At 43.3% G+C, this 72089-nt stretch overlaps 2 protein-coding genes across 2 annotated transcripts in view; both read left to right on the top strand.

Moving 5' to 3' along the window:
- The window catches only part of ZRANB2 (zinc finger RANBP2-type containing 2), a 21949-nt gene extending 16287 nt beyond the window's left edge, over positions 1 to 5662 (top strand). Inside the window, exons 8-10 of the mRNA XM_060232018.1 lie at positions 322 to 402; positions 3177 to 3338; positions 3774 to 5662. Coding sequence (XP_060088001.1) covers positions 322 to 402; positions 3177 to 3338; positions 3774 to 3837 — 307 coding nt within the window. The 3' untranslated portion in view covers positions 3838 to 5662. The remainder of the gene's footprint in view (positions 1 to 321; positions 403 to 3176; positions 3339 to 3773) is intronic.
- A 20937-nt stretch (positions 5663 to 26599) lies between these two features.
- PTGER3 (prostaglandin E receptor 3) lies at positions 26600 to 57676 on the top strand. Its single transcript, XM_060232017.1, has 2 exons — positions 26600 to 27544; positions 56805 to 57676. The coding sequence occupies exons 1-2, from the start codon at positions 26648 to 26650 to the stop codon at positions 57087 to 57089; spliced, it is 1182 nt and encodes a 393-aa protein (XP_060088000.1). The 5' UTR covers positions 26600 to 26647; the 3' UTR covers positions 57090 to 57676.
- The last annotated feature ends 14413 nt before the right edge of the window (positions 57677 to 72089 follow it).

Genomic DNA, 72089 nt, shown 5'->3' with positions numbered 1-72089 from the left:
TGAATTACTGGAATTTAATCTGTATTCATTGACTAGCACTAGGCTTCCATACTACATGACACGTTCCTTGAGAAACTATGCAGTGTGTGATATTGCTATGGTAGTCAGCTGATGGAAGAAAAAATCAAGAAAAGAGTTCACTGGATTAGCACAAGTCACTTCATGAGCAAAAAGTGCTTTGGAGTTTAGCTTTTAGGGCATTTTAATTAGATGTTTTACTTAAACCTGTTTGTTGCATTCAAGAAGATAAAACAGTTTTTATCTATATTTGCCCTCAGTCTTGAGTCTCAGTCCAAAACAAAATCCTTCATGTTGTTTCAGGTCAAGAAGCTCTTCCAGTTCAAGGTCAAGATCTCGTTCTACTTCCAGAGAACGTTCTAGATCTCGTGGGTCGAAATCAAGGTGAATGAGGTAGCAGCCTCTCTGTTTGGCAGAGAGAGAGAGAGAGTAAAAGGATAATCAGTAATGTGCTATATTCAGCCCTAGGTATCTTAATGACTCTTCTTCCCCTCCCCCATGTGAATCTTGTAAGTGTTGCATTCCCTTGCCTTATGTTAAGGAAGCTTGTTAAAAGTAGTAATGGTTAAAACAGTTAGTGACAATATTAGTTCAGTATGATTAAAAGTACCATCTGTCTCACCCCCCCACCCCCGATTCAGCAAAGTCCTATTTTTCCACTTTCACCTGCATGCTGGCAGTGCACCAAGACTGTATTGGGGGTGGAATAGGGCTGTATTTGCTCTGAAAATTATGTAATTTTTCTCAACAGAGGAAGGTTTGAATGAGAATATAAGAGGTTCACAAAGATCTACCATTCCTTGAATTGTCGTGGTGCATTGCTTGTCTGTAGGTATGGCAGCAGGATTGATGGAGGTGCAGAAGCCTGGTGTCTTGATATCCAATTAACAACTTGGCAAAATAAAGTGTAATCATCATTCCTGTTTGTTTGCTTGCTGGTACAGAGTAGTGGGCAGAAGCATGAGGACAGTGAAAACATGTAAAGATACTCAGTGTAACTTAACTCACAGGTTTGTTGTGAGGATAAAATGGAGGAGGGAAGAATGAAGCGAACTAAGCCACTTTGGTTCCACATTGGGGAGAAAAGTGCGGTATGAAGAAATATTTTTGGTACAGATCAAAACACTTGGTAAATGAAATTTACAAGCTAGTATGCAGCATACATTTCCTTCTCTGGTAGCAAACTGATTTTCCTGTGTTCTAATCTGATGTTAAAACTTTATCATATCTAATGCGGTGTGGAGACTCAAGCTAGCAGCTCAACCACAGTAGCCTTTCTTTTTCTACAATTGCCTACAATTTTCTACAATTCTTCCCTACTTGCAGTGGGAAGACTGCTGCTGGTGGGGTTGGCCTTGTTCTCCAGACTGGTGGCAGAAATGACATTGTGTGACATTACATCCCACTGAGCTCAGGTGTGACATAAGCATCTTGAGCAATACTCCGGACATCCCTAACAACTGCAGGGTACTTGCCATGGAGTTTTGGGTGACAACTAAAGTGTTGCCTGAGACACTTATTACATTGGGGTTTTAGCTATATCTGATGTCATGCATCATATGACATCATTTTCCCCCTTGCCAACCTTTAAATCTTCCTAGGATAGACCACATCACTAGCAAACTAATGCTCACTGCCTTAAATATGCATGGCGGTGGTGACTTTGGTTCAGCTTTTCTGTTACATTTTTAACTAGAGTTATAAGTTGCAGTAATACACAGTTTCTAACAAATTAAAACTGGGGTATCTGTCAGTGGGTGGGCCTGTGGGCCAAATCTGGCAGTTTAACAATTTAGTCTGACAAATAATATTGGGCAAATAGCACTCTAGACTCAAATTTTGCCAAAAGCATAAAACTACCACATACTTAAAAGTAGTCAGACAAAAGAGAAGTAACACTACATACATATATGCAAGATATTGCATTGATATAATGTAGATGAAAATATTTCCATTTACAGTTGAAGAATTCTGAAGTTCAGCTGTGACTAGTCTAATAACAGTGCAACAATTTTTTACCACATGCCACAATTTTTTATCACAGAACAAGCAGTGCAGAGGGATGCAAAGTACTTCTCATCTTAGCTGCAGCCTCATCTATCCCTACACACACAGAAATTATAAAACATGACTTAACCTCCAATAACTTTTGAAATGCTAGACCCCACTCCTAGGCTATCAGACTACAAAAAGATTGTGGACCATTTCATACACCAATCTAAATTGTTCCTTGAATTCTTTATGTTCCTCAAGGGAAAACAAACAGACCCCCTCCCCAGTTCTCTTTTCCTTGATTTGGGAAAACTCTACCTTTTTCTCTCTATTTCCCCTATTTTTTTGTGCCAAGAGCTCATGGGGGCTGGGGGGGGGGGGGTGCTTCCCACATCAGGGCTAAATTCTGAAATATGAAAAGTATCTCTGAGAATGTCCAGTGTGCCTATCTCTTGCTACTGAACAACTGTGGGGTTTTTGCTACCACAGGCGCAATAGTATTTTTTTTTCAGAGAGCAGCACATCAGATGCCAGTGTCTGTCTGCAGGCATGGAGGTGATATAGCCTCTCTATTTTTTTCCCTAAGCAAGGTGCTCTAAAATGTTATTACCTTACCTGCATCTGAGTCTTGTAAGTACTCAGGGTAAAATAACTTTTCATGTCTATATTATGATACACTTACAGCTTCGCCACTTAAATTTGTACATGTGTGCAGTATGCTTCTTACATGCATGTGTGCCAAGGATCATGGTCACTGGGCTTTTCTAGCTACTTCGTTAGAACCTTTTTTTCAAGGGTTATGGTAGGTTGAATACAATTTCAAGTTTAAACTGATTTCTCCCACTCTTTAATATAGAGGAAGTTTATTTTGTACATACTGTGCTCTCGCTTCAGTCTTTTATTGAGATTGAACTTTAAATTAAGTAACATTAAAGGTTTCCTTATTGTTACCAGTTATCAGTAACTGGAAGCCAGACAATCTGTGAATTCCAAAATTAAGCCATGCTTGAAAAACCCTTTCTGAGGTTATTTTCCTAGTTAACACAGCAGTAAGTATTTGTGCCTCAGCCAAATTCTTTGTTATTTGTCTGTCCTTTAAGTGATATATAGATTTTTTTTAATCATTATTTGTACTAGGATTAAATCTTCCTTATTTCTTAATAATGATCCAGCTCCAGGTCCATCAGGGGTTCATCAACCCCAAGGAAAAGGTCTTACTCAAGCTCTCATTCATCCTCTTCCCCTGAGAGAAGCCGAAAGAGAAGTCGATCTAGATCTTCATCTGGTGATCGCAAAAAAAGGCGAACGAGATCACGGTCACCTGAAAGGTTTGGGTTTCTGTAGAATAAGAATGGTTGGTCTTTATATGTTGATTGAATATGCAAGAGCTAGGAAAAGTTGAATATTGGGTACTGAGTGCTTGAAGATAACTGTTCCCATTTATATGAATTTCAGTTTTCCTGGCTCATCTTTTTCTAAATCATAGCTTTAAAATTTGTAATTTTAACAATTCTGAGTTTATTAGAGGAGGGTTTATTTTTAAAAAATGTAGAATGTTCATTGCATAGCTATTTTTGCTAAAATATTCATAACAACAAAAGCTGTACCTTTGAACTTTTTTAGTACTTTGAGTAGAGGGACAGACCAAATAATTACATCCATGGTTTATATATTGCCCCATTTTTTTCCTCTTTTTTGCTTTGGGCAAAGGTCATAACAACTCAAACTTGTTTGCATGCTTTTTCTCATTTTGTATCTTACAGGAGCCGCAGGTCTTCATCTGGATCTTCTCATTCTGGATCCCGTACAAGTTCTAAAAAGAAATAATCTATTCAGATTTGCACTCGTACACAAACCATCTAGTCCAGTGCATGAGACATTTTTTAAGAAGTTGGTGTCTTATTTGGTCAGAAGTGCTAAGTCTGCTAGTAGAGGTGCATGTTAATGGAAAACTGCAGCTATTTTAATTCATGAAACAAAAATAATGAAACATTTTAAGCCATAAATTGACCCAATAAAGGTGAGTAGTATGGCTCTGCTTTTCTTTCAAAAAATGTATGCCTGCTCCATTTTTTTTATTTGACTGGATTTGAAAATGTTTTAGTTTTCTTTTGTTAATTCCTGGTCTCTGAGAACTTTGTATGGTCCATTCTGATTTGCTGCTTAGCCTTAACATTTACTAGGTACAGAAATTGATGTGGATAAATATCAATTGTACTAAAGTTGGACTCGTTCTTTTCCCTCATCTTCCCAAGAAATACATGAAAGAGGAATAAAGGATTTTATTCACACCCCATTTTTAAAAATATCTCCATAGGCAGGATACCAGCAGTTAGATATGCTGTTACAGGTGTTTGCAAATCTGGCAAGCAAACAGTTTTGAGCTGAGTAGTACACCTGTGAGTACTTTCTAATGGCATGGTTTTGAAGAAACTTGCCCAATGCATCAGCTATAGCTCTGTGAATAAGGTCTTGTCACATTCAGATTCATAGTTTTATTGTTTCTTTGGAACTTGCTAATTGCTGAGATCCAAATAAATAAATGTTGTATTCTGTGCACATCAGTGCTGTTGAGATGACCATTTTCTAGTTCAGCCCCTTGACAAAGAGCATTCTCAAGAATTTGGTGTGAGCAGCTGCAGTCAGAATGGAAATTGGTGTACTCCGTTTGTGTGCAGAAACTTCAGATTGACCCAGAATTGTGAACAGCTAGCGCATACTTACTGAAGTACAATGAAGATTTAAAAGTTGGATCAAGAATTGTTTTTATTCAGAGCTCCTGGGGCCTTTTTGTAAAGGAATTTGGAATGTAATACTGAAATCACTTTCTGTAAGTCAATAAGTGAAATTGAATTCAGACTGGTGGGGGGAACTGTTTCAGTTTTGTAACAGAAGAAATGAATACTTCAGCATAATTATAATCACAAATCACTGCAGGTAATTTTATTATATTAATGCAAATTTATGGCTTAAAATGCTTCATAGAATTTGTTTTACTAGCAATGTTTGTTAAATACTGGCCATTTTAAAGCTCCATTTGCTTGGAAGAAATGTATCCTCTTCAGTACCAAGGTAAGTATGTGAAAGGAGAATAGTATTTCTAGAAAAGAAGCGATATGTCTTCAGTTTTCATATTGAACATTGCTTTGTAAAGCAAGATGTACAAAGAGAACGGAGCATACTAGTCTCATATTTTCCTTTTGAAAACTTCTTTCAGACTGATCAGAGACAAAGCAAAATGTTTCTTTTGCTCTAGAAGTGTTTTGGATAAATTTTGCAGAAAAAAGTGCCCTGCGATTGCTTTATTGCTTTCTCTTTAGCTATCTCTTTAGCTAGCTGGGTTTTTTATTGCTTAATGTAGCATAGATTGCACAAAAACAAATAGTCTCCTGTAACTGTGCCTCTGACTTCTTGAAAGTCTGTCTATTAAATTGTGAAAAATCTGACTTACTAGATGCTACATGTTAAAGTTAGTTACTCTTGTGCTTTGTATTCCTAAGTATTGTAACGGATGGTTTTTAACTTTGAGAAATGGTAGCTTAGAGAAGACTAAGGGAAAATTATGGTTTCATTTGGCTTTGATTAAAATGTACTGGTTTGTTCTATGAAGATATAGTTATGTAGACAAATTAAATAAAGCATGTGAATCAAAGATTAAATGTATGTATGTATTTGTTAAATCACACCACTTGAACACCTTGTAGAGTTATGAATACAAATAAAGGCAACAATAGATAATTTGCATTTTAGATGTATGCACATCTATATCTAATTCTCAGCCGTCTCCTCTGCATGCAGATATTTATTTCAGCAGACACTTTCTCCCTGACAGGTTTTTCTACCAACTCTGGAGACTCCATGGGTTTGCATAAAAATCCATAAAGTTTTTTAAAATTACATTGGGGGGGGGGGTTAAACTCAGCCCAAGATTAAAAAAAAAAAGTCTGCACATGTGCAGGCAATGCAGCTTACCATTGAAGGTCTAGCTGCTGCTCCTTTGGAGCCAATCCAGGCCCAGCTGTGGGGGTGGGGAACAATGAGTACCATTCCGGGCAATGCCACAGCAACAGGAAATACCGGGAGCCACTCCAGGCCTGGCAGCATCAGACACAAGGAGCTTCTCAGGACCTGGCCACCACCCGGAGCTACTCTCCGGCACTACCACCACTGCCGGGTAGAGGAAAAGAGAAAGAAGGTGGCTGGGCTTTTGAGGAGAGAGAGAAAGGGAAAAATGAGGGATTGGCTAAGAAAGGGAATAATGGGGTATTGGCTTGGAGGAGAAGGAAGGATTGGCTTGGAGGGAAAGAGAGAGAAAGACAAGGAGTGATTGACTTGGTGGTGGAGGGTTGGAAAGAAAAGGTTGGCTTGGAGGGAGATAAAGGGGAAGATGGAGGAATGCCCCCCCTCAAGTTTCTTGTTAAATATAATCAATTGTTTAATAGATGAGAACTACATTTTGTTCAAATTATACTTTATTCTCAGAACAACATTATATAAATGCAATGTGTTATGTATGCAGTAATCTCCGTAAACACTTTCTTGCATTGGTTAAGCATCAAAAAATGAGATCCAGTAGTCAGTTTCCAGACACGTAAAATTAAGTTACTGGGGAAAAGTTTAAATATAAATTGTATGCCAGGAACTCTTGCTCTTTCTAAAGTTAAGCTTTAATATTGGCATCTCAACCTAATAGTCAGAGTTCAAGAGTTGATTAGTATTGAAAGAGTAAAAGTACATGAGTAATTTTTTCCACCAGAGAAACGGTTACAAAGTTAACAATTATCTTGTTACTATTGTGATTTTAACTGTTTAGTATGTTTAAAGGTTTTAAAAGATAAATGGTAAAATTGGATTAAAGCTATAGTGTTCAGAAGTGCATAATCAGTTTCTGTCATGTTGCAACCTATATTTGTGTTAGAATCTTTGTTGAACTAATGGGAACAGGATGCCAAAAAAAAGAGCAGAAGAAAACATGGGAGGAGGCCTATCGGAAAAGCCTCAGGTTTGTAGAAAGATCGGAAATCTAAATGAAAGAAAAAGAACAAACAAGTAATAGAAGTGCCTGTATCTTTCAGTGACTGCATTCAAGCCTTGATTTCTCTCATCAAAAGGCAGTGGGATAGGAAGAGGTCTGCTCAGCCTTTGAGGGGAGGTCTCATTGGAGTCAGGCCTGGCAGATGGTTAATTTTAGGGAGATAATTTCTGAGGAAGATCAACTAACTGCTGAACAGGCTTACATCTAGATGCTTGTCAGTTTACTAGAACTCACTACAGAAGTGTTCTACAATATCACAAAGATAGGATTTTTCTAAATTTTGTGATACAGAATCACATTATTAGTTCCAGTATTTTTTCTATGTAATGTGGAAAGGACCATTTGTATTTGTATTTTAAAATACAGTAGCCAGAAATCACAGTAATTGCTTGTCACTATTCAGCAGCAGCAGCCACCATAGAAGTCAGTGTAGTAGTTAGAGCTTCAGACTTATCAGCCATGGAAGCTTATCGGGTGACTTTTAGCTAGTCCTGCACTCGGCCCAACCTACCTCGGAAGGTTGTTGAGAGGATAAAATAGAGGAGAGGAGAATAAGCTGCTTTGGGTCTCCGTTGCAGAGAAAGCTGGGATATAAATGAAGCAATTATATACTGAATATAGCTGATGCTGGAGAGCAGATAATGGGTAGGTTCAGTAGGTGAGGAAAAGAGAAGAAAGCAAGGAAAGATGAGAATACGGGAGCTGCAAGGAGGAAGGAAAGAGGAAGTGTGGGGAAGTGGAAATGTGGGAGGTATGCCCTACAAATCCTTGTGGGTTGTCCACTATGCAAATAGGTAAGGCTCAGCTGGCCAGCACTTAGCTAGAGTTTTCCCTGGGAGTTGGAAGGAAAAGCTGAAAATAGAGCAAATAAAGGTAGTCTGGTGGGTGGAAAGGAGAGAAGGCAGGTAAAGAGGAAATAGTGGGGAAAATGGAATTCCCCTGGGTCCCCTGTTAGTAAAGTTCTAATGATGATATAAAGCCTACCTTCATTGTAAAAAACCCCAACCAGGGAGCAGTGAATTGGGGAGCTGAAGAACTTGGTCCAGTTTTTGTATGTTCAATGTATTTATAATTTGTGCAACTTTTTAAGTTCTCTGCATGAAGTTCATGTACCAATTTTTGCTGTAGATGGTTAATTGCTTCTTGGAAAGCAGTTCAAACAGCATACAGTACCACTGGTAAATACCTATAAATTGAGTTGCCTTAAAAGCACTCATAAAATCAAAGTGGATCATTCCAGTAATAGAAGTGTACCCTAGTACTGATAAACATCTTTGATGCGGGAAAGGAATAAATCTGATGCAATAGTGTAAACAATCTCCTGTTCTGAGGACAAATATCCCTCCAAGGCAACACTGGTATTAACCGGAATAAAGATGATATCTTCAGCCAGTTATCCGATTCTTGTTTTAACAACTTAATAATCATGGGAAATGAGAAACTTGCTTTTTGCCAGGTTTTTTGTCTTGCTATAAAGTACTGTTTAGACTGCAGAGACCTGATGTGAAAAGGGATATGTTCTGTTAACTATGAAAATAAGGCTTCTGTTAAAGCTTCCTCTCTCTGCACAAACATGGGAACTTCATTTATAGGAACAAATGTAAAGGTTATGAGCAATGATATCGATTGTACACATTGAGTGTTGTTGGGTATGTAGTTGGGTCATGGAATCCTCAGGGTAATTTGCATTCCTTTCAATATGAAGCTGCTTTCACAGAACAGACCTTACCTGTGTGCACTCAGTCACACTGCAGCCCACTGCATTCCTCAAACTGCTGCTCCTGGAAGTTGGAGGATCCACATGAATATAGTGTAGGGTGTGACAGGATTTGCGATAATTGGTTAAATCACTACACTGTTACGATAATGCAAAAAAAGGAGCAATTACTCATGCATGCCTCTGCAGATTGCAAAAGCAGTGTAAAACCAGTTCTGGTCCACAATTTTTCTATTCCTTGCCAGAGGCAAAAGAAGAAGGGGGTTCCATTACATTGATATAGCAAGATTAGGCTATCTAATAAACAGACTAATAAATCTGTGTATTGTGGTTTCAACTGTTATGGAAATAAAATCCTTATTTTTTAATTGAGAGAAATAGCACTCAAATGTTTAGTGGAATGGGTATTGTTGACTTTTTGTTTGACTTTAATTGTGGAGTATGATGGAGTGGCGCAGAGTGGTAAGCTGCAGTCCAAGCTCTCTGCTCATGACTTGAGTTCAATCCCAGTGGAAGCTGGGTTCAGGTATCTGGCTCAAGGTTGACTCAGCCCTCCATCCTTCCGAGGTCAGTAAAATGAGGACCCAGCTTGCTTGGGGGTAAGGTGTAGATGACTGGGGAAGGCAATGGCAAAACCACCCGATAAAGTTTGCCATGAAAATGTCGTGATGTGACGTCACCCCAGAGTCGGAAACAACTGGTACTTGCACAGGTGACAACCTTTACCTTTATGATGGACCCCTAACACTTCCCCACTTTCAGGCAGGTTTTCACATAAAAAATTGGTTTCCAGCTGTGACTGAGCAACCTAAATAGTGTGAATTTAGTTATTGTTTTAAAAGACTGTTCCACCTCATCAGGGTTAGGGTTGGCTCAGAGTCATTGAGTGGCTGGCTAACATTAAAATATATATTGAGTGGGTTAAAAACAATTATTGCGATTCCCATTAAACATTGCAAAAGTTTGTTGTTATATAATCTTTTCTAAATTTCTATGGAACTGCTCAACATTTCTAAGTAAGAAGTTACCCATCAGGGTGCTACTGAGAAAACCTATAAGCCTTGCCCATTTTAGTCATTATAGTTTGAGTATGTTCACCATGCATACTGGGATCATGCTGGCAAAACGTTTGGTTGTCATTTCATCTGAATAGAACTCAGTACTCAGAATAGGGCTCAGTACTGGGTCCCATGCTCTTTAACTTGTTCATTAATGGTTTGGCGTTGAGAGTAAGCAGTGAAATGGCTAAGTTTGCAGATGACACTAAATTGTTAAGGGAGGTGAGAACCAGAGAGGATTGGAAGTCACTCGAAAGGGATCTGTTGAGGCTGGGTGAGTGGGTGTCAACATGGCAGATGAGGTTCGATGTGGCCAAGTGCAAAGTAATGCACATTGGGGCCAAAAATCCCAGCTATAAATACAAGTTGATGGGATGTGAACTGGCAGAGACCGACCAGATCTTGGGGTCATGGTAGATAACTCACTGAAAATGTCAAGACTGCAATTGCAATAAATGAGGCCCACGCCATGCTGGGAATTATTGGGAAGAACTGAAAACAAAATCAAACAGTATCATAATGCCCCTGTATAAATCGTTGGTGCGGTCTCGTTTGGAATACTGTGCACAATTCTGGTCACCACACCTCAAAAAGGATATAGCATTGGAAAGAGTCCTGAAAAGGGCAACTAGAATGATTAAAGGGTTGGAACAGTTTCCCTATGAAGGTTAAAACGCTTGGTGCTCTTCAGCTTGGAGAAATGTCTACTGTGGAGTGACCTGATAGAGGTTTACAAGATTATGCAGGGGATGGAGAAGGTAGAGAAAGAAGTACTTTTCTCCCTTTCTCACAATAAAAGAACTCGTGGCCATTCAATGAAATTGCTGAGCAGTTGGGTTAGAACGGATAAAAGGAAGTACTTCACCCAAAGGGTGATTAACATGTGGAATTCACTGCCACGTGAGATAGTGGCAGCTACAAACATAGCCAGCTTCAAGAGGGGATTGGATAAACACGGAGCAGAGGTCCATCAGTGGCTATTAGCCACAGTGTATTGTTTGAACTCGCTGTCTGGGGCAGTGATGCTCCTTTGTGGGGGGGGAAACAAAGTGGAAGGGCTTCTAGCCCCACTTGTGAACCTCCTGATGGCACTTGGGGTTTTTTTTGTTTGTTTTTGGACACTGTGACACAGAATGTTGGACTGGATGGGCCACTGGCCTGATCCAACATGGCTTCTCTTATGTTAGAACCACTGCCTTTTGTGTAGTGTGTAATGAAGATAAAAATATGCACATTGCCCTACTCATGAAATGGTGACCATGCATCTCAGAATGGTTATGGATAGTATGCTCTTCTAATAATGCATTTGGGAACCCGTAAAGGTAATAAATGAAAAGGACTCTGTTAACCTAGAATAGCAACACTATTAACCTAGAATAGCAAATGAGGGACAGATCTTCAATATAGAAATACTAATCTCTAGTATTAATGCATGATTATATGTATAATAACCTAAAAATTCTGCAGAGTTGTATAACTAAATACATCTCTAACTTAAAGGAACTGGCACGCTAAAATTTGACAGTGGTAAACCACAGAGCAAAGGGATTTTCAAAGAATATGAAGATGGTGCTTCAGAGAGGGTTAGCTTGTTTAAATTGGATGAGTAGTGTCCCTCAGTAGGAGACAGTATTTCATAATTTATACTATGGTTAAAGCATGGCAGCAACTTTTCATAGAACAGTCATAGCTGGTTTAAAAGCCAGAACTGAGACATGGATGGAACCTTGCAGGACCCCCAAGACAAAGGGACTGAACAACAGTCCCCCAGCATCAGCTTCAGAACCTGTCATCCAGGTAGGATTAGAAGCACTGCAAAATGGTGCATCAAATTCCCAAAGGCACTCCAGAAGGATACCATGACCAATAGTATGGAAAGCTGAGAGGTCTAGGAAAATTGCCAGGGTTGTACTCCCTTTGTCCATATCCTGATACAGGGCATCCACCAGACTGACCAACACCATTTCAATCGCATAATCAGGCCTGAAGCCAGATGGGAAAGGATCCAAACCACTTGTTTCATCAAAGAATGAAGTCCAGCCAACATTCAGTCACTCATCTTGTTCAATAATGATACATTTGAAACTGGATGATAGGGGTCTTTTTGTAGAAAAAGGTGCCCTTTGCATGTGCCTCACACCCCTGACATTACTGTACTAAATTATATCAGCACAGCATCTACCTTAAAATGCTTCTGGAATTATAATTGTCATAATAAAACCTTACTCCCATCAAATTTTTTAAATGACTTTCTCCTATGTGGCCACAGTGGCATGATGAAGATTTCCATCTGCTTTATGTGTTGGTTATTTCCCCACTTTTTGTGGAGGAAAATATTAGAAAGTTTGTCAGATCTTAGAGTTCAGCGAAATTCTCATGGGGTTTGAAAAATGGAGCCCAGAAGCAAGGGTGTTTTTTGGGGGGGGGGGGGAGGAGAGTTAAGAAAGAGCACAATAAAATTTAGAGGTTCTGGAGCTCCGCTCCTGTGAGGTCCTGTCGAAAATGAGGCCTGATGATAGTTATTCCGAGGTCCAGAGTAGAATTCTTTAGGAGAGGACATATGACTGTTTAAAGGCTGACTTCTGTCTCCCTTGAGGCATTTATTGTCTCCTGAATCCAGTCAATCACACATACCACATTACAGATTTAAGCAACCAGGAGGTCCAAGAGTCATATAAGCCAATTATAGGATTTTAGAATTTTAAAAAATCACATCCATATCTTCAGAATGCATAAACTGAAAGCTATTCTGCACAACTGGACTAGTTAGTACCCCAGAACCATGTGATTTGATCACTGCTAGAGGTCAAATCAGTACATATACAAGAGATTTTATCCACAGCATCATGGAAAGCAGTCACAGTGGGTCACCAAGCAGTCCACCTCCTCCTGCAGGTCAGATCCCAAGAGGTCTGACTACCCAAAAGAGTGCTGCAGGCCTACACTATGTGGATGCCATGCTGGTAGACAAGTATTCACTGCCATCACATCACCATGGAATAAGATTTAAAATGAACTCTAGTTTTAATGGTCCTCTTTGTCTTCATTGCTTGCAAACCTTTAGTAAGGTTGCCAAGTCCCTTTCCTCCCAGAGCGGGGGACTTTTGCACGTGTGACACAATGACATCACCTGGAAGTGATGTCAACGCACTGGTGGTGCTGCACGCAGCCGCTCTAGGCATTTCTGGGAAAACTATGGCTTTCCCAGACGCTCTAGCCATTTGGGAGGTTAAAACTCTATGGTACCTATTGTACCATAGAGTTTTCCCTCCCAGATGTCTAGAGCATCCCCAGAAATGCCTACAGCGGCCTCGCATGGCATCGCTGACACAATGACGTCACTTCTGGGCAATGTCATTGGGGCAGAGCCATAGGGGGAGGTTCCCCCTGCCAACCCAATGTGGGCCAGTGGGTTGGAAACCTCCAGCCCACATTGGACCAGGGGTTTCGCAACCTTAGCCTTTAGTAAGCCAAGAGGGTGTCTAAGTGCTAAGATGTGAGAGAGGGTGCCCAGGTGGTCATGTCAGCTACCTGAGTGATTTCCTCATTCCAGTGGTCAACAAGGCCATTGAGAAGAGCACCAGCCATATCAATAGGAGAATATCCTAAAACCAATTGGATCCTGTTGACTGTGGTATAGTTTTAATCTATCCTCCACCCCTGCTGGGTTTGGTTATTCCTGTAAGTACAAATTGTATCAAGTAGTGATCCATCCGTGACAAAAGGATTATCATCACTTATTTTGCCTTCTTCATGCCTAAAGCAAAATACCAGATCATGAGTATGACTAGCACAGTGTGTGGGGCCAGTTATTACTTGAGACAGGTGCCATGGAGACCATAAAATCCTACAATACTTACGACAAGGTAGACTTAGTACGAATGCTGCAGTCCCCCAGGACAATTATCATCGGAGCCAGATCAGATAGGGAAATGATTTGGCAGTGGGGTGGAATGGCAACAGAATCCTAGTTTCAAATACTAGTCATATGCTTAAAACTGGAAAAATCCTGAACAGGTCTTTGCACTGGGGAATAGAATTCTGATACACTCCAGTGACACACTCACTTGCCAGGCTTATGCTTATATATCTGCTACTATGCTGAGAGGGGTGGGGGGGACAATGCTGTGAGAAGTTAACTGCACATGTCTCCCCCAACTAGTCTTGGTTATGCATGCTAGGTTAGTCACCCAGGACTAAATATTGGATGGTTGCTGTTTTACCAATGACTAACCTACAATTTAACAGCAAAACATTATAGCCCAACAAATTGTTGATATGGTCACCAATGCCACCATGTTTGGAAAAAGAACCAGAGGGGCAACTATTCACAACATTCTGATTGTTCTTCCCCTTACATGGTATGTTCCCCCTCCCAATCTCTTACCACCTCCAACTTATTGAAAATGGCACCATGCTCTACCCAATTCTGCCCACCCCCTGAAACACATCAACAAGCAGCGGGACTCAAAAAGCATGGATGCATATTAGAGCAATACACAAAAGTCCAGATACCAGCTCTTACTTGAATATGGATAGGACAGCAAGCACACAATCAGGCAGTTTTCACCTAATATAACACAAACAGAAAAAAACAATACACTGCCCCCACTCATTCCTTCACAGAACAATTGGCCAGGCATACTAATCTTTCACCAGAATTAGCAATTCCAGCCTTATGGACAGTAAACGTTACACCAGCATTGCTTGTTTAACCAGTGCAATTCAGGCTGCATCTGGTACTCCCAATCTTCATCAGATGATAGGGCCACAGACTATGAGTTAAATCAGCGGTTCCCAACCGTTTTGGCACCAGGGACCGATTTTGTGGAAGACAATTTTTCCACAGACTGGGGGAGGGGGGCATGATGGTTTTGGGATGATACAATTGTGTACTTTATTTCTATTAGTTTGGTGTGGTGATTAAGTGTGCAGACTCTCATCTGGGAGAACCGGGTTTGATTTCCCACTCCTTCACTTGCAGCTGCTGGAACGGCCTTGAGTTCGCCATAGCTCTTGCAGAGTTGTCCTTGAAAGGGCAGCTTCTGGGGAGATCTCTCTCAGCCCCACCCACCTCACAGGGTGTCTGCTGAGGGAAAAGAAGGTAAAGGAGATTGTGAGCCACTCTGAGACTCTGAAATTCAGAGTAGAGGGCAGGATGTAAATCCAATATTGTCATATTATTATTATTACTACTACTACTACATTGTAATATATAATGAAATAAGTATACAACTCACAACCTGGTTGATAATAGGCCACGGACCGGGGGTTGGGGACCCCTGAGTTAAAGGACAGTGCCCTGTTGGCTCCTGACAAAAGCTTGTGTCTTTGCTCAGATCTTGGTAGAAACAGCTGCAGCAAAAGTACTTGCCCAGGGGAGGGAGGGGGGGGGGATCCTAGATGACCCAGCAAGCGCTTTTTTTTTTACAGTCTACTCTTCAGAAGTTAACTTTGATTTCCAGAACTGACTGGATTAAAATTAAGGAGAATTTTTAAAATTACTACTTTTTAATCTAAAGGCCTATCCAAACTTTAAACATAATGCAATCCCAGTTGCAACAGCACTCTTAACTAGGGCTGCCAATCCTCAGTTGGGGGCAGGGGATCCCCCGGTTTGAATGCCCTCCCCCCCACTTCAGGGTTATCAGAAAGCGGGGGGAGGGGAGGGAAATGTCTGCTGGGCTCTCCATTGTTCCCTATGGAGACCGATTTCCATAGGGTAGAATGGAAAATTGATCTGTGGGTATCTGGGGCTCTGGGGAGGGCTATTTTTGAGGTAGAGGCACTAAATTTTCAGCATAGCATCTGGTGACTCTTTTCAAAATATCCTCCAAGTTTCAGAAAGATTCGACCAGGGGGTCCAATTCTATGAGCCCCCAAAGGAAGGTGCCCCTATCCATTATTTCCAATGGAAGGAAGGCATTTAAAAGACGTGTGGTCCCTTGAAATGTGATGGCCAGAATGCCCTTCGGAGTTCAATTGTGCTTGCTGCACCCTTGTTCCTGGCTCCACCCCCAAAGTCCGCAGATATTTCTTGAATTAAACTTGACAACCCTACTCTCAATGAATGTTTGGAACTGATGAGAATGTTGAGTAATAACTGCTCCTCCTCAAACTACAATGCCCAGGATTATCTATGTGAGTGATGTGACATGGATGTTTTTTGGAATCTTACAGAATAACATCACCTTATTTTAATGTTTTATAGAATGGCTAGGAGTAAAGCCTGTTGTGAAGAAAAATACAACAGGCTCTAGAAGGAGGCTCTGGGCAAGTGCCCACCATTATAGCTGTCTTCCCACCCACCCAAGTGAAGGCATTGACTCTGCCCCTCACCTCAAGGGGAGTTGATCTCTGCCATCTAGAGAGGAGTTGTAAATCTGAATGATTCCCCAGTAGGAAATGACATAGTACTTGTCTGAGATCCTATCCGTCCTAAAACCCTACCCTCTCCAGGTCCCACCCCTTAAATTGCCAGGAATTTACTAACCTGTAATTGGCAACCCTATCTCCTTGAATTTATATGCCTCTCTGACTTCAAGTTTCCATCACCTTCCCCCTCCCTGCAGCCTCTACATAGGAAAATGACAGTCTTTCTTCACAGGGATGGGGGGGGGACCAAGGCAGTTTACATCATTTTCCTCTCCCCCCTGTGATCTGAACAACCACTCTGTGAGGCTGGTTAGCTGGAAGTCTGTGACTGGTTCAATATCACCCAGCCAGCTTCCACAGCAAGAATCTGGGTCTGGCAGATCCCACTCTGAAGCCCTAACTCCTATGCCACAGTGGCTGTCATAGGGGGCTGCTGCTGTAATAGCAAACAGCCAGGCATAGGGTAGCCAACCCCCAGGTGGAGCCATCCCTTTATCTGCCCCTCTGACTTCAGATTTTCATCGTCTTTCCTCTCCTTGCAACCTCTACATTGGAAATGACAGTCTTTCTTTGGGGGGACCAAAGCAGCTTGCATCATTCTTCTCTCCCCTCTTTGATCTACACAACAACCTAGTGTGGCAGGTTAGTCAAAATCACCCAGTCAGCTTCCACAGCAAGAACCTGTGTCTGGCAGACCCCGCTCTGAAGCCCTAACCCCTGTGCCTTCCTCAAACTCCACCACAGAATCTCCAGGATTTTCCACCAGCCTGGAAAGGTACTGCTAAAGGTCTCTGGGTGAGTGCCCTCCCACCCTTGCTGTCTTCCAACCCACCCAAGGGAAGGCATTCACTCTCTCACACACACACCTCAAGGGGAGCTGATTTCTGCCATCTCTGGCTATTTCTGTGGCCTTCAGAAGAGTGCTGAGAGGCCTTTTTTGAGGCTGCAGTAGCTCTGCAACCCTTTCTGAGGCTGGTTGACAAAGAGGACACAGAGAAGAGGTGGCAATGTGGCTGTCTCTGAGGGAAAACTGCTTCTGGCAGTTTGTTCAACATTCCTGGGCCTGAGTAGGTGGGGGAGAGCCAATTCAAGGCCAGAGGTGGTGACAGATGTATGATGAGTCAATAGTTTATTCCAGAAATATTAGCCAATGGCGATCTTCAATTTGGTCATGGCAATAACAGAATTATTACTATAGATTAACTTGCCAAATGGGAACCTTAGATGGTCTAATAAACAATACCAGCCAACAAGCCTTGCTGGCACTTCCAGCTTTAAATTGAATGCCCTTAACAATGCGAAACATATAGGACAGAGGCATCAGAAAATCTGCATCTATGGAGAATGAGGATAGCTTTCAAAATGAAACCAGTGAAACCAGAAGTTTAGGTTGTATGTGACTTGAATCTTTTCCCACTGTGTGCTGGCCAAGCTCTGCACAACTTTAAAAGATGGGGTTGTTGCTTTAAATGTGTGATGTCATCTTCTTCTTCTCAACCCCTTATTTGGTGTTGTGTTTGAAGACTACTGTGTTCTCATTATCTATCACCAGGAAGTTTCAATAGTCCATTATCACATTTGCTTTGATACAGAGTGGTTCATGTCTCTTTTTAACAGAACAGAATCCTGTCTTTCTTTTTGTAATCACTCTAGCAATAGATGAAGCCATATCTAATAAAACTGTCATTATTTTAGAGTGGTGGTCTGCCTTTATATGTCTTTTAGTTGAAACTATAGGACCAAATGACCTGAAAGCTTGTAAGATATAAAATTACTGTGTGGCTCAACAACTATGTCTTCATTTCCTTTTTATCATTAAAGTACTCTCTGCCTTTCCAAAAAAAAAAAAAGGCAGCTTCTTTAGGCAAAAAACAACCGATGTCACCTTGAGCTCAGCAGGGTTCGCGAGTTCTCTTGCCTGCGGCCCCTCTGAATCAGGTGGGTGGAGGGGTGCCACCGATGTGACACCCCCAGAGAGACCCTGAAGGGGTCTCCTTTCGCCATGGGGGTTTACAGCAAGACAGGGGTGCAGCAGCAGCTGTTCCTGTTCTCCCTGTACGCCACGAAACTCCCCCCGTCGTGATCGCCAATAGAGGTGAACGCCCGATTGCTTGCTTCTCTTCAATAAGCTTTTGATCTATTGCTTCTCTACCTCAAGCATGATAATTCTACGTGGCAAGTAAGTGTGCTTTCAATACCACTGGCTAATGGGTTGTTTTACATTACAACAAGCGGGCAGTTCAAAGGAAAGAGGTCGATATCTCCAATTTCCCTGTGAATGAAGCTTCGAAAAGCTAAAGAACATTTTTAAATACCGGAAATAATTTGAATCAATCTGAATATGGATACTTAAATCGACCCAGGTTATAATTGGATATTTGTTAAAGAGACTATTATTTGGCTGCAATACAGTCTGACCAAAACAAGATATTTGTTAGAGAGATTTATCCTTGTCGTCTGATTGAAATTGAAATGCTAACACTCAAAACTCCAGCTGGAGGAGATTGGGAAGGACGGACTATCTGGGACTCTGAGCTTCTTTTCAACTTGGATTAATAGACTGAGTTTGTTGACAGAGAAAAATGACTTTGCTAAGCGAAATCTACAAAAAATATATTTTAAGCAGTTTAAATTCTCTGAAACAGGATCTTGGTTCAGTAACAGAGTTGATTAAGAAATAAATGGGAGCTTTTGTGCTGAAGCAGGAAACCAGCCAGGGAGGCAGTGGGGTCCTTGGATGCCCAAGGGGTAAAAGGATTACTGAAGGAGGATAGGGAAATGGCTGAGAAGCTGAATGCATTTTTTGCCTCCGTCCTCACTGTTGAAGACGAGAAGTGTTTGCCCGCTCCAGAACCACTAATTTTGGAAGGAGTGTTGAAAGACCTGAGTCAGATTGAGGTGACGAGAGGAGGTCCTACAACTGATAGATGAATTAAAAGCTAATAAGTCACCAGGTCCAGATGGCATACATCCAAGAGTTCTGAAAGAACTCAAAGTTGAACTTGTGGATCTTCTGACAAAAATATGTAATCTTTCACTGAAATCTGCCTCCGTTCCTGAGGACTGGATGGTATCAAATGTCACCCCCATCTTTAAAAAGGGTTCCAGAGGAGATCCGGGAAATTACAGGCCAGTCAGTCTGACTTCAATACCAGGAAAGCTGGTAGAAACCATTATCAAGGACAGAATGAGTAGGCACATTGATGAACACGGGTTATTGAGGAAGACTCAGTATGGGTTCTGTAAGGGAAGATCTTGCCTCATATTTCTTTGAGGGGGTGAACAAACATGTGGACAAAGGGGACTCAATAGATGTTGTTTACCTTGACTCCCAGAAAGCTTTTGATAAAGTTTCTCATCAAAGGCTCTTTAGAAAGCTCAAGAGTCATGGAGTAAAAGGACAGGTCCTCTTGTGGATCAAAAACTGGCTAATTAATAGGAAACAGAGAGTGAGTATAAATGGGCAGTCTTCGCAGTGGAGGGCAGTAAGCAGTGGGGTGCCGCAGGGCCCAGTACTGGGTTCCATGCTCTTTAACTTGTTCATAAATGATTTGGAGTTGGGAGTGAGCAGTGAAGTGGCCAAGTTTGCAGATGACACTAAATTGTTCAGGGTGGTGAGAACCAGAGAGGATTGTGAGGAACTCTAAAGGGATCTGTTGAGGCTGGGTGAGTGGGCGTCAACATGGCAGATGAGGTTCAATATGGCCAAGTGCAAAGTAATGCACATTGGGGCCAAAAATCCCAGCTACAAATACAAGTTGATGGGGTGTGAACTGGCAGAGACTGACCAAGAGAAAGATCTTGGGGTCATGGTAGATAACTCACTGAAAATGTCAAGACAGTGTGCGATTGCAATAAAAAAGGCCAACGCCATGCTGGGAATTATTAGGAAGGGAATTGAAAACACATCAGCCAGTATCATAATGCCCCTGTGTAAATCGATGGTGCGGTCTCATTTGGAATACTGTGCGTAATTCTGGTCACCGCACCTCAAAAAGGATATTATAGCATTGGAAAAAGTGCAGAAAAGGGCAACTAGAATGATTAAAGAGTTGGAACACTTTCCCTATGAAGAAAGGTTAAAATGCTTGGGACTCTTTAGCTTGGAGAAACGTCGACTGCGGGTGACATGATAGAGGTTTACAAGATAATGCATGGGATGGAGAAAGTAGAGAAAGAAGTACTTTTCTCCCTTTCTCACAATACAAGAACTCGTGGACATTCGATGAAATTGCTGAGCAGTCAGGTTAAAATGGATAAAAGGAAGTCCTTCTTCACCCAAAGGGTGATTAACATGTGGAATTCACTGCCACAGGAGGTGATGGCGGCTACAAGCATAGCCAGCTTCAAGAGGGGGTTAGATAAAAATATGGAGCAGAGGTCCATCAGTGGCTATTAGCCACAGTGTGTGCGTATATATAAATTTTTTTTACCGTTGTGTGACAGAGTGTTGGACTGGATGGGCCATTGGCCTGATCCAACATGGCTTCTCTTATGTTCTTATGAAAGCTAGCGAAATCTCAAATCTACATGAGCAGAGTGCTAAAGAGAACCTGGTGACGTCTGTGGAACTGAAATGGGAGAGTGACTCGTTGAGAAACGAACAAAAGAAAATCAAAATGGAACCCCATGGCGCAGCTAAAAAAGAAGACTGGAAATGGAGATTGACTGAAGCTATGCCAAAAGGAACAAAGGCTGTGGAATTTTTCTCACTTTCTTCGAGAGGGATGACTGCATTAAGGAGTAAGAAGGTGCATTTTAACCAGAAAATCATGATGTGGAAATCTTTCAGGAAGAAGGGCTTTTTAAACTAGATCTCCCTCCATGGATAGTTGGATATGGACCTTGCAAGAAAATCTGATATGTGATATTAAAAGGCTAAGTGAGATTTTTTTTTTTTGCTGTAATAAGTTATCTTGTCTAGAGTAATATGGACATAAAAGCTAAAGGACTGAGAAGTTTTTGAAAAGAATTTAATGTAAAAATAGTTAACTTAGATTAACTTTTAAGAAGGCAGACAACATAATTATTTTGTAATTTGGTAAACTTGTCTTTAACAGATAATGATATTAGCTTTTTATGTTTGCTATTGATATCGGTAAACCTACAAGCTATTCTGTAATTGTTAAGAAGGTAGACACCATAATTATTTTGTAAATTAGTAGATCTCCTTCTAATATGTTTGTTTGAAAAAATTGTCTATAATGAGATAGATAAATCATTGTGTACTATTTTCAGCCTGTTAAGGATAAAGATATTTGTCTCAGACTGTATTAAGGAGAGAGAAGGTGCATTTTAGTTATAAATCTGAAGATAGATTTCTTTTTAGGAAGAAGGGTTTCTTGAACTGTCTCCATCTTTGTGGCTAGTTGGGTATGGAGCTCTTAATAAGAACAGATATGTGACTTTTAAAGGTTAAGTGAATTTTTTGGGTTATATTAAGTTGTTTTTTCTAGAGCAATAAGGATATAAGAGTTGGATTAATTGTTAAAAAGGCAGACAGCACAATTATTTTGTAATCTGGCAGATTTTTAATTTATTACGCTTCTCTGAAGAAACTGTTCACATTGAGAAAGACAAATTACTTTGTTATTTTTTTATTTTTAGTTTTTTATGGATAAAGATATGATTTTTGTGCTTATTTTAATGATGATATTGTTAAACTAACAAATTAGTCTGTGCTTTCAGCATGGTTAAGCTAAACCAGCCAGTTTTGTGTTGAGATTGCTCTGACTTTTTTATACTTACTTGTGTTGAAGAAGAATCGTTTAGACTTGTATTGCAAGTAATAGTTCAGTTAAAAAATATAATGAAGGACAAGGATGGTAAAATATGTGGAGAACTTTATACTTGCAGGTAGAACGAATTGGGTATTTTATTTGGAAGTAGAATTATAACTGATATATTTGTATTTTTCTTTGTTTCTGTTTTTTCCTATTCTGTATATGCCCTTCCCCCCTTTTATGCTTCTGCTTCTTTTTGTAGTTAAAATAAATAAAAATTATAAAAATCTAGACAAGAAACAACCACAACAAATACCAATAAAGATAAGTGAAAGACCAATAAAAACTCAAGTCATAAAGCAGACACAATCCTCAGTGGAGTTGATCTTCCTGACACATTGGAATAAATGAAGTTAGAATGGTGTCTCTCTGTTTAGGGTTGCACTGACATGCCTTTAAGAGAAACAGTCACATAATTAAAAGACCAGGCAGGCATTTCTAAGGAGGGTATTCTATAAAACAGAAGAGGTATTTTGTTTAGTAATCACCTGCCTGAATTCTGAAGTTGAGGGCACTTAGAGAACAACTTCAGAAGATGATCTGAGACATTAATGTAACCTCTGTGATTATCTTCTATGTCCAAAGCTGTCTATGGCTTTATAGATATGAATCAGGCCTAGAAACAAAATGAAAGCTCATATCAGGATAGGTCCCCCAACTATCACTGGCACATACTAAATAAGTTCATGTTTGAGTAGTCATTAAATGTTCATAGAATGTACGGGATGGTACTAAGGCATAGATAACTGGCAAGATTATCCCTTCCCACAGAAAAGTTACAGCAGCTGCACTAATCCAAGTTTCTAGGTGGTATTTCATGCCTTTTGTGCATCTGAAAAGAGGACTGGATTTAACAACAATCTAAGAACCTGATCCTTAAGGGGAAATGCTATCCTAATTAAAACTGATTCAACAACTTCTTCCCCATTCAGACAAATTGCCCATCAAAGTATCTCTATCAGTTTCAATTAACCTCCATCTAACACATAGTAAACAAGCCATGTAAGGGTTAATTGAAACTAAAATCCAAACACATGTCAAGTATTTTTTCCGCTTTGTTGTAGGGTGTGTGTGTGTTGAATGGTAATGTTGAAAGGGGGTTGAAGGAGTAGGTGAGGTACAAACCTGTACTGCTTCATTTTCATTCCTGAGGCTAGCCTAGTTTAGCCTAGCCTCAAATAGAAACGGGGGCATTTCTATAGCAATTCCATAAGTACGAGATTAGAATTCCACAAACAGCTGGGGGGGGGGGATAGTTGTACTGTTGGTTTCTTCACTGCATGTGTTGTGATTTTTATTGTATGTTACTGTTTTTATTTACTTTTCTTAGATTATAATTATTTGATTGATTTTAAATTCTGACAAGTAGAAACCTGCAAGGACTTGTAGGAGGCATCTCATTTCCCCCACTTTTTCCACTTTTCCTTCCTGAAAGTCACCATAGCCTCTTCTCCTTACCTGGCTTCCTTCTCTCCTTCTAGGGCTGCCAACTTTTAGGTTGTAAGCCTGAGCTCTTTCTTCCATCTTTAATGGACTATGTTCACTCTGGCCCTGGTGCCAGACCCCCTGAATTCTCAGTTATTATGGACTATGTATCCTTATAAACACATGTATCCTGCTTTATTGGACTCTCAGCCTTACTTGAGTCCAATTGACTACATATGTTCCAGCCCCATATGGACATTTTAATCTGTATTAGGTCAAATAATAAGCACTTCAATTTAGCTAAGGAAGACTTCCTGCCTGTTCCTGCCATTGCTGCGACTGTGTGCTTCCCGTGCCAGGAAGGATTCCAGATCACGGCTGCTTCCCGAGCTGCTCAACCTTGCAGATCCTAACTGTGTTCCTACCCATGGAAGCCATTGAGCAATCTCTACAGAGGAGCCATATTCCTGCAACATCCTAAAACAACAGTCTCAAGTCTTGCTGGAGAGCCAAGCAGGAGCCACACATACTCAGGACATGCTTTGGAGATGCAAATGGGGGAAGCCCAGGTGGACCATAGGCTTGTTAATTTCATTTTCTCACCTATGCAAATGACTTTTTTCCTGCCAGACAGCCATGGCAGTTGCTTACACAATACAACTCCCGGCAGAATGTTTGTTTTACAAGGACCAGTTCCAGCCACAGAGATCGTCCCCATTATGTTTAGCTCTGGTGTCATAACAGGTAGTGATTTGGCCCCATATTATCCCATCAGATGTCTTTGTTTAGGTCAGGTAAGTTCATTAATGCCCTTAATCCTTTTTCCAAACTGTCCTGGGAGCCTCCCGCTTCTGTGATCAGGGGTCACATGTAATGGTATCGCAGGTCATCTGACCTCTATGTCATGGGTCACCTGATGTCATGGCCTGGGGGCATGAATTTGGTTATAAAACACCCAATGAGTCCTCCATCAAAGATCAATATAGGCCTGGAAAGGACCCTGTAGTGCATTGGCCTCTTTGGTTTGCCATACTTGGTGGTGTTGGAGCTCAGCCCTTTAAACAGGCTGCATTCCATGCCTCAGTTTCTACTTGCCAGCAGCTACAGCTGTTGGAAGGTCCTTGATGTTTTATGAAGCTGCAATAGAAGGTTTTATCTCCTTGTGCTATTTCCTTTCAGAGAACTTAACAGACCCTGCCTTCTTACATAAACCTAGCCAGGAATACAATGCTTGCCATCTGCAGCCACTGAGGAAATCTGATGCTTAAAGCTACAGGTACTCCTTTTATCATTTTCAGGTTTTTTACTCCAACCCTATCCCAAAGTTGGTGTTTTTGTTTGTTTGTTTTAGAATTCATATTTTTCTGCAAACATAGGGTGTTTTTCCAGGTTTGATCTGTCTTGTACAGTCACAACCAATGTTTCCTCTAACCAGTACCTCCAATTGGCTCTCCCTAAATTCATAAATGAAGGGCTGGATTAAGGTTATCAGCTTTGTGTTGAAAAATGATGGATCAGATCAGTGATTCATCTAGTCCAGCACCCTGCCTCACAAGCAGCCAAACAGTTTCACTGGAGGGCCAATAATAGGGCATAGAGGCCAAGGTTTTCTCCTGGTGTTGCCTCTGAATTTGGAGAATCCCCTCAGTCACCATGTCTAATAGCCACTAATAGACCTATCCTCCATGAATCTATCTAATCCCTTCTTAAAACTGTCTACACCTGTCACTACATCCTCTAAGATTGAATCCCACATTTTAATTGTGTAAGGAATATTTTCTTTTGTTTGTCATGAATTCTACTGCCCATCAGCTTCATTGAATGCCTTTGAGTTCTAGTATATTGGGAGAGGGAGAAAAGTTAACTTTGTCAACTCTCTCCACCCCATGCATAATATATATACTTCTATCATTCTCCCGCCCCCCCCCCCGCCCCGTTTACTCTTTTCTAAACTGAAAAGTCCCAGAGTCTTCAGCCTTTTCTCATAGGGAAGGTGCTCCAACCCCTTAATCGTCTTGATTGCCCTCTTTTGTACTTTTTCTAGCTCTATGATGTTTTTTTTTGAGGTATGGTGGACAAAACTGCACATATGGTGCAAATGAGGCTATAGAGCTATAAAGGGGCATTATAATAGTGGCTGCTTTATGTCCAATCCCTTTTGTAATAATCCATAACATAGTATTTGCCTTTGTCACTTCAGCAGCACATTGGGTTGAAACTTCACTGAACTATCTACTACAACCCAGAAATCTTTTCCCACCAAATTTATGAATGTGCATCATAATCCTTAAAAAAAAAAACCTGTGGAAATTCTGTTATCATACTAGGAATTTTTTTCTAAAAAATTATAGTTTTATCCCCTTGTTATCAGGAATTCACAGTAAGCTAGTGTGCAGTCTTTAAAAAGAGGTTTTCTGCGCCCCTCTCATAATCAAGCTTTGAGAACCAGTTTTTAGAAGAGAAAACGCCTCAGGTGCTTATTCACGGAACTCTAATGTCAACCCTTGGCTGCAGGTTGGCGCCGTCTTTTACCTCCCACTAGATGTCCTCATTGCCTCTAATACCACCTTGGTTGTTTTTCCGCTTCAGTCTCTAAAACACATTTTGAGGGTGTTTTGAGCCTGATTTTGAAACCGCAGCAAGAAAGTCCACCTTTTCAGTATATCGCTCTCTCGACGGGTTTAGGCATTGATGGGGACAAACTACAAGACAGCAACTAAATATATAAAAGTTCCCGGAAACACTAGCTTAGCTCAAGCGTATGCCAGTGTGAAAAATAAAGCAGGGACTACGTCAGCACAAAGCTCTGATATTCTTAGGAGACAGACGGGATGATCTAGGGAGGAGAGCAAGTAAAACCCTGGTCGACAGCGGAGGCATCCCTGCCATAGTCACAGCTGCTTCCTCGAGGCTTGCGTCCCGCTTCACCTACCTTACTTCAAAAGCTTCTGGGAACGCAGAGTCTACCAGTTTCCCGGGGTTGGACAGGATCCAGCTCTTTCTCGCTCCCTGCAGGTTAAGAAACTACTAAAGTTGGGCTCATCCTCTCTGGCTTGTTGCGCGTGTCGGGCGCAAGCAGCAGGTAGGAAAGCGGCCTCTTCGCCTTGCCTCAAACTGATCAATGAAAGTGACACGACCGCGGGGCCCCGCCTCCTACGCCTTATAGAGCGGCCGCTCGCCCTTGGTAGCCCTGTGAGGCGCGCCGGAGAGCCCCAACGGCTGGCTCGAGGCGCACCGCCATGGGATGGGACCAGAGCGCCGTCTGCCTGCTCCCGGCACCTCCGTCGCCGCTGCCTTTTCCTTCGCACCTCCACCAAGCAACATGACTCTGTGCGGGCTCTGCCAGGAGCGGCTCAACGCCACCACCATGGCTCTTCTTGGCAACGCCACGGCTCCGTGTGGCTCCGTCTCCATCGTGTTCCCCCTAACGATGATGATCACGGGCATCGTGGGCAATGGGCTGGCGATGCTTTTGGTGTACCAAGCCTATCACAAGAAGGAGAATCAAAGGAAGAAGTCTTTCTTGCTGTGCATCGGCTCCCTGGCACTGACCGATCTCACTGGACAGCTGGTGACAAGCCCCATTGTCATCTCGGTGTACTTAGCTAACCGGAACTGGGACAAGGTGGACCCGTCTCTGAAACTGTGCACCTTCTTTGGCATGTGCATGACTGTCTTTGGGCTGTGCCCTCTCTTCATCGCCAGCGCCATGGCTGTCGAAAGGACTTTGGCCATCCGAGCCCCGCACTGGTACTCTGGCCACATGAAGACCAGGGTGACCAAATCTGTCATTCTCAGCGTGTGGCTGGCTATCTTTGCTTTTGCACTCTTGCCCATCATTGGGGTGGGGAAGTACAGTCTCCAGTGGCCAGGTACCTGGTGCTTCATTGGCACTGGGGATGATGACAGTTCTGGGATGGGCAGCTCAGTCTTTGCTTCGATTTTTGCTTTCTTGGGGCTCTCCTCCCTTGTTATCACTGTGGCATGCAACATGGCGACAATTGTTGCTTTGGTTTGTCGGTGCCGAACCAAAAGCTCCAGGTCTCGATCCAGGAGACAGTGGGGCAGGATCACCATGGAAACTCTGATCCAGCTGCTGGGTATCATGTGCGTCCTCTTTGCCTGCTGGTCCCCTCTTTTGGTAGGTTGCTTGCCTCTGCTCTGATTTCACTGTAGACATATGTGACTTTGTGTGCATCTGGGTGTCTCTCTGTCTCTGCTTTAAGACTATCCCTGCAAAGGGAACTTAAAACTTGAATTTAGAACAAAATATGCAATCCATAAAATCTGCCTGCAACTTTAAATGCCTAACTTCCAGTACAAACCTGTGCAATTCAGTCTAATGCCAATGAAATTAATGAGTTTAGACTGGAGTGACTCTGCATAGAATTGCATTGTCAGACTGGCTTGCTTCCTTTGAATATACAGTGAATCCAGAGTACATAGGTAGGGAAGGAATGAAGGGGGTGAACAGAAGGAAACAAAGCATGGAGCTCTGATCTTCTGCTTGCGGCAGACAGCTGCTCACAAATATTCATGAAGATGGATAGTCAGAGAGAGATAGCAGTCTTCTGAAGTTTTAATAGGAGCCCATTATGGGATGTTGTGTTCTGCAGTTTTAGAATATGGCACCATGGGGGTGGGAATGACATATGGCTTCTGAGAGTGTTGAAAGTTAGTTTGAGAGAGATTTCCCATGGCGTTTGCACATATTCCTTGTTTTTAGTCGAACAGGCTTTTGAAGCAGTACAAGAAAAGTCTTTCAGCAAAGGGTTGAGTGTTGTACACCAGAAGAAACAGCTAATCATGCCTTCAATTCTCTAACCTTCTTCCATCAACTCCCCCCTCCCCAGAATCTGCACTCAAAAAAGTCTTTTAGAGAACTGATGAGACAGAGTTGGTTGTGTAAATTCTTTTTGCTTAAAAACTGTGAATCGCTTTGGATCAGGCCAAGCTTCCTCTCTGATCTGGCAAGTACTCAGGGCAAAGAGAAGAAACATTATGGTGTTTCAGATCCAGCTTGCTTAGCAGAGAGTTGTTGTTGGAAAGCCTCACAGTGAATAACAAGGCCCTGCCAGGTGAGGGAATGTCTTATGCTTTCTGACTGTGTACAAAAGTAAAAGGAGATCATCAAGAACCAGAATGTGACCTCTAGTTGGCTGATATGAGATTAAGTAGCTTATTTATTAGAAGAATTGGATGTGGGAGTGAATTTGAATCCATATGAAAGTTCATAGAACTACTTTCATAACACTTGTGAATCAAACTAAGTGTAGCTGGTGGTTCAGGTGACAGCTTCTTCAGGGCAAATCTCAGTGTTGGCACTAGCCAAAATACAGATCATGTATTAGCTTCCCATAAAGTAACGGTAGCATTTTAAACTGCAGCATGAAAGAGCAGAGTGTTGAACTTTCTCTACACTCCCCCTTCCAGACAAATGCATACATACTCAACTTCTCCCCTTTTGTCCCCCTCTCCCCCCCAAAAGTGGTAGCTTCTGATTTCAGATCCTTACTAAAAAACAAATGACTCTGGAGAGGATAGGCATAATAGGTTGGTAAAGGCTTAAAGACCTTCATTCACTCATGCTGAACTGTAAATGTCCTTCAGAGAAAACCAGTAGCAACTCATTTTTGCCAAAGTTGTGTCTTGTTTGTATTCTATTTTAGTGAAAGATGTCTCAAGTGTTTAAGTTTTTTATTAGTTTTCACATCTTGGCAATCACCACTGCATTTTGCTTCTTCTAGTCCCACTAATTCTGCAGAAATGGATAGCTGCAGAATGATTACTCTTTTGATCTCCAAAACAATTGTTCCTACCAATGTCAGTACTCGCCAAAAAATCCGCATAGCAAATAATATCTTCAGTGACCAATCAGAAGCCATGCTGGGCAAAGGCCTCACCTGGCCCTGCCCACTTTCTAAAAACACTTGGACGGCACCAGGAAAGTTTTCAGCAGGCTCCATGGTACCCCCTGGCATTATGTTGGGGACCCCTGTAGGGATAGGCATGAACCAAACCATGAAGCAAAATTCATCATGACTTTGGCCCTGTTCATGGTTTTGAACCAAAGTTCATGATGGATCTACAGTCACAAACTTCCATGAACTTTTGAAGCAGTTTATGGCAGCTCATGGGTAGAGCAGAAAGCAGGGTTTAAAGGGACTCCAAGTTCCCCAGAAAAGCCGCAAGCTGAGCTGCTCAGCTATTTCTCAAGGTTTCTTGTGCAGGAAAGCAAAGCAAGAAAGCAAAATAGCTGAGCAGCTGAGAATGCTTGAATTCCCACACAAATCCTTATAATATAAGTGAAATATTCAGTGTTTTAAGCAAGATACAAACAATACCCAATACAAAAGACAAACTCAAAGAGTATAAATGTCCAGTATTCTCTTTGGTAAATTCAAGATTTCCTTGGAGCTATAAGCAAAGCCAGACAAGACAATGGGGATGGGTGGGTTGATCCAGCTTCCCATTTCCCAAGCTTTCCTCAAGACCTGTGACTTCAAACAGAAAAATTTGCAAGTTTTCAAATTAAAATGGTATGATTTTCCTACCTACACCACTAATAATGTAGGTAGGAGAATCATACAATTTGTGAAGCTTCTAGTAAGCTGAGGCAACATTTATAATTCTGTATGGTGATTACCTCCTGCTAAATAATTGTTGTTGTTTTTTTAAAAAAAGCTTCAAAGTGACTACAAGTTCCAACTTGTGGAAACAACTAAAAAAAATAATATATGAGCACAGCTGTGTTTGACACAGAATTTATTATATAGAAATTATTAAGAATATACTGAGCATTTAATACTACACACAGTGATTTTTGTTGTAACAGTTATAACCACTGTACTGTGGTCCTTTTTGTTTATTATGTCTCCAGAAGGGTGGCTGGAGATCACCTGCTATTACAACTGATTTCCATGTATCAAAATATGAAGAAAAGTATTGCTTTGGAAAGTAAACTCTATAGAATCATACTCCATTGAACTACCCCCCCCCTCCGAAACTCTGCCCTCCTCAGGCTCAACTCCCTGCCCCCCCCCCAGGTATTTCCCAGCCTGGAGTCAGCAACCATACTCCTCACCAAACTCTGCCTTCCCCAGGCTTCACTCCCAAATCTTCAGGAGTTTACAAACCGGGAGTTGGCAACCCTAGTGGGAACTGGTCCGTTTGTTCTGCTTACCCACTACTGCCCTTCTCTATCTTGTGTTGGAAATGTCAGGAGAAAGGCACAAGTTTTTCTTATTTCCTATTCCTATGAATGCAGTGTGTGGGGTGGGGGTGTCAAAAGCAAAATTCAATAGTAGGTAGTAATGGTTTCAGTATTGCTTGAGGGAAATAAATAGTAATTAATTGTAAATATGATATTTAAATGTATTTGTAAAGTTGCCTGTGATTCCATTACAGGAGTGGGGAAAGAGCACCAGTGTGAAATCCAAGCTTCATTGTGGTTGCTCAGCTGCCTGAAGTTCGTTCTGCAAAGTTAAAGTATCTTTTTAATGGCCCTTACTTCACTCCTTCACAAAGAGGAGTATTTCAGCTTTGGCTCTTTATGCTGGCAGAATCTCTGGCAAAAGGGGGCGGCTTTTTAAATACAAACTAAAGCTGTTCCATCTGATAACAGTTGTCAGTGGCTACCCTCTTGTGTAAAATACACTGCTGCTGTCTCTATCTCTGCTTGGAGGTACTCAAGCAAACATTTGGCCAGGGAAATATTTGGTACCAGGCCAGAACCAGCTCAGTCAGATCAGTTTGCCAACTCATGTACCTTCCTTCCTGGGGGCATCCAAGGCAAAATCCAGAAGGGCAGCAGCTCTTGCTCACAGCTGCATGGATGTGCCTGGAAAGCCTGTTCCTCCTCCCATGCTGTTTCAACCAGATTCAAGGGGTGTGTGTGCAAGATGTGACACCCTTCTGTGCGTCCCTTGCTGGGTCCAAGATGGGCTGCAAAAGCAGCCCATTTTAGACTAGGAGAAGGCAAGGCAGCATATACAAGCCAGCCCTTTACCAGAAATGTGCTAGTTGAAGAGAAGCTCAAATGAATTCCTATAAAGTTCCCTTCCCTTTTTTTCTTCTAAAGATATCCTGTTTAGCTTCAAGTAATCCTCATATAATGGTGAGGAGAAATGGACTGCATACACATTGGACTCTTTCTCCTGACTTTAAGCAAGCAGGTTTCACTTATTTCCAATCAGTGCTCCTGTTACTCATTAACACCCCTGCTGCCAGATGTCTGGATTTATTTGATGCATTTAGAAAGAGACTGAACCAAAAAAGGTCTTTTAAGTTATTTAAAATGAAATGTCAGTAAAGCAATCTGAAAGCCCTGAAAGTCACTTATCTATCCCCATCCCACTACCTTGCTACATAACAAAATTAAGGGTGCCAAATGTGTATAGGGGCTGTTACTTGGCTTGCTTCCTTCCTTTCAATTCTTTATTAACAGATAAGATACACTCAGTATGACTTGCATCATTTTTTCCTCACTATCATAATTTATAGTTGGCAAATCACAAAGAAATGTCCTTTCTGATTGCCTGAATGATAGTATTGTCCATACATTGGTGGGGGATATTTTTTTTTAATTTTTCTAAGAAAATATCTGTTCTAATGTAATTAGCAGACATTATAAAGCACACTATGAATTCTTTAACAAGTGAATATTAGTCAAGTTAAATGAATAAACATATTTTAATAGGGACCTGGTCTGCCTCACATATAATAGTTTATCAAAATGTCATCTTATTAATTAACTTTTTTCATGTATCTAGGTGCTTACTTTCTTGCTGATAGCATCTTCTAAAAGTAGCATCCTTGGGGAGGACAAACAAAACCTGTAAACCTTTATGGAAGATATAGAAGTTACCAGAACTTTCTGCAAAACACATAATTAATCTGTTTCTATGCATTGTCCATGGATATTAAATATCCATGTTAAATATTTCTTAGAAAAGAAAGCTGAGATTTATTGAGATCCTCAGATCATCTTACAGAAATTGCAAGAAGTGAATACAATTATTCCCATGCAGGCCTGTAGCTACAGAATGCATATGGGAGTCATGCCCCCTTGCGAATAGCTCATGCAGCTTTTCTGTTCTTGTAGCTTCTAGCTCTTTCCTTTAAAAGGATGCAAGGAAAAATGTCCAAGCAGTTTTCTAGTAGATTGCCTGAGAAAAAGGAGCTACATGGTGGATTTGGAGTTGAGTCAGTCACCATGCTATCCTGGAGACCAGGGCTTTTTTTTTTTGTAGAAAAAGCCCAGCAGGAACTCATTTGCACATTAAGCCACACATTCAGTAGGTTACATTCCACATATGACAAATAGTGTCAAAATTCATTATCATTTGCTTTGTTCCATAACCTTTTCCCCCAAGACACCTTCCTTTCTTCCAGCTGAAAAAATAGGGAATCATTAGCAAAACGTGAAAGAAAGACACCCCCAAACATACACTATTTTATAGACTGTATAAGGTATTATTGAATGATATTCATCAGTACCACTCTGATTTGTAGGCCTGCCACCATACTTCCAGAACAAAAGGAACCAGTTCTCTTCAAATGTCTCCATTTGGTGCTCCTGTGACAGCCCTGGTTGGCTAGAGAAGGCAGAGAAAGAAGTACTTTTCTCCCTTTCTCACAATACGAGAACTCATGGACATTCAATGAAATTGCTGAGCAGTCGAGTTAGAACTGATAAAAGGAAGTACTTCCTTCACTCAAAGGGTGATTAACACATGGAATTCACTGCCACAGGAGGTGGTGGTGGCAACAAGCACAGACAGCTTCAAGAGAGGATTGGATATGGAGCAGAGGTCCATCAGTGGCTATTAGCCATAGCGTATTGCTTTGGGGGGGTGGGGGGTGGGCTCCCTCTGGGAATCCTACCCCCCCAGGGAAAGTGTATGCGCAATACATAGCCTCTCCTCTCCCGGTGTAGTGAACGCCGCGTGGTCACTGTCTGGCTATGCCTGGCAGATGGTCACTGCAATGGCCTCTCCTGCATTACTGCATCCGTAGCAACACCTTCTCGCTGGTCCCCCCCCCCCCCCGTTTTCACAGAGTTTGCTACGTCATGGTGCGACCGAATGTCCGGCGGTATAACCGGATGGGCAGGCTGGGCCCACCAACCTCACCAGCCTAAGAGAAGGAAAACTCTAACATCAAACCCGGGCAGATAGAGCTCGTTAATGTAACACCTACCACCTGGAGGACTCGCTGCCGGCGTCCCGGCTTACTGGGCCATGGCAGATGACCCCCAGGTGAAAGGGTGGAGCCAGTACCGCGCACACTGCGCTTCACCTAAAAAATTCCTCTGCGCAGGCCTGAAGGGCATATCCACATACACAACCCACAATGCATCAAGTCCTGCAGCGATGGGCAAGGGGCGAAACGGCAGGTGGAAGGTGCCACTGGAAGCCGCAGTCCCGATCCTGCATGTAGGCGGTTCAGGGTATTGGTCGCCTGATGCTAACCCGGAGATGAAAGCATTTTTCGGCAGCACCTTGAACGACCAAGCAGCCTTATCTAGGGACAGCACTGCTTGCTCCACATGGAGAGGGGCCTAGAAAAGGTGGCCTAAACAAAGCTCGTCTCCCCCACCCCAGTTGGCTAGCCACAGTCAACGGGCATCCTTACTTGCGGTCGAAAAATAACAACAAAGAAAAGGCATGCACCTGCCTCACAAAGTGTGCAAAGACTAAAGCTTGCGTGTTGGAACATCAGAACCATGCTTGACACAGTAGGCAGTGGTCGCCCTGAACGACGCTCTGCTCTAGTTGCCCACGAACTTCTCAGGTTGAATATCGACATAGCAGCTCTCAGTGAGGTCCGTTTCCCTGAGGAAGGTAGTCTTCAAGAACATGGTGCTGGCTATACCCTCTACTGGTCGGGTAAGTCAAAGGCTGAGAGCCGCCTTTCTGGCGTTGGCTTCATGGTCAGGAACTCCATTGCCTCCAAACTCGAAAACCTGCCAACAGGTCACTCAGATCGCATCATGTCCATGCGCCTCCCACTTCAAAACAAGCAGCATGCAACACTCTTCAGTGTGTATGCCCCAACCCTTCAAGCAGATCCTGCAGAAAAGAACAAGTTCTATGCTGATCTACGCAACCTCGTACGGAAGACCCCTACAGAGGACAAGGTGATCATCCTTGGCGACTTCAATGCCAGAGTAGGTAAAGACTCGGAAGCCTGGAAAGGAGTACTTGGCAAACACGGCATTGGCAACTGCAATGACAACGGGCGCCTCCTGCTAGAATTCTGCATGGAGCACCAGCTCACCATCACCAACACTATCTTCCAGCAGAAGAACAGTCTGAAGACAACCTGGATGCACCCACGGTCCAAGCATTGGCACCTTATCGACTACATTCTGGTGCGCCAGAGAGACCTTCGAGATGTCTTACACACCCGAGTAATGCCCAGCGCAGAATGTCATACGGATCATCGTCTTGTACGCTGCAATCTCCGTCTTCACTTTAAACCCACACCCAGGAGAGGAGGTATCCCTCGGAGGAAGTTTCAGGTTGGCAGCCTCCAGTCAGCCGAAGTTAAAGCTGCCTTCCAGGCAAAACTCCAGTCAAGAATTGAGGACCTCAGTTGCCCCACAGACCCTTCTCCAGAAGCACTCTGGGAACACCTAAAAACTACCGTCCTGCAGATCTCTGAAGAAGTCCTCGGGTTCTCCACAAGGAAGAACAAGGACTGGTTTGATGAGAACAATCAAGAGATCCAAGAATTACTGGCAAAAAAGAGATCTGCCTACCAAGCACATCTTGCTCAGCCCTCCTGTCCTGGGAAAAAAGCAACCTTTCGCGCTGCATGTCGCAACCTCCAGCGCAAGCTTCGAGACATTCAGAACGAGTGGTGGACCAAGCTTGCAGAGAGAACCCAGCTGTGTGCAGACACTGGTGATTTAAGAGGGTTCTACGGAGCCCTGAAGGCAGTATATGGCCCATCATATCAGGCTCAGAGTCCCTTGCATAGTGCAGATGGCCAAGTGCTCCTCACAGACAAGGCATCCATACTGAACCGGTGGTCGGAGTATTTTCAGGTTCTCTTCAGTGCCAACCGCGTAGTTCAAGATTCAGCAATCCACCTCACCCCACTTCAACTGGTGAAAACAGAGTTGGATGAGATCCCCACCCTCGAAGAGACTGTTAAAGCCATCAAGCAACTGAAAAGTGGCAAGGCAGCAGGAGTTGATGGAATTCCACCAGAGATCTGGAAGCATGGGGGCACAGTACTACATAGCTCACTTCACAAAGTACTTGTCACCTGCTGGGAACAAGGCAAATTACCACAGGACTTTCGCGATGCAATCATCATCACCCTATACAAGAACAAAGGGGAAAAGTCAGACTGCTCCAACTACCGGGGGATAACCCTGCTCTCCATCGCAGGCAAAATCCTTGCCAGAATACTCCTGAACAGACTGGTGCCCACCATTGCAGAAGAACTCCTCCCAGAGAGCCAGTGCGGCTTCAGAGCTAACAGGAGCACCACCGACATGGTATTTGTTCTCAGGCAGCTCCAAGAGAAATGCAGGGAACAGAACAAGGCTCTGTATGTGACTTTTGTCGACCTTACCAAAGCTTTCGATACCGTTAGCAGGAAAGGCCTGTGGCAAATCTTGGAACGTTTAGGATGTCCCCCAAGGTTCCTCAGCATAATCATCCAGCTACACGAAGACCAGCGAGGCCAAGTCAGACACTGCAACGACCTCTCGGAGCCCTTCCCAATAGGCACAGGTGTAAAGCAAGGCTGCGTTCTCGCGCCAACTCTCTTTACGATCTTCTTTAGCATGATGCTTCAAAGAGCCGCAGTAGATCTAGATGATGACGATGGTGTCTACATCCGCTATCGCACCGATGGCAGCCTGTTCAACCTGAGGCGACTAAAGGCCCACTCCAAGACAATGGAAAAACTCATCCGAGAGCTACTGTTTGCTGATGATGCTGCACTCGTCTCCCACTCGGTATCAGCTCTGCAGCATATGACGTCCTGCTTTGCAGAGGCTGCCAAGCTATTCGGCCTAGAAGTTAGTCTGAAGAGGACAGAAGTTCTCCACCAGCCTGCACCCCAGGAAGATTATCACCCTCCCTGCATCACTGTGGGTGAATCAGTTCTGAAGACAGTCCAGCAGTTCAGCTACCTGGGGTGCATCATCTCCTCAGATGCCAAGATCAACAAGGAGATTGACAACAGGCTGGCAAAGGCAAACCGTGCATTTGGCCGACTGCACAAAAGAGTGTGGAGCAACAAGCATCTGAAAAAAGGCACAAAGATCAATGTTTACAAAGCGGTTGTGATGACAACCCTCATCTACGGCTCCGAATCGTGGGTTTTATACCGTCATCACCTGCGACTCCTTGAGCGCTTTCATCAGCGCTGCCTTCGCACCATCCTCAACATCCACTGGAGTGACTTTGTGACCAACACTGAAGTCCTCAAGTGGGCGGAGGTTACAAGCATCGAGGCACTGCTGTTGAAGACGCAGCTGCGCTGGGCAGGGCATATTTCTAGGATGGAAAACCACTGCCTTCCCAAGATTGCCCTGTATGGCGAACTCTCCACCGGCCATCGAAATAGAGGGGCACCAAAGAAGAGGTACAAGGACTCCTTGAAGAAATCCCTTAGCACCTGTCACATCAACCATCACCAGTGGTCTGACCTAGCCTCAGATCGCAAAGCATGGAGGCACACCATCCACCAGGCTGTCTCTTCCTTTGAGAACGCACGCATAGCTGGTCTTGAGGACAAAAGGAGATTGAGGAAGAATCGCACTGCTACAGCACCAACCCTAAATCAGACTTTTCCCTGCAGCCGCTGTGGCCGGACCTGCCTGTCCCACATTGGTCTTGTCAGCCACCAGCGAGCCTGCAGCAGATGTGGACTATTGCACCCTTCTTAAATCTTCGTTCGCGAAGCCAAGCCGAGAGAGAGAGAGATTGCTTGAACTCTCTGTCTGGTATTGGTACTCTGTTTTGTTGGAACTCTCTGAATTCTTGGTGCTGGGGGGCATAGTGAGAAGGCTTCTAGTGTCTTGGCCCCACTGGTGGACCTCCTGATGGCACTTGGGTTTTTTGGCCATTTTGTGACACAGAGTGTTGGACTTGATGGGCCATTGACCTGATCCAACATAGCTTCTCTTATGTTCTTATGATCTGTGGAATATGGTGATGACCTGGGCTATGACATGGTTGATCTGGAGTGCCCTCCTGCAGAGCTGGGGACACACCTTAGTACAGTGAGAAGCTTGGAGCAATGACACAGTTGCATAGATGGTTAAAGCTCATGTGGAAGAAAACTCAATGAGACCAAGCACGATTGAGAGCACATTATCATGCCTGCTCTAAGGCAATGATGGCAGCAAAGCAAGTTTACTTCTCCATGCATGCAATGCTATCCAGAAAAACTTTTCAAATTTATGAAGGAGCTCTTATTGGGTTGGAGCTCTTATCCCAAGCTCCTGGAAATGTAGAACCATAAGACCTACAGGTCCACTGTGATATTTTTGCTATGCATTTTGAAGATAAAATCACTCACACGACTTAGATTTCACATTTGTTGCTGTCCTTGGTATGTCCTTAGACTGCAGTCCAGCTGCAGTTGTATGGATGATTTCAGTTGGTGAGGCCTGATGAAGTGGACAGGCTGCTCAGTAGTGGGTGGCCCACCATGTGTAGACTTGACCCTTGCCCTTCATGGCTGTTGGGTTTGAGCTGGGCTGGTTGACTGTGTCTCAGAGGTGACAAAGCATGTGGGAGGGTGTAGTTCTGACCAACTTGAAAGAGGTGGCCATGCAACCTTCCTGAAGGAGGCATCAGAGGCCTCACTGATCTGAAAACCAGCTAGTGGCCAACATTCCATTTTGGAGCAAGGTGCTGGAGCAGTTGGTGGCCACACAGCATCAGGTGGTCTTGGATATGGATTATCTAGACCCATTTCAGTCTGGGTTCAGGGCTGGGTTTAATATGGAAATGGCTTTGGTTGCCCTGACAGATGGTTTTCACCAGAAGAGTGAGAGGGGGAATGTGTCCCTGTTGATTTGCCTGGACCTGTCTGTGGTGTTCATTGTTGTTGACCTTCTGGAGAGGATGGATGAGTTGAGAGTGTGGATACTGTGCTTTGGTGCTTCCCTTTTTTTTCTTCTAAAATTCTATTATTAAAAGTGGTGCTTCCACTTTTAACTTGATTGGCCAATTGCAGAAGATAGTGCTGAGGAACTGCTGCTTGGCATTATGGGATCTGTGCTGTGTGGTCCCACAGGATGTCCCCCATGATTTTTAGCATCTACATGAAACTGCTGGAAGAGATCATCCAGGGATTTTGAGTGAGGTGCCACCAGTATGCAGATGACATCCACTCTATTTCACCTTAACAGCTAAACCAGGTAAGTCTATGGAAGTCCTGAACAGGTGCACAGAGAAGGCAATGGGATGGATGAGAACCAATAAACTGAAGCTGAAACTAGACAAGATTGAGGTGCTGGTGCTAAATGAGGAGCTGCTCAAGGACTGAGGAGTCAGCCCATCCTGGATAGGGTTGCAGTCTTCCTGAAGGAATAGGTTTGGGATACTGCTGGATACTGGTTCATAGTCCACAAGCATAGCCACCTTCAAGAAGGGGTTAGATAAAAATATGGAGCAGAGGTCCATCAGTGGCTATTAGCCACAGTGTGTGTGTGTGTGTGTATATATATATATATATATATATATATATATATATATATATATATATATATATATTTGGCCGCTGTGTGACACAGAATGTTGGACTGGATGGGCCATTGGCCTGATCTAACATGGCTTCTCTTATGTTCTTATGTTCTTATAGTTGGTAATGCCAGATTTGTAGACAACACCAAACTCTTCAGGATGGTGAAAGGCAAAGTGGATTGTAAAAAGTTCTATAAATATCTCTCCAAACATGGAGAGTGGCCAATAATATAAGAAATGAGGTATAAAGTGATGGACACTGTGACCATCATTATCATCATTATGAATTTTACTTTATTAGCAAAAAGCCATAGCAAATCATGTGGTTTCAATAAATAATAAATATATACTGTATAAACTCAAATCGTTAACAAATTCCCTGAAAAGCAGAACTTGGTAACATTTAATAACTTCATTTAAAACCCAATTTATAGCATACAGGGGGTTTGATAAATGTATTGGTCTAGTATCAGTATTATGATGACATTGTGACCCAATTTTTTCCCCTAAATTTCTGTGCACACTTGTGAGATCTGATCCTAATTTCTTAAAACTACTTTAGCCTGGAAACGGTTTTAAGCTCTCTGTGCTCTACTGTTATGATCTATGTTTTTATGCTATATTTTTGATATAATCTGTCTGATATGACTGTATGGGGATGAAAAGAGCCAGAGAGAGGGAGAATAAGAGAGTCCTACAGCACTTTTAAGAAGACCGGGGATTTTTTAAATGAAAAAGCCCAGCAGGAACTCATTTGCATATTAGGCCACACCCCCTGACACCAAGCCAGCTGGAACTGCGTTCTTATGCATTCCTGCTAAAAAAAAAACCCCTGAAGAAGACCATCATTTTATTCCAAGTATAAGCTTTTGTGGGTGTGCACACTTCTTGAGCAAGGGAGCGGCGAGGGAAACAAAGAGCCAGAGAGAGCAAGTCCTGTAGCACTTTTAAGAAACAAGCAACAGCATTGTATAAGCTTTTTTGTGCCTACACAGGTCTTCAGAGAGAGGGGGGAGGGAAAGAAAGCCAGAGAAAGCACACTGTAGAGAGAGAGAGGAGTCCCATGGCACTTGGAGAGATCCCCCTTTGCAGTTCCAACAGATGGGGGTGGAAAAGAAAGTTAAGAGCACAATTTGCATTCTTTATTAGTGGAAGGGAGCAAGAGTCCAGTAGCCACCTAATGTCTAACAAAATTTGCAGCAGGGCATGAGCTTCCATGAGTCACTGCTTCAGATACAGCTAGAATGTGAGTCCATCTGTCCTTATATCTTGGAGACTGAAGGAATTTCAGATGCCAAATTACAATAGAGGGCATTGGTAATGAGAGAAGAAAGCTAGGTTTCAGTTCAGTCCAGGAGAATGCATTGTCTTGAGTTTCGTGAACAGTTGCAATTCAGCAGTCTCTCTAATTTCTCTTTGAAATTCCTTTGTAAGAGAACTGCTCCTCTTACGTCAGCAACTGAATGTCCTGGAAGGTTAAAGTGTCTCCCCCACTCATTTTTGAATATTGTGGTTTCTAATAACAGTAGAAAGAATAAGAGTCCAGCAGCACCTTAAAGACTAACAACATTTGTGGTAGGGTATGTCCTTTTGTGAGTCACTGCTCACTTGTTCAGGCTTATTTCCATTTATTCTTTGCATCCTCCTGGACTGAATCCTATACTAAACTAAGACCTAGGTCTCATTACCAATGCTAATATTTCCACACCTGCTATCCCTCTGCATATCACACCTAATCCAATCACACCTGCTGTTGTCATCCAGCATCTGAAATCATCTGTATAAAGTTTATTTCTCTGGTACCTTGTGTTACATCTTGTGGCACACATGACCCAAAATGACAAAACAACATTTATATCAAATCCGCCCCTCATAACAAATGAGTTCAACACCTCTGTCATAGAGTTTTCAACACAAGAGACTAACAGGGATGGTTTGCCATTGCCTTCCTTTGCATAGAAATCCTAGGTGGTCTCCCATACATATATTATGAGCAGTCCTTCGAAGTTGCTGAATTGTGCCTGAAGCCTGCAATGCAATGGGACCTACCCATGTGTAAAAAGTAAAGAAATTAATCAAATTATATGTTTGCTACTTTGTGCTGATGTTTTACGTGATTATAGCCAGAGAGAAATGTTTCCATTTTGCTTCTAGTCTCTTTCACATCATTTAGATATACTCAGCTGATGCTTGATCCATTTCAAAAATTAAAAAATTAATTAATGCTGAGTTTTCTTGTCAGTATGCAACAGTAGATTTGAGGTTTACATAATTTTTCTAAACTATAAAGCACAGAGGAAGAAATTGCTTCTGGCCGTATTGAAGAAGGGGGAAAAACAATTATCTCAGTTGATTTATTTTCTGTTACATTTGTGTTGACTGAAAGTAGAATGGGGAAATTATATGACATGGTAAATGTGCAGAAAGTTGTCACTCCACTTAATGTGCCAAAAACAGGGGGAGAGGGGAGATTGCTCTATAAACTAGTCTGGACGGCACCTGATCATTACTTTTCACTTCCCCAAGTCCCCCCCCCTCCAAAATTAAAAGTGCTCTTCTCTCCTCCCAGAGCCAGATTTCCCTTTCCTTTCTCCTAAAACAATTTAAGTGAGGAATTCCTATCAAGCATTCTCTCTATCCCCACTTCTGTTGACTGGCAGAATGTGCCTTGTAGGGTTGCCAGCCATCAGATGGGGCTTGGAGATCTCACATTATTACAGTCTCCAGATGACAAAGGTCAGTTTCCCTGGAGAAAATGGCTGTTTTGGAGTGTGGACTCAATGGCATTATACCCTGGTAAGGGCCCTCCCCAAACCCTCCCCTTCCCAGGCTTCACCCCCAGCATCTCCAGATATTTCCCAGTCCAGAGCTGACAAGCCTAGTGCCTTGACTAACTTTATCTGGTCTATAACAAGGTTATTGTCTGTTTTCTGGTTGGTGGCACAGTTTAAGCCTGGGTTGTATTCTGATCTACAGCATCTATCATCTTAACAAATGTTACAGTTTTCACAATGTGACAGCACTCATGGAAGTGGGGAAGGCCAGAAAATTGTACTTCACCTAAGCTTCACTGTGCTTCACTGTACTTCAGAAAATTATACTTCACCTACGATATTTTGAGCCAGCCATGAGTTTAGCTCTCGGTTACCTCTGCTTGCAAAATAGATCTTTCCTTATTTCCTTTTATTGTGTAGCCCTTGTTCTAGAGGCATCTCTTAAAGCTGCTTGAGGGTCAAGGAACAATTGAGAATGATGTGGGATATATTGAGTAGTTGCAATAGAAAGGTGATTATTAACAACGTTGAAGTAGCTATTAGACTTATCTTGTAGGGTACCTAAAGCATTGGTTCTGACTTAAGGTTGCCAACCTCCAGGTGGTGCCTTGAGATTTCCTGAAATTACAACTGATTTCTAGACCAATCAGTTCCCCTACTCTAGAGGAAACTATGTGCTAATAGTGCGCTTGCCAGTCCCCAGATCCAGGCGGGGGATCCCCCAGTTTCTCAGGCTCCTCCCCACCACCAGTGGGGGGGAAAGCTCTGCACCAACAGCCACATGTGCCTTCAAACCTCAGCAGGTTTAGAAGAGGATTGCAACTATTTGTGTTTCTGAATGTGTGTTCACATTCAAATATCGTCAAGAGGAAAGCTGTAGTGGTGCAGGGCAAGCAGAGAAAGCCATGTTGCTCTCAGTCCCTCTGTTTGGAGGAAAACTTCACCCCCTAGGCTGTGCTTCCATTTTCCTATTAGTCTGAAGAAGTTGGTTGAAATACAGCAGATGGTTATATTCAGCAACATGAGTAAATTGCCCCAGTGAGATCACAAAAGTGTGTGCTTGCTAACTGTGTTTATTTTGGCTGCTTTGTGAGAGAGTGTGTGTTCACTTTCATTTAGTGGAAGTTTAGCTGCTGGGGGACAAGAAAATGATGACTGTATTCAGGGGAACTGCACTGCTGTATTTTTATTTATTTATTTTAGGGAATGGGAAAGTCTCCTGGGTTCACCCCTGAAGTCCCCAGATATTTTCTGAATTGGACCTGGCAACCCTAGCTAATAAGGACCATGGTATAAATGCAATGAATTACAAAAAATGCAACTGTGGAAATAATTAAATGAAATATAATAAATATATTCACTTTATGGGTTTTAGTTCAAATTTATATTATATCTATAAAGTGCAAAATTATATCAAACATTGCATTGTTTTCCGCAGATCACTTCAAGGAAAAAACAATAAACAACCACTGAATAAGTCCAATCCACTCCATTGTATGGAGTTACCCTCAGGCAAAAACTTTCTTTAATCCTAGTGTTCTCATAGAACAAAGACCACAATAAACACCCTTAGTAAATAGCAAAGCTGAATGAAGTTTCATTGAAAGCTATCTGCAATACCAGAAGTTTCAATGACGCACCTTCCGATGCTGTGGTACAGAAAAATCAATAATGCCAAAAACTAGCTGGCAACAAACAGCTGACAATTGGCTGGCAACAAAGTTCTGGATTTCAACTGGTTTTGAGATGTTTTCTTCAAAGCCAGCAAGCTAATGTGATTTTTTCCCATTAATTTGGAACTATGCCTACAATAATTTCTTAGCACCATTAATTTTAGAAAAGCAGATAACATTCCTCTGTGACATTAAGGTTCTCAATCTCATCTCCATCCCAGGCCAAAGCCTTCAACCTGTGGTTAAGTGACTGAAAACAAACTGAAACTAATTCCAGATAAGACAAAATGGTTTGATTAGCAAAGCTGATGCTCTGTAACTGATGCCACCAGTTTGGGAGGGACCAAATCTTATGTTGACTGGCTCAGTTAAGAACGTAGGGGTACATTTAGATGAACATTTGTTACTGGGTTAGTATAGCAATAAAGAGTTCCTTTCCACAACTACATTGATCTCCAGATGAAAGGGATCAGCTTCCCTGGAGAAAATGGTTAGTCTTGAAGGTGCTAGTGGACGCTAGCTATTTTCTACTTCTACAACTACATTAGACATAGAAATGTATATTCCATGGTAGCAACACTAATCCATGCTACAATAACACCAAGACTGTAATGCACGCTATATGGGGCTGCCCATAAATGGTTTGGAAATTGGTTAAAAACACAATAAAAAAGAGTAGGACTAAATGGTCAGTTCTCACAATGAAGGGATGTGAACAGTGGGGACCCTCAGGAATCTGTATTGCTTTTTAACTTGTTCATAGATTATCTGGAATTAGGGGTGGGTAGTGAGATGGTCAGGTTTGCAGATGACACCAAGTTATTTAGGGTGGTTAATACAAAAACAGATTTTGAAGAGCTCCAAAAGGATGTCTTCAAATTGGAGAGTGTGTAGGGGGTGGGGGGAGGGGAATGGGGATTATTTGGCACAAATAATCCCAACTTCATATATACACTGATGGGATCTGACCTGGCAGCAACAGAACAAGAAAGGGACCTTGAGGAAGTAAAAGAAAATGTCCTCCCAGTGTGTGACTGCTGTAGGAAAAAAAAACCCTTCTATGCTGGCCACAATTAGAACAAGAATAGAGAATAAAACTGCTGCTATTATGCTGCCCTTATACAAATCTATCTTGGAATAGTGTGTACAGGTCTGGTCACCACATTTGGAAAACAATATTGTAAAATCTGAAAAGATGCAGAAAAGAGCAATCAACATGATCAATGGATGAGAGCAGCTGTCCTATGAGGATCAGTTAAAACAGTAGCTTAGAAAAAAAGTGAGTAAAGTGAGATTTATAAAATTACGCATGGCATGGAGAAAGTGGACAGAGAAAAACTTTTTTACCTCTCCCAAAATACTAGAAGCTGAGATCATCCACTGAAGCTGACAGTGGAAGATTCAATACAGACAAAAAGAAGCATTTTTCCATGTAAGCATGTACAGTATTTTTTGCACCATAAGACTCACTTTTGCCCCCCCAAAAAGTGGAGGGAAAAGTGTGTGCGTCTTAAGGAGCGAATACTGCAAAAAATTCACACAAATGCCTCTAAATTCACACAAACGGCTCTAAAAACTAGGTGCGTCTTATGCTCAGGTGCGTCTTATGGAGCGAAAAATACGTAATTAATTTGTGAAACTTGCTGGCACAGGATATGGTCATGGCTGCCAACTTGGAAGGCTTTAAAGGGGTTTGGACAAATTCATGTGTTAGTGGGCTATGAATGGCTAATAATAATGATGGATATCTACCCTCTTCAGTACCAGAGGTAGTATGCCTCTTTAAATGAGTTGCTGGGAGGGACAGGCAGTATAATGCTGTTGCAGTCTTCCTGTTTGTGGACTTCCTAGAGGTAACTGCCCACTGTGTGAACAGAATGCTGAACTTGATGTTTCTTTGGTCTGATCCAGCATGGCTCTTCTTATGTAAAGACAACTCAGAAACTATGTTTGGCAGGGGGATTTTTTTTTGGGGGGTGCAGTGTTCCCAGTGTGATATTGTCACCCAGAAGTGACATCATTGCATTGGGGACAAGAGCCAGTTTGGTGTAGTGGTTAAATGCATGGACTATTATCTGGGAGAACTGGGTTTGATTCCCGACTCCTCCATATACACTTGCTGATGTGGCCTTGAGGCAGTCACAGGGTTTTCTCTGCTGGCCAGCTGGTCCATGGCACAGAGAAGCCCCAAAACCAGGGGATCCCCCCACTGGGTCCTTGGGTCTGGCAACCCTATGTGACACTTTTACTTCCAGAAATTTCTGGAAATATAATTCTGCTGTGCATGCTAGGAAGATCAGCTCTGACTTGATTACAGGCTTTTCCCATTGTGTCTCACACTCTGTAAAATGGCCTCCCAGAAGAGGTGAAAAGATAGAGTTTGTTGTTGATTTTTAAAAGGGTATGCAATAGGGTTGCTACATTTTTCCTGGTAACCAGTTGGGGGGGGGGGACTTGCCAGGAGTGGCAGGATGACCTAGGCCTCATTGCCAACAACATGGTGACATCCAGGGGTGGAATTCTAGCAGAAGCTCCTTTGCATATTAGGCCGCACATCCCTGATGTAGCCAATCCTCCAAGAGCTTACAAGGCTCTTTTTTGTAAGCTCTTGGAGGATTGGCTATATCAGGTGTAAGCCAAAATGCCCTCAAAACAAGGTTGGGGAATTGACAGGTGGGCACCTGGCTTAAAAAGGATCTTTGAATCTATGTATACAGGATATACGTCCAGAAATTATTGCTTAAAATTACCAGGGACACTAAGTAAAAACAATTAAAATTTATTATAGAAAAATATAGACACACATACAAGATGAATAACTCATAAAACATACATACAGTCCTAAGAAAAGTAGAGAGAGATGCAGATACAACACAAGGATGGACAAACAGGGTAATAATTACTGATTCTAGTCTTCAAGGAAGGTTCCAATGGCGACGAACAAGGACTAGGGGGAGGGGACCCTCAACTGATCAGGAATTGGGGATGTATCTAGACAGCGGAACTGTGGTACTGCTAGATGCACGCCTGTGGGGAGCTGGGTCACAGGTTATAAGGACTACCTTGAGCTCTTAGGGGATGGAAGGTACAGGGGCGAATGACAGTGGTCAGCTGGTACATGACATCAGAAAAAAGGGGAGGCCCTGCAGTGACCATAAGGGCTGGACTTATGCAGTAGCCAATAGCCAGTTTTGACGGTCCCTGATTGGATGCTCATAGCTAGCCAATGAGCAGACTTGACTTTAGTTACCTGATTGGACTTCCAGGTAACAATGGGCCAAGGGAGAGGCTCCAGGATGACCATTAAGGGAAAGAATGGGAAAAAATATTAAAGTGGGTTGGGGGAGGTACTAAAGTCTATCAAACTTATCTAAAAAGGTGACAAAAGATAGCCAAATTGCTACCTAGGTAATACCCGGTCTATACAAAGAAACATGGCTCTGGGTGAAGATGTTCTTCCTCCTTTTCAATCTTTCATTGGCACTAGTCTTTGTCTTGAGTTCCGTTGGACAAAGGCTTAGGCAGTCTGACAGGATCCACGCCTAAGAAAAGCTTGATGGCTTTATGCACAGGTGGCATCTGTTGAGTACGTGAGCCTCCCGCTTCGCTGTGATGGAGTCTGGCACTGCAAGAAGATAGCTGGTGGTGGTGTTAGCCTCCCAAGATGGATTATATGGTTGAGGCTGGAAACCGCTTGCCTGGAAAGTTCCTGGCGGCGCACCTTCTTCCGCTACAACGGCCGAGATGTGGATTGCATGGAGTGACTGGAAACCATCTGTTCTCCTGGTTAGCCCTCCTTGAGAGATATGGAGAGCTGCTGCAACGTTGTGGCTGTTAGTACTCATAAGTCCCTTCCAGTTTGATAGACAAAACCCATGTTCTCCTGGCAGATGTGTGTGAGTTGAGTCTCCAGGAACCCTGGCAACCAAATGGGTGACTATGATGTTCTGGAAATAGGGGTATTATTCTCACACAGGGGTGTGTGACCTAATATGCAAAAGAGCTCCTGCTAGAACTCCACCCCTGGTGACATCGCTTGCAGTGCTCACAGAAAGTGATGCTGTCATGTCACTGGCATCTTGGTGATGTGCTGGGCAGAGTCTCTGAGGTAGAAATGGCTTCTATCATAGAAGTTTTGCCCAAATACCAGAACATCACCTTGATGCTGGCAACGCAATGACATCATTGCAGTACACACTGGAAGTAACTTCATCAGTTCTCCACTGACAGTGGTCTAGGCCTGCCTCCCCTGCTGGTAAGCCCCCCCCCACACACACACACACCAACCAACTGATTGGTGGAGGGGAGCTAGCAGTCTTAGCATGCAATCTGGAGATCATTCAGTGGGCATTTGAGGTAGGCAATAGGTAACTGGTTGGGTGTATAATTTTGGGGTGATGTAGGTTATTTTTTACATTTTTAAATTGCTAATAACTTAGATTGTTGCAAGCCACTTTGGGAAGAAAATGTGCAATACAAATGTTAAAATAAAGATGGAATTTTACATCTGTTTACTCCCTGCCTCAGCTTAAAATGGTGCTCTTATTTACTGAGAATTCAGTGGCTGTTTCACTTACAGATACAGTAATCATCCAAGTGGAAAAGGTCTAAATTTAGCCCCCTAAATTAACTGTTATTTATTTAATATGATTGCTGTTTCCTATATTTTTCTGATAATACTTTTTTGCTAGTCATAACCTTACTAAATCAACACCATAATGAAATCTGATTGAGGCAAATAGCAACAAGAAACAAAAGAAGAGAAGCTGGTATCATATTGCAAAGATGGAAACCCAGGTGTCTTATGAGCCAAAATTCCCATAACTTGAATACATCATAGTAATAGATGATACGCTCCAGTTTATGTCTCTTTACTGCTTTCAGACTTGGAGTTAGAGGTAGTCCTATGTGTATGTTATATTGTCTTTTACATAACTACAATTTTTGTTTTTCCCAATCCAGGACTTGAACATGTTGAAAATCATGACCCTGATTACATAGCACAAAGAATGCTCCAAGAAAATAACCAGAAATTACTTCTGAATTATGTGTGCAGCTTTAACAGCTAGATGTGATGAAATAAATAAAAATATTATTAAAATCCATTTGTTTCTATTGGGCCTAATCTCTCCAGAATTCACAGCCTTTGGCTAGAATGAGAGCTGAATTAGGCTGGTTCAAACAATGTGCTGTTGTTCCTGTATGTTATAAGGAATGCGATGGGATGCTGCTTATATCCCCACCCTGCCTTGTCTCCTACAGCGGGGGGGGGGGGGTGTCCATGTGGTGCTCCAGTGTCCAAACTTGACAGAATCCAATGTGCATGCATTTCAGTTGTATGTCTGAAATCTCATCAATCCATGCCATTTAAAGGCATATCACCCAAAGAGGCTCTTGTTTCCTTCACAGCTATAGTAGGAGCTGACTCTGCTCTGGTCACAGAGAGTAAAACATATGTAGAGTCATTGTGCTATGGCAATTGTTGCTTGTACTATTCAGTGTAATTTAATCCACATGATCTGGTTGACTGGCACAGATAATATTTCTCCACATTGCCACCCATGGATCTGTGTTTTTGCTTGTTTGTTGTTATTTGCCTTGCTTTATCATTGCCCTTTTTATCATTGATTTTAGAGATAATCGCTTCATACTTCATGTTATTTGTTGGATCATTATATAAAACATAAAAAATAGAAGTGGTGATGGATTTGAATGTTTTATGTATAGTTCATTAAAAACTAATTCTAGTTTTAATTCATTAAGTTATATATTATCTTTTAACTTGTGTATTGTTTTATTGCCCAGAGCCCCAAATAGGCCAGGATGGGGTGATTAATTAATTAGCAATGTAAAAATAAATTAGTCTTTCAAAATCACACAATTTTTTTTATAAAGGCAGCTACAGAAGGCCTGTTATATCACAGAATTTATTATTTATGTTAATATTTCTTCTCCCGCCACAGGATTCCAGGCTTCTTTGAGGGTTTCCCGTGGGAACACAGGAGATGGTGGGAAGGGCTACATTGCCTTGCTCAGTCGCCACAGGCAGGCATTCCATGACAGAAGGTGGTTGGGGCTGAATCAAGGCCAGCCTGCAGCAGGAGCCAAGTATATCCACAGCAAGATGATCCATCGTTGCTGGTTGGGCCGGCTAAAGCAAGCAATGACTACTCATGCTGCTACTACCTACCTAGAGTAGGTTTGCAGTCACACACAGCTGGCCATTGAGGCTGACTATGCATGAGTGCTGATGCTCTATCTTTCTAGCTCTCCTCTTGAGCCAGTCTGGTATAGTTTTAAGGGTGGTAGACTTTATTCTGGAGAACCAGGTTTGATTCCCCACTCCTCCACATGTAGCCTACTAAGTTGATCTTGGGCCAATCACAGTTCTTTCAGAACTCTCTCAACCCCCTTATCTCACAAAGTGTCTGATGTGTCTTCAGACACCATGCCACTCTCTCAATTGAGCTAGTAGGTGGTCATGGTGGAGCAGCAGTGGAGATTGGAGACAGTTGTGCTTAGGCAGGGCTAGGAGGAAGGGAAAGAAATATGGAGAATGGTGGCAGCTTCTAGGAAAGAGAAGGCTCCTCTTGCTTATTTGGTATCTCTCCGAATCTGGTGTCCTAGCAGTTGCCTTAAGGTTGCCAACTCTGGGTTAGGGGTGGAGCTTCAGGAGGGACTGCAGCAGGGTATAATGACATAGAGTCCACCCCCAAAGCAACAATTTTCTCCAGTAGAACTGATCTCTGTTCTGTGAGGTCTCCAGGCCTCAATTGGAGGTTCGTAACCCTAAGTTTCCAACATTTTCTGGTGGTTGGGCCAGTACTGCTTGAGAGCTAGAAATCTGATTGTGTTTAAAATGGAAAACAGAAACTTCTTTGATCAATAATATAACTTCACAATTCTAGCAGAAGAATTTTTGGAGCTTCATTTGGCATTCTCACTAATTTTTACTAGTTGATAGCTGTTTAATTTTTTTAAACAATCCTCCCTGTTGATAGCTTTTATTTAATATTTAAAAAAATATTTTTTTATATGTTGGTCATTTTAGCACTGTTTTAATGTTTAAAATGTTTTCATTTTCACCTCCTTGGGGACCCTGACTTGGGAGAAAGGCAGCACAGAAATGTTTTAGATAAATACTAGGGTTGCCAAGTCCAATTAAAGAAAAATCTGGGGACTTTGGGGGCAGAGCCAGGAGACTTTGGGGGTGGAGCCAGGAGACACTGGGGGTGGAGCCAGGAACAAGGGTGTGACAAGCATAATTGAACTCCAAGGGAGTTCTGGCCATCACATTTGAAGGGACAGCTCACCTTTTTAAATGCCTTCCTTCCATAGGAAATAATTAAGGATAGGGGCACCATCTTTTGGGGCTCATAGAATTGGACCCTCTGGTCCAATCGTTTTGAAACTTGGGGGGTATTTTGGGGAGAGGCACTAGATGCTATACTAAAAATCTGGTGCCTCTACCTCAAAAAATAGCCCCCCCCCAGAGCCCCCAATACCCACGGATCAATTCCTTATTATTCCCTATGGGAATCATTCTCCATAGGGAATAATAGAGTGCCCAGTAGACATTTCCCCCCCCCCACGCTTTCTAAAGGGGGGGAGGGCCTCCATACGAGGGAATCCCCCTTCCTGCCCCCTCCCTCTCTCACACACACACACACACACAAATACTTACTTGGTCTTCTTCCGGAGAACTGTGCCTGCTGAGAAAACGAAAGCAAAGAAGGGAGGGGCCGTTCTCCAAAGCCCTTCCTGTTTCCTCCTTCCTGCCCAGCCTTAAAGGGACAGGGATTTTACAAACTGCTCAGGAGCTCTATAGGTATGTTCTCCCCCCCTCCCCCCCCCCCCCGGTTCTCAATTTTTGAAGACCGGGAGATTAAGCTGGGAACCCAGAAGTCTCCCGCTAAAGCGGGGGGATTGGGACCCCTAATAAATACAATAAAATCTGTTTCTAGAAAGTGTGCATGTATCTTTCAAAAGTTAACTATCTTTCTGAAGCACTTTAGTAATATCACTACCTTCTCTGTATGAGAGAGATTGAACAGACTGAAACAGCAGTTACAATAGAGAATGAACTACTTTTTCAAGATTAGATCATTGTAAAATATACATAGGCATGATCAATCATATCAAAGACTTGATGTACTGACATTTCATGAACAGGTTAATTTTGGTCCTGATTCTCAGGGGATATTACAAAGGTTATTTTGATTTACTTGGTGCACTACAGTCTAATGTGTACTTTCTTGCAGTAAGCACCATTCATTTTAGTGGCACTTATCTTTAAGTAAACATAGCTAGGACTGAGCAGCTAACTCCATTCCTCTCATTCCATTCTCATTCCATTCAAGGTCTCTTATTCAATTAAAGTTCTTATTTCAAGTTCCCTCACTAAAACATGGCTTCCCATTCAAATTGTTCAGGAAGTCTGCTAGGGTTGCCAATCCCCAAGTGGGGGCAGGGGATCCCCCGGTTTGGAGGCCCTTCCCCCATTTCAGGGTTGTCAGAAAGCAGGGGGAGGGGAGGGAAATATCTGCTGGGAACTCTATTATTCCCTATGGAGATTTATTCCCATAGAAAATCATGGAGAATTGATCTGCGGGTATCTGGGGCTCTGGGGGGGCTGTTTTTTGGGGTAGAGGCACTGAAGTTTCAGTATAGCATCTAGTGGCTCTCCCCAAAATACCCCCCAAGTTTCAAAAAGATTGGACCAGGGGTCCAATTCTATGAGCCCCAAAAGAAGGTGCCCCTATCCTTCATTATTTCCTATGGAAGGAAGGAATTGAAAAGGTGTGCCGTCCCTTTAAATGTGATGGCCAGAACTCCCTTTGGAGTTCAATTATGCTTGTCACAGCCTTGATCTTGGCTCCACCCCTAATGTCTCATGGCTCCACCCCCAAAGTCTCCTGGCTCCACCCCCAAAGCCCCCAGATATTTCTTGAATTGGACTTGGCAACCCTAAAGTCTGCTGAGGCCCCCAAATATTACAAGAACACTTACCACATCTTGAACAAAAGGGGCCATTTCCACTAGGGATGGGCAGAGACCTGCACCAGAGCCAAAGTTCAGACCAAACTTTGGTCAGTTCATAACCCCTGAACACTCACTGAGCTTCTGCTTAGTTAAGTTTAGTTTTTTGGCCCATCAATGTGCCAAGAGTTTCCAGCTAAACATTAGGAAGAACTTCCTAACAGAGCAGTTCCGCAGTGGAACAGGCTTCCTCAGGTGGTGGTGGGCTCTCCTTCCTTGGAGGTTTTTAAACAGAGGTTAGATGGCCATCTGACAGCAATGCTGATTCTGTGAGTTACACTGTAACAAGAACAGTAATCCAAAAGAACTGTGTACCAATACAGTACATAAAATCCAAAATATTACATTATTACAGACAAATTAATGTACACTACAATTCTGTATGTTCGAAAAGACTGTACTATACAGATATTATACAAATTGTCTTCTTCAAAGGATGTAAGGAAGGAGTGTAGTATTTCCAAGTCACACTATTAATAACAACTCCTTAAATGTTCAATATTCAATTTTAGTCCGCAAAAAAACCCCTTCACCGTATAGATCTTCCTTCTTTCTCTAATGTGAATATTAGCATATTCTAAAGCTTTCTCAAAGAACAGATCTGTTTAGATGCTGTTACAGGTGGACACTCTGTTATAATTTACTAATAGTGTAACAGAAATACCACACTCCTTCCTTACATCCTTTGAAGAAGACAATTTGTATATCTGTATGGTGCAGTATTTTTGAACATACAGAATTGTAGTGTACATTAATTTGTAATAATATAATATTTTGGATTTTATGTACAGTTGCATCAGTGCTTAATTCTTGTGGCCCCTTCTTACACACCCAGGGAAATGCTGATTGACTCTTGTGGGTTAGTCAGAATTTTTTCTCCAGGCCAGATTGGCAAGGGATCCTGGAGGTTTTTTCCATCTTCTGGGCATGGAGCAGGAGTCACTGGGGATGTATGTGTGCGGGAAGGTATTTGTTAATTTCCTACATTGTACAGGAGTTTGGATTAGATAACCCTGGAGGTCCCTTCCAACTCTATGATCCATTCTGGGCAGCATTGGGTGTTGTCCCTAGTGTGCCTGCATCATCTGGAAGTGATGTGAGTGTGTCACCCAATGTGCTTGCAGCACTTCCACGAAATGCAGATGTGTTGGAGGATGTGCCCGACAGTGCCTGAAGTAACACATGTACATTGGGGGGCCAATACACTTGCATCACTTCTGGATGATGCAGGCATGCCAGGGGTGCGCTCAACACGGCATGGGGTGGCATGTGTGTGTCACCTGGGGGACCCTGAACCAGTTCAGTTTAAGCAGGTTTTGTTTGGGTGTTCAGTTTGGGGCCACCCAGTTTCTGAACCCCCTGAACCAGGCTTTCCTGGTTTGCACTCATCCCTAATTTCCACTGTCTTCTTGTGAGGGTCCATCTAGGCTACTTTATGCTTACATGACAATAAATTTAAAAGTGTGCCATATCTGTCCTGTTCCAGAGTTTTAAAACAAGACCTGGCATTGGCCTCTAAAACAAACTGAGAACAGAACACTAAATATTCTTTGAGTCCTTTTAGATAAGTACAGGTGAGAAGGTAGTCATGGTTATAATAATAACTTTTATGTTGTAGTAATGATTTGGAATATTACAATTAGGTTGTGCTGAAGTGGGTGGCCTGGGAGATAGCAAAGCAAAGTCCTTTTTCTGGTTCTTATGAATACTTGCTAGTTTTCATTTTTATTTTTCTCCTCTTATCTGCTTGCTTTGACTCTTTTATACTTTAAAGAAAGTGTTACCACAACAGACTTTCAAATCTTTCTGTTTCTCTAGCAATGTGGAAGCCACAAGGATAAAATAAAAAAACTGAAACCATGTGGGAAAAGCTCACACTTTGGCTTCTCTTTGAGCCTGCATTTTCAACTTTCCAGAGGACTCATGCAAGGTGGTAGAAAAAGCTGCAGCATGTTCCCAGATTTTCTAGGACATCTGATAATAACCCTGTGGTGCCCAAAGCAATGGACTGTAGCAGATCCCAAACCACTAAAATGATGAAATAAGCCAGAGTCATTGATACGTTTTATAAGGAAGGCAGGTTAATATCAATCACCTCGCCCTGTTTGGGAAAGGTGAGTCATTTGGTAAATGGTGAAAATTCAGTCATAAGCAAAGTGGTCATCATCACTTCCCCACAAGGCAAGAGCATGTCTTTATAGGGAGCTTAGGGAACAGAAAATGAATGTCAGCCAATCCTGTGGTCTCTTGTACTTTTCAGAAAAACGAGTGGATCAGAAAAATATAAAATAGAGATGCAAAGCTACTTTGCTATACAGCTTTTTATGAGATGGAGAAAAGTGTGTTTCTGTTTGTTCTGCAGTCCCTGATGATTTCATACGAGTAATTTTTTTTAAACAGAAACCTCAGTTTTGGGTCATTTCTTGATTAAGATCATAACCACATGAGGTTGGGTCTAGGGCTAGGAATTATGTCTTAGCTTACTGGTTCAGACTGGAGGCAGAGAACAGATGTGGTGGAATGATATAAAAATCCATGCACAAGGCTTGTTTCTGTTTTAAAAGACTTTGTACTATTTCAAAACCCTATAACACACGATGGTAGTACCAAAAAATGAGAAAGCCTCTTACCCTCTTAACCTCTTTAAATGATTTTGAACTTTCAGCCACTCTATCCGTGTGTCAGAAGTTTATCAATGGCTGCTTTGGAAGGCTGAGGTCCCTCCCCTCCCCAAACCCCAGGCTTCAAGAATTTCTCAACCCTCATGTGGCAACCCTAACATAATCCAAAGTGTACAGTTTCAACTAGGTTACCTCCTGTGTGGATCAAACCAATAAGTAGGGTGGGCAGGTCCAACTCAGAAAATATATGGGAACTTTGGAGGTGGAGCTTGGAGACTTTCCCATTCCCTGAAACAAATAAATAAAAATTCCCCTGAATTCAGTCTCCTTTTCCTCATCCCCCAGCAGCTGCACTTCCACTAAATGAAAGTGACCACACACACACAGAGTCAAAGGAGCCAAAATAAACAGTTTGCAAGCACATACTTTTGTGATCTCACTGGGGCAATTTACTCGCAGAAGTTGCTGAATGTAACATCTGCTGTATTTCAACCAACTTCTTCAGACTAACAGGAAAAGAAAAGGAGAGCAGCCTAGGGGATGGAGTTCTTTTCCATTCCATAATCAGGTTCTAACTCCATTTTACTATATGCACAACTTCTGAAACAAATGCAAAACAATCACAGGGACGGTACTGGCTTCTCTTCCTTTCTCACATGGTTCACATAGTCATCAGGAAGAGCCAAGTGACTTTGCTTGCTCACCTCATCCATGTAGGCTGAGATTTAAAGGCACACACACAGTTCAAAACTCAAGGGTCGTTTTCGCACTCACCTTCCGCCGGCGCGACCCCCCTCTTCACCGCACAGGATCTGCGCGGATTTCGCACTAAACGCTGCGGAGCAGCCAGAAAAGCCGGAAGCTCCCGGCGCAAAAGCTGCTCAAACTGAAACCGCCAAAAAGCAGTTTGGCGTTTGCGCGGCTTTTGCGACAGGAGCTTCCGGCTTTTCTGGCTGCTCCGCAGCGTTTAGTGCGAAATCCGCACAGATCCTGCACGGTGAAGAGGGGGGTCGCGCCGGCGGAAGGTGAGTGCGAAAACGACCAAGCAGTTTGCAAGGTTCCTTTAAGTCTGCTGAGGTTTAAAGGCACATTGAGGCTATTGGGGTGGGGCTTCCCCCTGCTGGCCAGCTGGCTGGTGGCAGGGAGAAACCTGCAAAACCAGGGGTCCCCTGCTGGGATCTGGAGGCTGGCAAGCCTACCATTGAGTTTTGATACCATTTTTTGTTTATTCACATCAAATTTCCTCATTAAAATTTCAATTCCCCCCATTACTTCTATAATTTTTATATAGAAATTTGATATGATGTATACTTGGTATCAAAAATGCTGTAAAATAATGTAAAAGAAACAAATGACTCAGGAACAAGTATGAGTGACATGAAGAAGTCACAACAACAAATATTGAAAGCACAGGAGCCAAAGAAGGGCATATTTGTACTTCTCCAGCAGTGACTTAGTGCATTTTTTTCAAATAACAATTCCCTTAATACTGGTGCCTAGTGTCCCTTGTAAAGAAATGTCTCATAATTAGATAGTCTATGTCTACATCATGCATGTTTTCTCTTGTTTTTATAGATTATCATGTTGAAAGTCACCTTCAGCCCTATCTCTATGAATCAATGTGAAACAGCCTGCAATCAAACAAGCACAGAACTTCACAAAGAGTGCAATTTCTTCTTGACCGCAATCCGCTTGGCCTCACTGAATCAGATCTTGGACCCCTGGGTTTATCTGCTGTTTAGGAAGATTCTCCTGCAAAAGGCTTGCCAGGTAGCAAATGCCATCTCTTGCCACTCTAAGGATGGATGGAAAGGGCAGCCCATCATATTGTCGGACAAAATCAGCCACACAACAGCTTGAAGCAACTTGCATGTAAACAACTTTTGGTTCATCACCATATTTTGCTGTGAATTAGGGCATCAGAGATATGTCCTCTACATATACATTATAAGGAAGTGATATATTTGGTCATCTTTTAGGTGTATATATATTTTTTCCTTGTCTGAAGGAAATAGTTACATTATTAAGAAATGGGAATGCTGTAGGTAACAATGTACAAGTCATGTGTCTTTTGTAATTCATAGCCCAGAATGCAATTTTTTTGTGCATGTACCAAAGACATCCTTTGGATTTTCCTGCAACATGGGATAAAAACCCATAATGTTTAAAATGGAACTATGAATGTAGATTGAGTGTGAAATAAGTTATTTAAAAGACTGGTTTTAAAATGGTCAGACATTTCCAGCCTTCTTTTTTTTACATTGAAAAAGAAAGAAAAATTGGTTCATGTTAATCCAGGGAGAGGGAGAAGAAACTGAAGAACAGAAAATATTGTTGTATATATTGATGATTTTGCTGTTTTTGTAACAAGAGATCAGTGAAATGCATGGAGTTGCCATACCATTTATTAATCATCAATAAATACTAAGGGTATTTTCAAATGCTAACTCATAGTGTTAACTCACTTGTTGTGCAAGTGAAATATTATTATCATTACTACTGTTACTGTGAAATGCTAATTTCTTCTATCAATGATTGGTTCTTTCGGAGGTTTACTGCATTATCCCAGAACAGTATTTTCTGTTATCCCAAATACAGTGTTTTGTCACTAAAATATTCTTCCCACATAGTGCATTAATTGCTGTTGTGAATTTTGAGGGCAATGTCATGAATACTTCTTTGCAGTGCCTGTGACATTTGCTAGATGTCTCTTCCCACCCATTGCTCTCACTGGGTTGTTACTTCCATGGAATATTTTTACTAGTTAAAGACCAAGTATTCCCTTACTATTCATTACCTACAGGGACTTAAAATGCTGTTTTTGTTTTAAAAGTGATGAATACCATTTTTGAACTTTTTGCTTTAAAAATGTATTTTGCTTTATTTTATTCAGTTCATTGAAGACTGAACAGCAGGTCTAGTCTACAAAATGGGGCTTACTTCCAAGAAAGTGTTTTTGCACTGTAAGACTTCTTGAAAAGACCAACAAATAGTGATCCATGCAGTAGCAATCATAAGCTACATGCATTTAAGCCTTCATGTGGCAACAAGATATCACATGACTGACACTGGACTAGACATGATATTAAAAAGCCAGATGTTTTTGAAAAGGTCCAGTAAAAGAGTATTTCACATGTTTGAAGACTACATTCAGTTCAGTCTAAGTTGACAATGCCCACTGCCAATTTTTCATTAGACAATTAAACAAGAAGCAGGTGTGGCTCAGTGGTAGAACATCCACTTTGTATGCAAAAGGTCCCAGGTTCAATCCCCAGCATCTCCAGTTGAAATCGGGTAGTGAATGATATGAAAGACCTCCATCTGAAACTCTCGAGAGCCACTGGTAGTCTGAATAGACAGCACTGACTGATGGACCAAGGGTCTGATTCAGCATAGGACAGTTTCATGTGCAAATGAAAAGCAATCTGTAAAATAAACTTACATCAATAAAATTGCTACAAATTCTATTATTACTAATTAGATAATTCTTACCAGCTATGAAAATTATTAGTAATTAATCTCACAATATTCAGTCAGCTTCAAAGTTACTTTAAATATTTTAGCAGACTGTAAATTCCTTTTTTGAGGGGTAGCTAATGCAACATGTTCATTTTAGGTTAATCAGACTGTGGTTATGGATTCAATGATGAATCTATGGTAATTCTTTAGATTTCTATTTCTGCACAATTAAAATCCTTGCTGCTATTACTAGATGAAAAATCAGATCATTTTTACTCATAGTGACAATCCCTTTGCATGAATCCACAAGAACTCTAATTCATGTCATCTGAAAGATAATACTCCCAGTCTTAAAAATGTGGACAAGACTACCATACATTATGTATTATCACCTTTCTCTTCTCTACATGCATGGTAAATGCATGGTAAAAAACTATCTAGCAAAAACTGTAAAATAATTTTCACCGTATTGAGACTTCAATGTACTTTCCCCAAATATAGCTAACTTAATGTTTCTCAGCCTAAAAGACAGAGTTTTCAATAAATATTCATATACCTTCTCAGAAGGTCTAAGAGAGACAAATCAATGTACATGAGTTGGTAAGGTTGATGCCTGACCTACATGCATGTATTGAGATTTCTATGAAGCCTACACTGATACAAGTGCATGTGTGTGGGGCTTCCTCCATGAAATGGAACACTAAAGTAATAAGACAGCCAATTCCAAACTGTAGTGTACAAGCAAGGACTCTGTGGCTTGGATTTAAAGCCTTCATTCCAAAATTCGTCTTTTTGGCCATTGTGGTGGCTGTCCTCTGCTGCAGAGCAAATGTCATTTAGGAAACACTTCTGCTTGTGCAAGACCAGTGTTTTTCAAAATGCTTCAAAATGTGAGAGGAATGTGCTCCACACTGGAGGGCCACCTCCACTATGGCTAACGGGAAGCACATGAAGTATCAAGGCATAGAATCCAAGCCCATGTATATTTCCAATGGAAGTGTGTAGGTCAGAGTAGAGCTTGCAGCTATAATCATGCTTGCCCCCAGCACATTCATTCTTTGAACATCTGGAAAAGTCTACTGCCTGGATATCTTTATCTTGCCACCTTGATTGATTTCTTTTACAAACTATGTTTCACTCTGCATTGTGCCGCCATATATTTTTGTTGTTTATCCAATTGTTGATATGGAAAGAGTTGAAAGAGATCTCTATTTATTTAAAACAAGTTGAAATGTCATATTGTTACAGTTTTTGTAATTCTATCAGATCAAGTTATTTCTTTATGTCCTACAGTATTATTTCTTCAATAATGATGAAAATTACATTTGTGTTGTCTACTATCCTTCTTAAGGTTACCAAACTCCAGGTGAGGTCTGGAGTTCTCCCAGAACTAAATATTTTCAGACTTCAATATCACCCTAGAAAAAATGGCAGCGGTTGGACTCAATGGCATCACATCCTCAGAGGTTGGACTCAATGGCATCACATCCTTGCTGAACTCTCTCCCTAAACTATGCCCTCCCCAGGATCCAGGAATTTCCCAGCCCAGACCTGGAAACTTTAATCCTACCTAATTGTGCTGCACTTGTTATTGAAACCTACCCACCATTAACTGGTCATCTCAGTGAACCAATCCTTCATAGAATTGGTCCTGTACAGGATATTTCCTGGGCTTGGTGATGTACTTCCCGGAGAGAAAGGGCCAAACTTTCTTGTGGCTACCATGTCCTTGTGGCTACCATGGGGATTCTGCTGCCATTTCAAAGTGAATTAAAAATACCAGGAGGGCCCACAGCAGGCTGATGAAATTTTGTCTCCTGCCTGCACCTCATCAAGTGCCAAATATGGCTGCACTATACCCCCTGCAGCTGTTTTGGCATGTGAAAAGGTACAGGGGTAAACAGGAGTGCTGCACTGCAGGTCCAATCAAAATCAGGCCCTCACAGATTTTTAAAATCATTTAAAAATGGCATCAATATTGTTGTGATAGTCCAGGGCTGCCAAGCTCCTGGGTGGGGTAAGGGTCCCCAACCCACTGGCCCACAGTGGACCAGTGGGGAGATCCCCTCCTGATGTCACTGGCCAGATGACATCACTTGTAAGTGACATCATTGTTCTAGTGACATCACACACTGGCTGCTCTAGGAGCTTCCGGGAAAAGTGATGTCATCACGCCACACACACTACGCATGTGAGAAAAAAGTCCATCACTGGAGGCTGCGGGGAACTTGGCAACCCTATGATAATCATCACGAGAACACCATCATGTCTAGTTTGGTCCAAAGAGAGCCTCTGAAACCTCCTGCTATCAGTAGGCTTGCCTGTCCCCAGGTCCAGACTGGGGATCCCTTGATTTTGCAGGCTCCTCCCTGCTGGCAGTCAGCTGGTTGGCAAGGGGAATCCCCCTCCAACAGCCTCCATGTTTCTTTAGATCTCAGCAGGGTTAGGAGACACTTGCAACTCTTTGTGTTTCCAAATGTATGTGCCTTTAAATCAGCCAAGAAGAGTTGCAGGGTGAGCAGGCAGAGCCATGTGGTTGTGAATCAGTCTGTGAGAAAAGCAGAGGAACCAGCACAGTCCCTCTGTTCATTTTAGATTTGCTCCAGAAGTCATTTCTACAGTAATATGGATACTAAAGAATTAGCTAGAGCCTGATTTTGGGAGGGAGAAAAATCCACCCCCTAGGCTGTTGTCCATTTGTGTTCCTGTGTTTGAAGAAGCTGATTGAAATACAGCGGATTGTTACATTCAGCAGCTCCCAGTGAGTAAATTACCCCAGTGTGATCACAAAAAAGTGTGGGGTTGCAAACTGTGTTTATTTTGACTGCTTTTTAAATGTGTGTGGGTATCCCTTTAAAAAGCCATGCGTAGAATTGCAGTCAGACCTGGCAACCCTATTTCCAATGAAGGGAAGACATTTAAAAGGAGAGTGGTCCTTTTTTAATGTGATGGCCATAACTCATTCATGCTTGTCACAACCTTGCTCCTGGCTCCACACCTAAAGGCTCCTGGCTCCATTCCCAACATCCCCAGATATTTCCTAAGTTGGACCTGGCAACCCTAATATCTATCAGACACAAGACATATTTGTATCTATGCAGTCTACCTTATGCTGTAACATACAGACTCTTCATTCCTGTGATCAGAAGTGCTTTGAAATGAATCAGATAGCTGCACAGATGAATGAGATGTGTACATTCACAATGGAAATAGGTCAAGATGAGTAGATGTGTTGGTCTATCTGTAGCAGTAGAAAAGTCCAGCAACACCTTAAAGACTAAAAAAACCCGAGCTTTCGTGAGTCACTACCTACTTTTCAGATACATAGAAATAGTACTGAATAATCCAGCACCTTTTTGAGCTGTAAATATGGGTAGGGATCTTACTAATACTCCATGGAATTTTTCAGCCTCTCTATCCACCTGGTTCCTCTTCATGTAAGAGTGCATTGTGCTGGGAACACAGCAATGCACATTGATGGTACTTTCAATGAAAGGCCCCCTTTGGGATAATCAGCCAACCTGTTCCTCCCTAGGACTATGTACACAGACTACTTCTCAGGCCTGTAGCCAGAAATCTTATGGCAAAGGTACATGGGTACACCAGGAGGGGACAAATAGGGTTTCTGGGTCCTCATAATCTCAAACCTTGATTATGATGTTGTCATAAATGGAGGTCCAGGAGTAGGACTTGGTGATGTGACACTGAATAGTAGTATGAATAATTGTACTTCCACAAATCACTGCCTAGGGGGTGGATTTTTCTCCCTCCCATTTAAAAATGGCATCAATATTGTATGTTGACAACACAATGGGCAATTTCTAAATTACTCCTGCGTTTAACCTCTAAATTAGATCCTTAATATCTAATAGTTAGATATTGTACAGTGAGGAAAGGTCTATAGAATCAGAGGCCTCCAGCTTAAGGGACTGCATTAACATTTTGCACATGTGCAGAGGGTTTGCTGTCTAGATATTTAGAGAATAGATTATTCTTGGTGCAGATTTATTTAGTTCTCTACAACAGTTCTTATTTTTCTGCAGTAACTGGTGGTGTGGCTTAAGACTGCCTGGATGTTATGCCCCTGAGCCCTTTCTGAAATACTTCTTTTTCCGCAGAGAAAGGTTTCAGTTCTGAGGTTTAACCCTGGCCAAGCATTATGCATCTTTAGTCCTTTGTTATTGTTGTTCAGTCACATCTGACTCTTTGCAGCCCCATGGACAAAGTCAAGCCAGGCCCTCCTGTCTCCCACCATCCTCCAAAGTCTGCTCAAATTCGTATTTGTTACATCAGTAACACTGTCCAGCCATCTCATCTTTTGCTGTCCCCTTCTTCTTTTGCCTTCTGTCTTTCCTAGCTTCAGGATCTTCTCCAGGGAGTGCTCCCTTCTCATTTGGTGACCAAAGTATTTGAGCTTCAGCTTCAGCATCTGACCTTCCAGTGAACAGTCTGGGTTGATTTCCCTTAGGACTGATTGATTTGATCTTCTTGCAGTCCAAGGGACTCTCAAGAGTCTTCTCCAGCACCACATCTCAAAAGCATCTATTCTTCTGCACCCGGCCTTCCTTATGGTCCAGCTCTCACAGCTATACACAGCCTTTAGTTATTTCTAATCAAGGATTGTGAGGAAGAGAGGAGAAGACGATAGCAGTTATTCTCTCCTTAGTAAAAGTCATTTTGTGCATGCTTGGAAGCACATATTCTTTCACTAGGTGACCAGGCTGTGTGAAAATGGGCATTCATTGTTCAGCTGCCGTTCCCTCATTGACACCCCTACCTATTCCAGAGGCATCAGAGACAAATTTCCTGCTGCAAGTGGAGGAGACAACCTCAGAATAGCTTAAAACTCACTCCATTTTTCTTCCCAATGTTTTTATCTACTTATTTAAACCATTTCTATTCCACTTTATCTCTGAGGACTAATGGTGGCTACCAATGTAGCAACCAAGTTGCAATGCAGAGGCATACATTAACAAAATTAAAACAGATTAAAATACACAATTTACCAGCTGAAAAGCATTCACACTTGACACATCCAATAGTTAAAACACACAGGATCAGCAGACTCACCGCCAGATCTTGAAAAGTAAGACTGGACCTACCAAAGAAAACGTCCATGGTCTCACTGTGGCCATGAAGCAGTCCAAAAGGAGGACACCTTAAGAAGGAGTAGGGTGACCATAATGTCTGAAGGCCAGCCAGGGACACGTTGGGGGGGGGGAGGTAGGGGTGCGCGCGCGCGAAGCGCCCGCGCCTCCGGAAACAGGAAGTGACGTCACTTCCGGTGACGCCATGCCACCACAGGAAACAGGAAGTGACATCACTTCCTGTGACATCATTTCCCCGCATCACCTGCCGGAAATGGGAAGTGACATCACTTCCTGTGACATCATTTCCCCCAAATGACATCATTTCCCCCAAATGCCACTGCCGGAAACAGGAAGTGACTTCACAGCACTTCCTGTGACATCCCCAAAAATCCCCCAAATATCACCGCCGGAAACAATTTTGTTCTGAAATCCTGTATATACTTCATCAGTATATGGGATAAGGCACTTTCTCAACTGTACTGCATAATGCAGCCTATTTATTTTGTCCTGTTTGCTCTGTTGGCTCTATCTGCGCCACCTTCATCACTTTCGGGGTGTGGATCCCCCAGTGGGGTGGTCTCCCGACTCCCTCCGCCGGCTGTTTCTGATAGCCCTGCGCCCCCTCTTTCATTTGATATGTGTCCCGTGCGGGTGCCACCCTCCCGCCGGGAGATGCCGCAAAATGAGCCCCCTTGAGGCTTATGGCAGCAGGGCTCGGGGGAAGCGAGCTAGACTGCTGTTCTTTTGAGGGGTTATAGAGTGTTTCGAGCCCGTCCCTGTGGCATCGGTCCCATCGTTGTGGGGCCCAGGGGGCCGGCGCAGCGGCACGCCGAAGCAGCCTGTCACTAATAACACAGGTCGAGATGCAGGACAGGAACCCGGAAGTGACCGACAGGCTGCTTCAGCGTGCCGCTGCGCCGGCCCCCTGGGCCCCACAACGATGGGGGCGCAGGGCTATCAGAAACAGCCGGCGGAGGGAGTCACGAGACCACCCCACTGGGGGATCCACACCCCGAAAGTGATGAAGGTGGCGCAGACAGAGCCAACAGAGCCAACAGCACAAAATAAATAGGCTGCATTATGCAGCACAGTTGAGAAAGTGCCTTATCCCATATACTGATGAAGTAAATACAGGATCTGAGAACAAAATTGCACCAGAAGACACAAACACAAAGCTCCCTTACACTGAATCAGTGCTTGGGTCCACCAAAGTCAGTATTATCTACTCCAGTCACAAACACAAAACTCCCTTACACTGAATCAGTGCTTGGGTCCACCAAAGTCAGTATTGTCACATAAGAACATAAGAGAAGCCCTGTTGGATCAGGCCAGTGGCCCATCCAGTCCAACACTCTGTGCCACATAAAAATATAAGAGAAGCCCTGTTGCATCAGACCAATGGCCCCTCCAGTCCAACACTCTGTGCCACATAAAAATATAAGAGAAGCCCTGTTGCATCAGACCAATGGCTCATCCACTCCACCACTCTGGTCACATAAGAACATAAGAGAAGCCCTGTTAGATCAGGCCAGTGGCCCCTCCAGTCCAACACTCTGTGTCACATAAGAACATAAGAGAAGCCCTGTTAGATCAGGCCAGTGGCCCCTCCAGTCCAACACTCTGTGTCACATAAGAACATAAGAGAAGCCCTGTTAGATCAGGCCAGTGGCCCCTCCAGTCCAACACTCTGTGTCACATAAGAACATAAGGAGAGAAGGAAGGGAGGAGGGAGGGAAGGGAAGGGAAGGGAGGAAGGAAGGAAGGAAGGAAGGAAGGAAGGAAGGAAGGAAGGAAGGAAGGAAGGAAGGAAGGAAGGAAGGAAGGAAGGGGGAGGGAGGGAGGGAGGGAGGGAAGGAAGGGGGGAGGGAGGGAGGGAGGGAGGGAAGGAAGGAAGGAAGGAAGGAAGGAAGGAAGGAAGGAAGGAAGGAAGGGGGAGGGAGGGAGGGAAGGAAGGGGGGAGGGAGGGAGGGAGGGAAGGAAGGAAGGAAGGAAGGAAGGAAGGAAGGGGGAGGGAGGGAAGGAAGGAAGGAAGAAAGAAAGGAAGGAAGGGAGGAGGGAGGGAAGGAAGGAAGGAAGGGAAGGGAGTGAGGGAAGGAAGGGAGGGAAGGAAGGAAGAAAGGAAGGAAGGGAGGAGGGAGAGAAGGAAGGAAGGGAAGGGAGTGAGGGAAGGAAGGAAGGAAGAAAGGAAGGAAGGAAGGAAGGAAGGAAGGAAGGAAGGAAGGAAGGAAGGAAGGAAGGAAGGAAGGAAGGAAGGAAGGAAGGAAGGAAGGAAGGGAGGGAGGAGGGAGGGAAGAAAGGAAGGCCGCCCCCCGCCCCCCCGCTTTCGGCCCCCTTACCTGTTTTCAGGGCGGCGTAGAGTCCGGCGGCGGCGAGTCCTGCGGCGGCAGCCTCGCGGCGAGGGAGGGAGGGAGCTGCCGGCGCTGGCCTCTGGAGGCCTCCAGGGACCAGGGCCGGGCCTCTCCGCTACCGGCGCTGGCCTCTGGAGGCCTCCAGGGACCAGCGCCGGCTGCTCTGCGGCCTCTCCGCGGCCTCCACTGGTCCCTGGAGGCCCTCCAGAGACTCTGGAGGGCCTCCAGGGACCAGCGGAGGCCGCGGGGAGGCCTTCGCTGGTCGGCGCTGGTCCCGGAAGGCCTTCCAGAGGCTCTGGAAGGCCTTCCGGGACCAGCGCCGGGGGCTCCGCGGCGTCCCCGCGGCCTCCGCTGGTCCCTGGAGGCCCTCCAGAGATTCTGGAGGGCCTCCAGGGACCAGCGGAGGCCGCGGAGACGCCTTCGCTGGTCGGCGCTGGTCCCGGAAGGCCTTCCAGAGTCTCTGGAAGGCCTTCCGGGACCAGCGCCGGGTGCTCCGCGGCGTCCCCGCGGCCTCCGCTGTTCCCTGGAGGCCCTCCAGAGACTCTGGAGGGCCTCCAGGGACCAGCGGAGGCCGCGGGGACGCCTTCGCTGGTCGGCGCTGGTCCCGGAAGGCCTTCCAGAGTCTCTGGAAGGCCTTCCGGGACCAGCGCCGGGTGCTCCGTGGCGTCCCCGCGGCCTCCGCTGGTCCCTGGAGGCCCTCCAGAGCCTCTGGAGGGCCTCCAGGGACCAGCGGAGGCCGCGGGGACGCCTTCGCTGGTCGGCGCTGGTCCCGGAAGGCCTTCCAGAGCCTCTGGAAGGCCTTCCGGGACCAGCGCCGGGTGCTCCGCGGCGTCCCCGCGGCCTCCGCTGTTCCCTGGAGGCCCTCCAGAGACTCTGGAGGGCCTCCAGGGACCAGCGGAGGCCGCGGGGACGCCTTCGCTGGTCGGCGCTGGTCCCGGAAGGCCTTCCAGAGGCTCTGGAAGGCCTTCCGGGACCAGCGCCGGGTGCTCCGCGGCCTCTCCGCAGCCTCCGCTGGTCGCTGGAGGCCCTCCAGAGTCTCTGGAGGGCTTCCAGCGACCAGCAGAGGCCACGGAGAGGCCTCCACCACCGCCGCCGGGCCCCGCGCGCGGGCGGGGAAGGCGGCGAGTGAGGGAGGGAGCGTCCCTGCGTGTGCGCAGGGGCCCTGCGCAGGCGCAGGGATGCTCCCTCCCTCACTCCCCGCCTTCCCCGCCGGCGCCCGCGGCCCACCGCCTCCGGGGCTGGCTAAACCGGGACCTTTAATGGTCCCGGTATAGGCAGCCCGGGAGGCGGGATTGGGTGGCCAGAACCGGGACATTCCCGGGCTCCCGGGACGGTCTGGGCACCCTAAGAAGGAGGCCCCATGAATAGTGTAAATAGCCCAGGGCAGTACCCTGGCAGATGTAGTTTGCTAAGTATGAGGGTCATAGGCCATGAAAAACATTAGGTAATAACTAGCACTTTAAATTGAGCCTGGAAGCAAATAGGTAGCCACTAAGCAGTTTTCACTTGCCACTGTGGCTAGACATTATTAATTAAATAGCCCCATGATATGCTCTAGAGGTACACAATACAGCAACCTTGCTGAAACTAAGCAGGTCTGGGTCTGATCAGTGCCACTTGAGAATCCTATGTACACTTTATTGAGTTCCATATATAAATACACTAAGAACAATTCGAACTATACTTTTCATAAAAAGCAAGCAACTTGTGTTGAAGACCCCTAATCATCATTACTCAACAGATGAAGGAAGAAAATAACAGATATTAAGTCATCAATGCTATTGTACATCAAAACTTCAGAGGTGAAGATATAATCTCATTGTTCTGGCATCTCTTCATTAGTTCAAGTGATAGAATAAATCATGTTAGAGACTTTCTGACATTTTATAAACTACCACCTTTGCTTCCAAGTTTTTCTTCCTCAGGTTGAGAGACATTAAGGAACTATAATTCTTCTGCTCATGACCACAAATACAAAAGGAATCTTTCAGTCAGTCCACACAAAGCTTAAATTCCTTCAGCTTCTCAAATCACCGGAAGTTTGGATGAGGGAAAAAGTGAAGGTGAAAATTATTGTGGAACTTTAGAAGTACAGCTGTTCAACATTTTGCACTGGAAGAACATGCTACTGAATCGCAAATGACTCATGGGGTGTGGTCACACGTCACATTAAAAGCAGGTGTGTAGCGCTCAAAGTTGAACCGCTCAATATTGTTTCGATGCAGGGTCATTCAGACAAGCATCCAAGAATGCTACTCATTCTGTCATTGAGTGTTCAGACATCCAATACTGTCACACTCTTTTCTTGGAGCATGCGTGATCAGATGGTGATTTCTGGGAGGGGGTGGTCTAGAGTTGCAAACCTCCAGAGAGGGGATGGAGTTCTCTCAGAATTACATGCGCCCAACTGTTTGGAGTTGGGAAATCAAATGTTGCTTCAGAGGCAGGGGGGAAGGGGGAAAGTTTCCAGTTTGCCGATTCAAACCAAGGAACTGCCAGGAATTACTTTCCTAGAAATTGGCAGTGACAATGATATCTGGAAATCCTCCACATTAAAAAAAAAAAGATTTTTTTCCTATTATAAATAGTGGAATAACGTTCCCCCCCGCCCCCCGATCCTGTGTTGATTGGAGAAGCAGAAGCGTCACCTCAGATTCCCGGATGATCTGGCAATGTGCATGTCTGCTGGGGCTTTTTTTTTTTTTTTAAAGGTGGGAGGAGCGGTAAACATTCCAAGGGGCAGTATCATGCGTGAGCTGTCCAAACAGGAAAAAGCCGATCTTGTGCTGCTTTTTTGAAAAAGGGCGGACTTTCCGCGCTGTCAAATTACTGCAGCACTGATCCGCAGCAAGTCGGAATGACCCTGGATGACGCTTGATTGCCAGATGTGGATGTGTGAACGAACATATTTAATCCGTCAGCGAGATGGAGCTGTGTTGCCACTAATGGTACGTGTGACCGCACCCATGGTGAACCTATTCATGTAGGGATGCCAGTATCCAGGTGGGACCTGGGAATCCCCCGGAATTATAGCTCATCTCCAGACTGCAGAGAAAATGGATGCTTAGGAGGGTGGACCCTATTGTATTGTACCCCACTGAAGTCCCATCCCCAAATCTCCAGGAGTTTCCCAAGCTAGGTCTGGCAACCCTACTCCCCCATCACCCACTGTTGGCTAGGGGGAACTGCCAACTCTATATTCATGGGGTGTTCCAGGCAACACATGAACAGAGGTGATTTACCTTTGCCTTCCTCTGGATAGTAATCCCAGTTTTCCTTAGTGGTCACCCATCCCAATATTGGCCATGGCTAACTCTGCTTCATTCTAAAGCACTGACAAGCCTATGTTAAGTTGGGCTATTTGGGATGCTACTTTGCACTGAATGCAAACAAAAATAAAAATAAATCAAAAATAGCACCGTCATAATCCCTGTCATGGAGCTGAATACTTCCATGACATACAGAACTGGAGGCTGAAGGCAAGAAAACAAGTCCCTTTCTGGAATCTACAGCCCACAGAGCACTTCTATCTTTCACTTCATGGCAAGTTCAAATCTAGATGGAGTTCTCTCAGAATTACAACTCTGACTACAGATATCAGTTCCCCTGGAGAAAATGGCATCTCTGGAGAACAGATTCTATGCCATCACATCCCTGCTTAGCTTCCTCCCCTCTCCAAATGCTGCTCTCTGCTCCCAAACCTCTAGGAATTTCTCAACCCAGAGTTGGCATCCTTAGTCAGATCTGTTATTAAAACAAATAGATGGCTGCAGGGTTTTTTAAAAAGATACATTGTTCTGACATGAAAAAACAAGCAATGTAGACATATGAAAAAGTGACTTTTTCCTACACATATCTGGTAAACAGCCAATAGCCTCTCATTCAATTCAAGCCTCATTGACAATTTATCATCCCTGGCTATTTTTGGCATGGCAAAGTAATCTTGTCAATTCATCATGTCAGGGCTGCACCTCACCACAACACGAAAAATCTTCATTATGCTGGATTGTATAGATTATGTGGTTAAACCACCATCTACAGGACATATGTGTTGTTAAAGCACTAAATCAAACATGCCAGAAATAATCAAAAGCAGATTTCATTAACACATGATTAAAAAGCTGTCTGATCTATCAATTATAGTGCTGTTTAATGGATAGGATTGCCAACTCCAAGTTTGGAAATACCTGGAGATTTTGGGAGTGGAAGTATAATGCCATACAGCCCACCTCCAAAGCAGCCATTTTATCCAGGGAAACTGATCTCAGCTGTCTGGAGAACTCCAGGTGCCAGCTGGAGGTTGGCAACCATATGAATCAACTGACATATAAAATGTTCCAAACAGATGAAGTGCTTCTTTCTCTACTTCTTTGGAATCTTAAGGTTTGTTATGGTGCTCAAAAGAAAGCTACCATGACTCCTGCTGTATTAGGAACTGCAGAAAATTACAAAGCTCTGGGTGAAGTATATCCTGGACTGTACCTGCTTTCTCTATGGTCTCTCATGCAGAATCAATGAAGTAGCAGAAATCATCATTTAAGATGTGGGAATGGAATCAGTAGCTACGGCTACAGTTCATGCACATGTATTTGGAAGTAAAAAGTTACTCATTGAATTCCGTGGAATTTACTTCTTAATATATGTGCTTAGCAATGTTGTGTTGGTGCCTAAGATAAAACAAAAACCCCATGGAATGTGTTTCACCTTAAACCATTATCTGTGTACAACAGAGTTTATTTGCTACAGCCAAAGTCAATGCTCTTGAGAACGACTAGTTCATCTTCAGAAGCGAGTTGTTTCTTGAGGTAGCAATATTCTTAGGGACACCACTAATCATAGACCGCCCCCCCCCCAGTTTTGAGGAATGTGTCTTGTGATCTTTTGTAATATTGTCTAAGATACTGGGGCATAACTCTAGGATTGTGGAGTGCATTTACTTGGAACAGGAAAATGACTTGCTCTGGACCCAGTATTGTAATTATGTCAGCATTTTGCTAATTTCCAGGCAGAGGCAGTGTATGATATGCTTCTGTAATAGAGTGCTGCTAATAATTTTCATGATACATAAGCAGCTAGGGCACGGGTGGCCAAACTGTGGCTTGGAAGCCACACATGGCTCTTTCACACATATTGTGAGGCTCTTGAAGCCCCCACCACCCCATCAGCTGGTTTGAAGAAGACATTTCTCTTTAAATCATTTAGAAGAAGAATTGCAGATTTATACCCCCTCCCAACTTACTTCCTTCCATCCATCCATCTTGTAGCTCTCAAACATCTGACATTCACATCTTGCAGCTCTCCAACATTTGACATTTATTTTATGCAGTTCTTATGTTAAGCAAGTTTGGCCACCCCTGAGCTAGGGTCTTGTTGATCCCTATAGATCTTATTGATCCCTTGTTGATCTTTTTGCATCTATCTCATTGTGAACAAATTTCATGTGTGACTTGGATCCCATATTCTGGGAGCAGAGCAGTACATAGGAAAAAAAAAATTTGCATCTCACTTTGCCCCCCAAGGTCGGAATGAAGAGTCAGACACAATGCATTGGAATAAAATTTGGGCCACTTTATTAATTAACAGCATAAACAGCAAGGGGACCCCACCAGCGGCCTGGCCAGGGCTAGGGGTCACCGTGACCGCTCCCCTGCCATTAACGGGCGAGAGACCCAGCCCCCCAGCCGGAGCTGAGCAACTCAGCTCCCTCCAAGCAGGCCCAGCACCAGAGGCCTGACGCACGTCTCGGCGGAAAGGTACCCTCTAGCCAAGCCTCCTGGACAGTCTGCAATCTCCAAACCCCAAGGTTGTTCATGCCAGACCCCAAATTCCCCAAAAGGGGGATGCTTCGCAGTCCTCCCCTAGCCGCATAGCGTCCTAAACCCCAAAAACCTGCCAACTAAAGTGACCACCTATTTAAAGGCACCTTCCCTAAGCCAATTCTACAATCCACTGCACTGCTATGC

The sequence above is a fragment of the Heteronotia binoei genome, chromosome 2 (assembly GCF_032191835.1).
Source record: "Heteronotia binoei isolate CCM8104 ecotype False Entrance Well chromosome 2, APGP_CSIRO_Hbin_v1, whole genome shotgun sequence".
NCBI lineage: Eukaryota > Metazoa > Chordata > Lepidosauria > Squamata > Gekkonidae > Heteronotia > Heteronotia binoei.
Note: the sequence above shows the minus strand (reverse complement) of the source record. Positions and strands in the feature narration are given on the sequence as shown.

Excerpts from the sequence above, each read along its gene's own strand:
- PTGER3 (XM_060232017.1), top strand. The coding sequence starts at position 26,648 with ATGGGACCAGAGCGCCGTCTGCCTGCTCCCGGCACCTCCGTCGCCGCT. Across the intron at positions 27,545-56,804 it reads CCTGCTGGTCCCCTCTTTTG|ATTATCATGTTGAAAGTCAC; the intron begins GTAGGTTGCTTG and ends TTGTTTTTATAG.